Source organism: Heteronotia binoei, chromosome 15, assembly GCF_032191835.1.
Source record: "Heteronotia binoei isolate CCM8104 ecotype False Entrance Well chromosome 15, APGP_CSIRO_Hbin_v1, whole genome shotgun sequence".
Lineage (NCBI taxonomy): Eukaryota > Metazoa > Chordata > Lepidosauria > Squamata > Gekkonidae > Heteronotia > Heteronotia binoei.
Window position 1 is genome coordinate 8,938,765 of NC_083237.1, and position 60,948 is coordinate 8,999,712.

Here is a 60,948-nt window from a genome sequence, read left to right on the forward strand (position 1 = left end):
GTGTTGTCTGCTTGGACAACACAGCACCAGCCTGCTTCTCCCCCTTAAGAAGCACCCCCGGGTGGTGCTTCCGCAGGTGATTCCGCATCCCCCCCAGAGTCAGGTGGGCAGGGTCCCGCCCACGACTGATCCGGGCCCTGTACAGCTTGCACTGCGCATAATGTGGATCCTCCATAAGTTGGAAATGCTTCCATACTTCAGAGGTGAACGGATGCCCAAACTGACTGGCAGGTTGGGTGTCCGGAGCCACCTCTTTTGAGGTGCTCGGGGGAGACATATCGTGTCTCAGGGTGGCAGGAGGGGCTGGCCACCGGGGGGAAGTGGGCGGAGATGGAGGCACCTCGTGTGTCTCCATCTCTTCCCCCTCCACCCCATGCGGCCTCCCTTCCTGGCCATCCCCTGAAGGACTGCTGGTGCCTGAAGGAACCGAAGAAGGGGGCTGGTCCTCCTCAACCAGCTTCTCCTCCAGCTCCTGCACGACACCCTGCACCCTCCTTGGGGTGATCGTTTTGGATAGAAAACTGTCCCAAAGCTCATCTCCAAGGAGGGCTGCTCTTGCTGCCCCTCCTCCGGCTGCTGAGGCCAAGCGACATCAGCCCGAGCAGCAGACCCCTGCGCAGTGCCAGCACCTAATGACACCTTTGCTGGGGGCGCCCCAGCAGCAGCCTTGATGAAGGGCCCAAGGCGGGCCTTCTTCTTCATCACACTCCGGCCAGAGGTCGGAGTGCTGGAAAGCGGCTGTGGAGTGGCCCCATGCACAGGTGGGGGGACCTGGGTCCTCCCCCTCCCCTCCACTCCTCTAGTCTTCTCCTTGGCCTTGCCCCCAGGGCCCCTCTTCTGCTGCCTGTCACTCATGTCACCCTTGGCCAGTCTCACAGAACCTGAACTGAGAGTGGGGTTTTTTACAAACCTAACTCACTACACTGTACCCTGAACCAACAGGTGCCCTGACTTCTTTTTAAAAACCCTCCCACCAAAGCTTGTTTATTTGTTTTTTTGGTCCCTAACCTGTCCTTCTTTGGGTTAGGGTAGTATTCTGGTAAAGTTTAGGAGACTAGGTGATTCTGCCTCTACTTGGCTGCAGTTTTTAAAAGGCTACCTTGAGATGAAGGCAATCCTTGTTATATCCTCCTAGTTAAACTTCTCCTAACTAGATCCTGGGACAAACCTGATTTCCTTGCAAACTAGAAATCAGGTGTCCTCTATAACGTGAGAGAAGCTGTGGTTTACCCTGTGGAAATCTAAGGATGCACCGGCTTTCAGTGGCTGAAAGCCAGATGCACCGCTGCTGCAACCCTAGTCTCTTTAAAAGGGAGCCTGATGTGGCCTAGTAGTCACACTGCCTTTTATGAGAAACCTAAAAACTTTTTAAAGCACCCCTATCTGGCCTACTTGAATTGTGAAAGGAGATAAAGCCCTAAACTGGATTAATTTTGTTTTAAATTTCAAAAAAACACAATCCCTAAAAACACCCTTATTAGTGGGCAGCCTATTTAGTGGCCCTAGCCAAACCGAGAGCACACTCAGATTCCAAAAATCACTCTATAACAACAAGAAAGTGACCCAGCCCACACACACCCTCGCCAACCCCCACACCAACCAGAGGTAATTTAAAAAAAAACAAAACAAAACCAGCAGAATCACAAAAGGCCAAGCAAAGCAACTCAAGTGTTTAAAAAGTGGCCTTTCACCAATAAGAAAACTTAGGCCAAATCAGTCAACAACACCCCCCCCCACCCCCAATCCAAGAAAAGTGACAACAGGAAAAAAAGGCCAACCAAAGCAACTCAAGTGTTTAAAAAGTGGCCTTTCACCAATAAGAAAATTTAGGCCAAATCAGTCAACAACACCCCCCCCCCCCCCAAAACCAGGAAAAGTGACAACAGGAAAAAAGGCCAAGCAAGTTTTTAAAAAGTGGCCTTTCACCAATAAGAAAACTCAGGCCAAATCAGTCAACAACAACACCCCCACCCCTAAAACCAGAACCAGGAAAAGGGGGACAAAAGTGGCCTTTTAAACAATAAAAATTAGGCCAAACAGCACCCCCCCCCCCAATAACCTGAAGAGAAAAGTAACACAGCAGCAACACAACACAGCAGCAACAAATCAAACACTGAAACAGTAAAAAACTCAACTTTTAACAATACAGGAACTTTCCCCACTCCCCCCCCACCCCAAAAAACCCTTCACCCTAACCCCAAGAAATCCAAGCCACTCAAATCAGGAGAAGTAAAAGGACACTGCACTTTTAAAAGTCCTCTCACTAAATTAAGATATGGGCAAATTAGCAACCCCCCACCCCAGGCCCCCACCCCCAGCAGAACCTAATCCCAACCCCAATAGGCTACCCACCCAGTACTCACCCACCCAAATCTGGACAAGTAAAGGGACTCTAGTTCTTTTACCAACAAAAACTAAAACAAGAACCCCAAAACTGTCTTACCTTGTCTTCTCTACTCCAGGGAAGTCTGGTAAGGCTGAGTGAGAGAGCAGCAGGCAGCAGCTGAAGCCAAGGGCCAGCCAGCAGCAGCACAATCTCTCTCACACAAACCCACATACACCAACACAGCAATGGAGGAGTCCAGCCAGGAAGACTCCTTAAAAAGGTTCTCTGGCCCTACAGAGAGCAATTTCAAAAAATAGCACTGCTCTCTGATTGGCCAGACAACAGTGCTTACTTGGATACCCAAGTAAGCAAAAGATCAAAATAACAACAATGTAGCTGATGGCTGGGCCATCAGCTACACAACAGCCCTGCAAAGCATGCATTTGCAATGCATTTTTCAAATGCATGCTTTGGATTGGCTGCTGGGGCTCCTCTTCCCCCTCCCCCCCCCGATCCCAGGGAGGCTATGGGAGAGGCGGGAAGAGGCCACTAAAGGCGGGAAAGTAGGCAAGCAGCTCCACTGAGGCTGCAGAAGCTACTTTCCCGCCTTTTCCATTGACAGCCGTATACTTTCGAATAGCTATTCGGAAGTATACGGCGAGCTTATTCGGCTGCCGCATAATAGGCGGCAATGGGAATCGGCTACGGCCAATTCCGTATACAGCTGAATCAGTGTTGATTCGGCTGTATATACGGTTCGGCCGAACCGAATGCACACCCCTACCACAGTATAGGATTTATATCAGGTTCTTTCATGATGACATATAGTTTTTGTTTTTAAAGGATTTGACTTCTGAGATGTATTTAACAGACCAATCACGTGTCTGCAATAATAATAACAAAAAAAATGATGGTGAGTATTGTTTCTGCATGACCAGTTTGGTGTAGGAAGAGCCAGTTTGGTGTAGTGGTTAAGTGTGTGGACTCTTATCTGGGAGAACCGGGTTTCATTCCCCACTCCTCCACTTGCAGCTGCTGGAATGGCCTTGGGTCAGCCATAGCTCTGGCAGAGGTTGTCCTTGAAAGGGCAGCTGCTGGGAGAGCCCTCTCCAGCCCCACCCACCTCACAGGGTGTTTGTTGTGGGGGAGGAAGGGAAAGGAGATTGTGAGCCGCTCTGAGACTCTTCGGAGTGGAGGGCGGGATATAAATCCAATATCTTCTACTGGTGGTGGGTCCAAAAGCTTGGAGATGGGAGGTTATTTAACACTAGTCACGCAACAAAGTTACACTCCCAGCTGCCAAGTGGTTAATCAAATTTTACTATCAATTTTAAATAGATAGAGGATGGATGGATGGATGGATGGATAGATAGATAGATGATAGATGATAGATAGATAGATAGATAAATAGATAGATAGATAGATAGATAGATAGATAGATAGATAGATAGATAGATAGATAGATAGATAGATAGATGATAAGGTAGAAAGGTGACTATAACATATTTGTCTTTTTAAAACATTATCTTTATTGCTGAACAGCTGTGATAATGTGGAATGTTGATGAACACCTCCTACTTACTATTGTGCCAAGGACCAGACGAGACTATAGTTTGAAAGGGAAAGAAAATCTTGCTACCAAAGATGTCTCTCACAACATGAACTCTCCTCACATTATTATCTCCCCCCCCCCCATAATTTTCCAAATTACTGTAATTTGGATCAGGTATAGTGTCTTCCACAAAGTACAAAAACATCAATAAAAGTGGTTATAAAACTGCAGCTGTGGCATTGCAAGTTGGATGTAGGGTCAAAATATAGGCAGGGCCCCATCTCTTTGGTCTTTGTCAAGTTGAGACAATAAGCCAGACTGTAGGTCAAAGTTACCAGAAAACTCAGCTAGCATTCAAGGCACATGTCTGCCACTGTGTTGATGTTAGGTAAAAGGCCAATGCATTTCCCTTTAAGAAATACAACAGTGCATGGAACTAGCACCCAAGGTAATTTGTGTTGTAGATAGGCACAGGAGAGTCAGAATAGTGAGGCTGGTGTTGGTACTGCTGCTTCTGTTGCCTCCCATGGCATGCCAGAGAATGCAGTGTCCTGAATCTGACCCCATTTTGATACCACATGACAGGTACCAGGGAGGGGACCTTGTGATTGGTGGGATTACTTCACAGATCATTTACAGCCTTCATGAAACTTTCTTCAAGAAACATCCGTCGCACTATCTGGCTGAGGTGCCAATGTAAGATATTTTCCAGCTTCTGCATTGTATGAGCTTTGTCAGATTACAGACCCTAATTCATGTTTACAGATGTGTCAGACTCATCCAGAGAGTATGTGCTGGTTTTGTTCAGCCCAGCATTTCTTTACAATATCCTACTGAATCTTCTGCTCTGCTTGCAGTGTATCTGAATGGTCAACTTCCATACAAAGAACTGTTGTTATTATTATTATTATTATTTCTGAAAGTTGAGGGATTAGTATTGTGGTAAAGCACAACAAGAAATATCTCAAAATATTTCACTGTGTTGACAGGATTGTGACCAAGTTCTACCAACACCTCCTGGCTTTGGTGTTTGCCATCAAAGAGATCAATGAGAATCCAAAAATCTTGCCCAACGTCACCCTCGGTTTTCACATTTATGACAGCTACAATGAGTTTAAGATGACCTATCGCACCACTCTGGACCTGCTCTTTCATTTTCACAGATTTTTTCCCAACTATAAATGTGACATCCAGAAAAATACAATAGCCGTCATCGGTGGACTGGGCGCAGACGTCTCCTTTCGCATATCAGATATCTTAGGTCTTTACAGGATTCCACAGGTAGGATTGCACTCATCTCTAAACAGTTGTAGTTTACTTAAAACTGAGAATGACCAAAAAATAAAAAACAAACAAACCCTGAACTGCCTCTTCCAGCAACTGAATGAAAGTATATTCTGATGCACAGAAGACCAAAAGTGGAATTAGGATTAACTCAAGGGTAGAAAAATATGAAGCATGGGTAATATGTTATATTATAGTTATTTATTTTAAAGTTGATTTTAAACCACTCTGCCCTATAAAATAGGGCTTAGGGCAGTACGCATGGAAAATCTATTTACAAAATTCAGAGTTATTAAAAATCAAATATGGATTAAAAATTTAAGATATTAACCTCTGACAGATGAATGGCAATAAAACTGCCAGGAATGTGCCTTTCCCTTTTTGAGGAGGCACAGAGAGAGAAAATTATACTCCATTTTCTCAGTGAGACTCACGTTGGATTGCATAGTGCAAGTCAAACACAATCAGCAGGTGTGCTCTGTGGTTTGGACTACAGAAATTGGATAACAAGCAAAGATCTAAAACAGAGCTGAAACAAAGCATAAGCATTCAGACATGACAATTTATGGACTAAGTCAGAGCATACTCACAGTGAAAGGCATTAGTATAAGGCGGTAGTCCCTATGCAACTTTCTAAACCATTACATTGCTTGTTGTTGTTGTTCAGTCGCACAGTCGAGTCCAACTCTTTGCCACCCCTTTTCATTATAGTACAGTCCTATTACCTGTTTTGACAAGTGCGACCAATTTAATCAGCACTCCACCAATGCTCCCTCTAAGCTGAGTTACTATGAGGTAGCTCACAATTTTTTTCCCTCCGGCTCATGCGTTTGTGTCTTAACTCAGGAAGGATGGCTGCAGAGGAAACTAATTTATGCAGTAGCCAAGTTGCTCACTCACAACTCTAATGACAGTAGCTCACAAGGCAGAATTTTGGCTCACAAGACTCCACAGCTTAGAGGGAGTATTACACTACCCTAAAATCAATCATCCTGTCATAGCTTCTGTTGTCAAAATTTACCTTTCAGAAAATGGCACAGCAGGCATAGGGAAGGATTTAAACAAATGTTGGTTTATTTAAACAAACTGGCAGGGAAGGGAACTGATATATACTTAGGTTTTGACAGGGATTTTTTTGTAGATATATACATAGGTTTGGGGGATTTAGAATATGTAGGCAGACAGTTAAAATTGAACACAGAACTAATTCTGAGGTAACTATATTGTATGATACAGTGTTTCCCTTAAATGGGTTTAGCTTTTCCTGAAGGTATCATTGACATTGAAGGTTTATCTGTTGATAAACATTCTATATTTCTGGTTAACTTTTCCACAGTAAAATCACACAATCTTAAGTGTACCCTGCTTTGTCCCATTGGTTTTAAGACTAAGGTCACTCCACTAGAACTCTTTCTCTGGCCAGATCATTACTATCTTCCCTTTAAGATAAATAACCTGAGCTTTGGCACCTTTTGAGGGCCTTCCACTGCCACCTAAAACCCTTGGCCAAAGCCAGATCTTCCAGACTTCTAGTCTTTCCCCTCTTTCGATAGTAAGCTTAATATGGGAAACTATTTTCCTTCTCAAGATGTGATTCTTTGACAAATACAGAGAGACAGTTCTTCACTTCTGGGAACAACATCTCACCAGAATCTCCAGTATTCAAAACCACCCCATACAGGCTCTGAATCAGACTCTGCTTTGTGTCTCTTGACACACAATAGAGAGCATTTCCAAGACCACAACTCTCTTTTCCAATCAATCTTTAACACCTTCAGTTCTGTAACTGTTTTCTCCAACTGTCTAACTGCCACTCTCTTTTTACAGTTAGAAGCAGTTACCCAATCAGAGTAAGTTTTCATTAGCTGCTGCAGTTCCATTAGCTGTCACTCACATTCATTGTCTCTCTGCATGCATATGCCTGTTGTCTATCACACCTGTGCAAAAAAAAAATGCATTGTATGTTTTTGGTTGATTATGTTCCTGTTATTTTTTTGCAAAAATTGCATTATTTTTGCACAACTTGAAATTCAGTCATCAAAAAACTTTTTCTCGCTGTAAATATAACTTCCATTTACTAGTATTCACCTCATAAAAAGGCATATCTATAGAGGCACTCTTATAAATAGTTTCCAAAATAATTTTATGCATATCCTTCTAGCTCACATACGGCTCATTCAGCTCAAAGCTGGGAAGTACAACGGAAATATCTTCTTTTTATCACATATTCCCAAATGAAGACCAGCAGCATACAGGAATACTCCAGTTGCTTCTCCATTTTCGATGGACATGGGTTGGGCTCTTTGCTGTAGATGACAACAATGGAGATCATTTTCTACAGAAGCTGGAACCACTGCTTCTCCTTAAAGGAATATGTTTGGCCTTCACAGAAAGAATCCCAAGCTACGGCCACTTTGACTCATTGGATGACACTAATGAGTTCACTGCAAAGATACGTCTTCCTTTCTCAGACAGCAATGCCAGTGCATTTATTCTCTATGGAGAATCTATGACTTTTATAGCATTGCACTTCTTGATTCTCCTCGGAGATGCTGCATATAAAACTAACAAATCACTGAGGAAGGTGTGGATTATGACTGCCCAAGTTGATTTTGCATTAGTAGGTGGTCAAAGGGGCTGGGATTTCCAATTTTTCCATGGTGCTCTTTTCTTCACAATGCAGTCAAACAAACTCCCAGGATTCCAGAAATTTCTTCATAATACAAAACCTGACTTGAAACAGGGAGATGGTTTTCTCAAGGTCTTCTGGGAGCAAGCATTTGACTGTACCTTTCCGGTTTCCAAGGATCCATTGGAAGACAATGATGTGTGTGGAGGGGAGCAGAGCCTAGATAATCTTCCTGGGACTGTTTTTGAAATACACATGACTGGTCATAGCTATAGCATTTATAACGCTGTGTATGCTGTGGCACATGCTTTGAATAATATGTATACATTTAAGTCTTTTAACAGAACATTAAAGGGTAGCAAAGAATTTCAAGTTCAGGATCTTCAACCTTGGCAGGTAATATTTCTACAACAAATGACTTTCTTTCTTTCTTTCTTTCTTTCTTTCTTTCTTTCTTTCTTTCTTTCTTTCTTTCTTTCTTTCTTTCTTTCTTTCTTTCTTTCTTTCTTTCTTTCTTTCTTTCTTTCTTTCTTTCTATACATGCATCTTTTCAACTTCAATATGTAGTGTTCCCCACATAATTCACTGACATAGACTTTTTGTGTAATGTTTCCTTTTGTTTGCAGATCAGAAACAAGTTAGCAAAAAGATACAGGGATGGGAGTTCGTGCAGCATATAGTTCTCACTAACATACAGATATGAGAAGCAGAACTTTATCCCATGAAACTAAAACAACACACACACTTTTTTTTTGGGGGGGGGGAGACTATTTCCCTGAACTATACACCATAAATATACTACAGTTTGGATTTACTATGTGTGTGTGACTGTCTGTCTGTCTATCTATCTATCTTGAATCCACAACCATGGAGAAAGCATTAGTTACATTCTTCCACCCTTATAAAGTAGTTTTATTTTCCTCTGGGTTTAGATTAACTCAAGCAAAAGTTCACATCTCCCCTCCCCCTTCATCTCTGCTTGAAGAATCCAATATTTTAAATTATTGGCATAATGTTCAGAAGTACATTCCATGATTTATATCAGTTCCAAGATCCTAGAATCTGGATAAGTTTCGGTCCAGGTTTTAGTGGTGTGTCTTGATCAGCTGACTAAAGGAATGCCTAAGAAAGGCTCTGTGTTCCATCCTTCATTTCTCATGTTTATTAAGGAGACCATCAGGATCTACTTAAATGATTACAGCTCCTTAAAGTTACTATCCCATTTTTTCTTTTCTCTTTCAACTAGCTTCACCCATTTCTTCAGCAGGTTTCTTTTAACAACTCAGCTGGAGAAAGAGTGTGTTTTAATGTTAGGGAAATGGAAGTTGGATTTGATATAATGAACCTGGTCACATTTCCAAACAAGTCCTTTGCCAGAGTGAAAGTCGGAAGGGTGAACACCAATGCTCCCGAGGGACAACAATTTATCATTCATGAGGACAGTATTGTGTGGCAGCCCAATTTTAACCAGGTGTGGTTTCCAGCTTACAATTATGGACTGCAATCTCCATATGGGTGGTTTGGGGTTAGTAGTTTCCTTTGCAGCATCTACTTATTGCCATGGGTGATGTGGTTTGATTAAAAAACCCCCCCAAAACCGTGTCATGTTTCATTTAGGACTTTCTATGTAGCAGGAACTCCACACACCCCTGATGTGGTCAATCCTCTAAGAACTTACAGGGAGTACAGGGTCTACTTTAAGCTCCAGGAGGATTGGGGTGTGTGACCTAATATGCAAAAGAGTTCCTGTTACAAAAGAAGCCCTGCACATAGAAGTAAATAGTTATGTAACAGTAGAATATCCAAAATCTCTAATCTTTCTAGGTCCCAATAATATTCAAAAGGTAGGCATGGTATTCTATTGTAGCAAAATCAAGCAGACAACAAGCGATACTTTTAAGAATAACCAATGAATCTCATTCCAAAATAAGATTTCACGTGTTACAGCTCACTTCAGCAAATGCATATGGATGAGCAAATCTTTTTTAGAGATGCTTATAACCAACTTATCATAAGGGTGAGGTAACAACCGAAGGAGTGTCTAATTTACCTTTCTTAGGTAGATTTACCGTTCTTAGGTACCGGTGTCTAATTTACCATTCTTAGGTAAAATTATTGAGAGGGCAGTGGCATTGCAGCTGCAGAGGTTTCTGGATGACGCTTCCGTCCTAGACCCGTGCCAGTCTGGTTTCCGGCCAGGCCATGGGACAGAGACAGTGCTGGTCGCCTTGGTAGATGACCTCCAGCGGCAACTGGATCGAGGCGGCGTCGCGGTGCTGATGCTGTTAGACCTGTCGGTGGCATTTGATACAGTGGACCATCAGCTACTGACCCACCGCCTCGCCGACATAGGGGTTAGGGGGTTGGCCTTACAATGGCTTTCCTTCTTCCTCAAGGGTCGGGGACAAAGGGTGGCAATTGGGAGCGAACGGTCCCAGAGGCACACACTAGATTGTGGGGTGCCCCAGGGAGCAGTTCTCTCCCCAATGTTATTTAACATCTATATGCGCCCCCTTACCCAGATTGCCCGGAGGTTTGGGCTGGATTGCCATCAATATGCAGATGACACCAGCTCTATCTGCTAATGGACAGCCGACCTGACTCCACCCCAGGGAACCTGGATCAGGCATTGCAGGCTGTTGCAACGTGGCTTAGACTGAGTGGGCTGAAGTTGAACCCAATGAAGACAGAGGTCCTTTGCATGGGCCGCGGCGCTCTGGGGAAGGAAATACCTCTCCCGGTCTTCGACGGTGCGCCATTGAAAGCAGCGCACCAGGGTTTTACTGGAGCTTGGGTGTTTTACTGGAGCCTTCATTATCAATGGAGGCCCAGATAGCAGCCACTGCCAAGTCAGTGTTCTTCCATCTGAGGCGGGCAAGGCAGTTGGACCCTTTCCTAGAGCGTCGGGACCTAGCAACAGTGATTCATGCGACGGTCACCTCAAGATTGGACTACTGTAATGCCCTCTACATGGGACTGCCTTTGTGTCGAATCCGGAGGCTGCAGCTAGTGCAGAACGCGGCGGCTAGGCTGTTGCTAGGACTCCCGAAGTGGGAGCATATACAGCCGGGGCTACGCGGACTGCACTGGCTGCCGGTTATGTACCGGGTTCGCTACAAAGTGCTGGTCATTACCTTTAAAGCCCTATATGGCCGAGGACCGGCCTACCTGAGGGACCGTCTTTCCCCATATGAGCCCCAGAGAGCACTGAGGTCATCAGGGAAAAACAAACTGACCATCCCTGGGCCAAAAGAGGCTAAAATCCAGAACACTCGTGTGCGGGCCTTTTCCATCGCGGCCCCATGCCTATGGAATCAGCTCCCAGAGGAGGTGCGGGCCCTGCGGAACCTTGACCAGTTCTGCAGGGCCTGCAAGACCACCCTTTTTAAGTTGTGATGAAAGCAAGGGAGAACTTATAGAGAGTAATAGATCTGCTGTACCGTATTAGATTTTTTAAAGAAAAGGGGAATATCTTGCACATTGAGAGACTCAACCCTACTCAGAGCACCTTCCACATAATTGGGGTTGAGTTTCTTCCAGAAGCTCAACATCTGCAAGACAGCCAGTGTGGGGAAATGGTCAAAATGTCAGACTAGGATCAGGATAGCTCAGATTCAAATCCCCACTCTGCCTTGGAAACTCAGTGGGTGACTTTGAGTAGGTCACATGCTCAAAGCCTAACCTAGCTCACAGAGTTCTTGTGAGGATAACATGAAAATGAGAAGAGTGATGTAAGCCACTTTGGGGAGAAAACTGGGAAAGCAATGAAGTGAATTAACAAATCTAATTTGTTCTTGCTTTACATTTACAGCTTCCTCTCTTGAGCCAAAGGTTATCTCCATCCAGTCCAAATAGGTTCTTGCCCCAAGTGATTTACCAGCAATTAAGGTTGATTGAGGATGTATTTACCATCAGTGCAAAGCATAACCATTCATTCTGTTATGGGCTGTGGTTTCCTCCATTTTAGGCAAGACTGCAGAGAAAACTTAGACAGAACCAAGTTATTTTGTTGCTGATGACTAAGAAAACTAGGTATCTTAACTGCTTCTATTGTGATCTTCTTTCATGCTTTTGCATAGGTTGTGCCTGTTTCTATGTGCAATGACTACTGCCAACCTGGTTATCAGAAGAAAAAGAAGGAAGGGAAGAAGTTTTGCTGCTACGATTGTGTTCCTTGTCCAGAAGGGAAGATTACAGAAGGGATAGGTAGGTGAGGCCTAGTGAAAACTCTACACAGGTTTATTCAGTGGGGCTTAAACCCAACAGTGAGTGTTCAGATTTGCACTGGTACTACATTCTATTCCCAGTAATTCTGAAGATGGTTTATCAACAACTAATTTATCACAGTATGCACATAAACCAGAAGCCTCTATCATCCTCCCTGAAAGTCAGAGGGATTTCAGTGCAGAATCCAAAATAAGGGGAAGGAAATTTCTTGAAGTACATTGCTTTTTGGTGTTGTTTGTGCAGGCATTCAACTGTAGCTATTTTTGTGGAAGAGATTCATTGCATTACCCCTGCATGCTTGTAGTGATAGACAGCCCCCAAATTTGGAAGTAGGCAGGGTGACTCAAGCTATTGAGTCTCCTGAGACATCAGAATATAATGCTATTTTTCTGAGCCCTGTTCTGAATGATGGAAAATCAAGGGGAGCTGCAATGATCAGGTTTGGCCTCCATGGCCATTGGGACCTCAGTTGGAAGTTGTGACTCCTTCCTACTTCTGTTATCATCTGTTCATAGCAGATGCACTTCAGAGTGAGTACTGATGTGGCAGTAGAGGATAGGTGTAGAGGGATGGTTTAGCTGAGGAGTGTGTGCCCCTTGCAAGGATTTTGAACTACCAATGTCATTGTCAGACGGTGGAACTTCAAAGTAAGCAGACTTCCATTGGGTACAATGTTAAGGCTTTATTTGATAATCCAAAGGTTCTGAACAAAGAAGCATTGGAACTGATGCTCTTGGAATGGAGCATAGATGTTTTAACTAAAAGTACATCAAAGGTTTTCTAAACAAATCTACATTCCCACACTAGAGTGATACATTTAACACCATCGCTTTCTCTTATCTCCCTGTGGTTCCCATTCTCACAGAATAACCCTGCTGGCTTCCTTGAGGCCTATTATCTTCAAAGGGTTGTTGCCTTTGTTAACATCAAGGACAGGAATTTACAGTAGGGTTAGTAACATCTTCATTTCTACTTTGAAATGCAAGGTCTCTGTTTAAGGTTAGTAGGAAATGTTAAAAGATGGAGTTGGTTAGGTCAAGCTCTACATTTCAATTTAAATGCAGCATCATATCATAACAGTAAAGCTTTCCAGTGTCTGACACAAAGGTGAGACTCCTGGAATACAAGCTTGCTAGCATCATGGTAAATTTGAAAACTACTTAAAAGGCCCAACTTGGAATGGTTTGAATAAATTAATATGTGCAGAATTTTTGACATTTTTGACAAGTTTGAAGTTAACGGTGACCCCACAGAGTTTTCAAGGGAAGGGTCATTTAGAGATAGTTTGCCATTCCTTGGTCTCCGTAGAAACAATGTACAGCATTTCCTTGGTTGCCTTTCAACTGGGTATTAGCCTGTCCCGACCTTGTTTAGTCTCTGATAGCCAACAAGACTGGGCTAGCCGAGGGCATATGGGGTTTTAATTTACAGAATGAAAATATCGCTGGTGCTTTTCCTGCATTGGCTTGTGATTACAAATAAATGAACATCCAGGCAAATGTGTATTTATTATTAATGGGATTTATACACACCCCATCGCACCAAGGCAGGTTAAGGGGTTATGATTTGATGTAAATAATCATGAACCAAGTATTTAAAAATGCTTTGAGTACAGTAAATTATTGCCATGAATTGAGTATGATGATAATATGCTATAACAGTCAGCAATGAGGAGATCGCAAGTGCCAATATTCCTGTGTCCAAATTAAGCATTAAGAAAGAGCTAACAGATTTTTACAGCATCTTATATTATAATAACAATTAAGTTTTAGTGACCAAGTGACTGGTACTAATAAACTTTCTGACTCTCTTTCTCTCCCCAGATATGGTTGACTGTATCAGATGTTCAGAAGAACAATACCCAAGCAAGGACCAAGATGGGTGCATTCCTAAAGTTTTAACCTTCTTGTCCTTTGATGAACCTTTAGGGATCAGTTTAGCTTCAGTTGCAATTTCATTTTCCCTGGTAACGGCCATGATTCTAGGTACATTTATGAAGCACAAAAATACCCCAATAGTGAAAGCCAATAATCGGGATATCACATACACTCTCCTGGTTTCCCTGCTGATTTGCTTCCTCAGTCCTTTGTTATTTCTTGGATTCCCTAAGAAGGTGACCTGCTTCTTCCGACAATCTGCTTTTGGCATTATCTTCTCTGTGGCTGTTTCTTGTGTGTTGGCCAAAACGATCACTGTGATTGTAGCTTTCATGGTAACCAAACCAGGATTCAGAATGAGGAAGTGGGTGGGGAGAAGACTGTCCATCTCCATTATTCTTACTTGTTCCCTCATGCAATCAGGCATTTGTGTTGTGTGGTTGGGAACCTCTCCCCCTTTCCCACATTTTGACACACAGTCACTGACTACTGAGATAGTGGCAGAATGCAATGAAGGGTCAGTCTTCATGTTTTATATTGTCCTTGGGTACATGGGGCTTCTGTCGCTCATCAGTTTGACTGTGGCTTTCCTAGCCAGAAAGCTGCCAGACACTTTTAATGAAGCCAAATTTATTACCTTCAGCATGTTGGTCTTTTGCAGTGTTTGGTTGTCTTTTGTTCCAACCTACCTGAGCACCAAAGGGAAACCCATGGTAGCCGTGGAGATCTTCTCTATACTGTCCTCCAGTGCAGGGTTACTGGCCTGTATTTTTTTCCCCAAGTGCTATATTATTGTGTTGAAGCCTGAGCTGAACAAGAGAGAACAGCTAAAAAGGCAAAAGTTTTAAAAGACTATAGATATCTTATTCCGTGCATTTTTTCTGACGGATTCATAGGCCTATTGTGAGTCTGAGTCATACTGGATTTCAGTTAGTTATTACCGATATATACATCCCATTTGTTCTGAATTCCAGGATAATGTAGTTCATGAAGCATTTCTGAATTTAATAGTATATTTTGTGTTAGCCTTGTTCTGACTAGACCAACATATGACTTGTAGAGTCTATGGTGGCCCTTATATTGATCCCCACCAAGTGTGGGGAAAGCAAAATACAAGGAAATTCTTATCCTCTCCATCTATGTTAGTTTTAAGGGCTATCAAATTTGAATGTTCAGGCATTCCATATTTGTTGCCCTCCTCTGGATATTTTCCAGCTTGTCTATATCCCTTTTCATTGTGGTGTCCCAAACTGAACACATTACTCTAGGTGAGGTCTACCCAGAGCAGACTAAAGTGATGGCATCACTTCACATGATCTGGACTTCTGTTGATACAGCCCAAAATTTGCGTTTGGCTTTTTTGCTACCATATCATACTGCTTACTCATGATCTCTGTATGGTCCACTAAGACCCTGGGATCCTTTTCACACAGACTCCTCCAGTTTGCATGATTTATTGCCTCTATGAGCCTCTAGTTTACACTTGAGATGGGGGAGGAGAGAACCGAAGCAGACCACCAAGGTTTATCCATGGGCCACAAAAGTGCTGAATAATAAATGAAGAAACATGAATTACAAAGTCATTGCATCTTAAGCAATTCTGTTTGCTCTGCATGTTGGAATTGACTTGGTTTAAACAACAGATTATGAGGAAATGTCTTAAGGAATATAATGCCTGAAGGGGCATATCTGTTTTGAAGAAAACAACAGAAACCAACACAAAAGTCTTTCTCTGTCTCTTTCTCTCTCTCACTCTTAACTGAGGTCTGGAGGCAGTGTGTGAGAGAGACAGCATGTCCCAGAAAATTGGAGCTGAGACCGCCAGTAGAATACTGTTTAAATTTCTCCTTATTGCTTCATTGGTTATTTACCAGTGTATTAAATATAGGAATTACTGAATAGCCTGGTTGCTGGTTTTAGCTCAGATTTTTTTTTTTTTGCAAGTCTTATATTCTGGGTATTTCGTTGCAATTTTTGTGGGTATCACTATACCCTTCCTGTAGGTTTAAGCCAGAATGTAGCCTGCCTTCCTAGGTCAAGTGTGCAAAGTTACCCTACCCTTCTCTTCATCCAGGAGTATCAGCCTTCCTGCCTGCCATGCCCCCAAAACTGACTGAATGACCTCAGCCTTCTCTCATCCTTCAGTGAGCTGCCCCTTCTCAAGGAGGCATTTACCTGAGAGGAGCCTTGTTCCCCTGTTTCTAATCCCAAGCAAAACTAACTTTCTTTCTTTCTTTCTTTCTTTCTTTCTTTCTTTCTTTCTTTCTTTCTTTCTTTCTTTCTTTCTTTCTTTCTTTCTTTCTTTCTTTCTTTCTTTCTTTCTTTCTTTCTTTCTTTCTTTCTTTCTTTCTCTCTCTCTCTCTCTCTTTCTCTCTTTCTCTCTTTCTCTCTTTCTCTCTTTCTCTTTCTCTCAAGAAATCCTATAATCCAAAGAGTCAATGCTGATGGGCCTTCCTTCTGACTCCTCTTCCCCTGCTGTGCCTGCCCCACTTGGTTTTCTTCTCAGCTCTGCCACTCTCCCAGAAGTAGGAAGCATGGAGCTGTGTCCTGTATGCAAAGTAAATAGAATACAAGAGATACAGCAGAAGTGTATGTATATCCACTGCTCTTAATCTGAACGGCACACATTCCTCCTATCAGTGATTGTCACCATGAATAGGAGAACAACATAATAAGAAGTAGACATACAAGCTTCTGCCACCGTGGTGGAGAAGGAACATTCCAGGAAATAGACAAATGTAAGTGAAGCATCCAGTTGGAGTTTACAACAGCAGGATTAAAGTAAGATCTCAGAAACCTAGGTATGAATCCCTGCTCTGCTATAGAAACATGCTGGGTGATCTTCAGATAGTCATTCACTCTCAGGCTAAACTAGCTGTCGGGGTCATTGAGAGGACAAAACAGAATTATATAAGCCACTTTGGGGAGAAAGGCTGGATACAAATGAATGAAATAATGCTTTACAAGTTTATAAGATATGTAATTTCCATCCTAGGGAGCTTTGTAGTGCAGAGTGGTAAACTGCAGTACTGCAGTTCAAGTCTGCTCATGACCTTGAGGTCAATCTTGCCAAAAGTAGGGTTCAGGAAGCCAGCTCAAGGTTGACTCAGCCTTCCATCCTTCCGAGGTTAGTGAAATGAGTACCCAGCTTGCTGGGGTAAAGTGTAGATGACTGGGGAAGGCAATGGCCATCCACTCTATAAAAAGTCTGCCAGGAAAACATTGTGATGTGATATCACCCCATGGGTCGGTAATAACTTGGTGCTTTTACAAGGGACTACCTTTACCTTTTAAAAAAAAATCATCCAAGACCTGATTAAGATCAGATGAATCAGACATCCAATTAACATCAGACCAGATATCAGATACGAGTGGTATCAGCTTGCTGAACTCTCTAACCCTCATAAATCATCAAAAGCAAGCAGATTATAAAGCTATGAAAGAGGCTTTAAGAAGGTCAAATGAATGGCAGTGGATTAAAACAACGGTTGCTGTAGCACTAAAGCACTAAAGTACTTGATGCACAATACAAGTGGTGAGGAATCCATTGTTACATATAAGTGAAATGATTTGCCCCCCCCCAGTCGAAATAAGAGACAGACACAAAGTATTGGGTTTAAACCGGGCCGCTTTATTAAATTCAATTAACCTGTGAACTCGGCAGGGATGAAACCTAACCGATACAGGTCAGCATCATCGACCCCTATGGCCGGATGGGGGAGGAAAATTCCCAAGCCATCTTCCATGGCTTTTTGTAGTGCCCTATTAGCCTTGCGCCTAGCGCGCTCGATCCCACCAGGAGAAAGGGCATACCTCCACACCCTTCGTGGCAGAATTGCTGACCACACCAGGATCACCCCAGGCCACCTCCATTTTATTTCACGGAGATCAGCCAGCGCCTGCTGCGAGAGAGCCTTCCCTCGCAGCATCCCCAGGTCGTTCCCACCTAAGTGAACAACCAATATGTGTGGAGGCGGAGCAGCCCTTTCCCTGAACAGTAAGGGCATAATACCAGGCCACCGCAGGCCTCGCCGACCAAGCCATTCCACGACCGCCCATGCACTGAGGCCCAGCTGGGTGCCAACTGACGACCGCCGAGCCTGATGGGCGGCCCAGAACACCATGCTGTGCCCGCAGATGAGAATACGCCGCCTCTCACCACGAGCCACAGCACCTGTAAGACAAAAAAGGGGTCAGGCCGGTGAACTTAAACAACAATACCAACCGTGCTTGGCCCTCCACCCTTTATGAACGTACGTCTTAAAGGCCGCCGACCGCCAGTGCCCAATGCGCTATATAGAAGCTGGCATGTAACCCATTGAAGCAGCCATGGAGGCAGCTCCAATGCGGAATGAATGGGTTCCGAATTTGACACCCGTCAAGCCTATCGCGGCCAGGGCCCGACTCATCACCGCCCAGAACTGGTATTTGGTGAGGGGTGAGGCATCCTCATGCCGGAAGAAGGGGCCATCCCCCGAGCCCCTAAACTGAATATACTGCCTAACAGCCAACACCGGGTACAGCTCGTGGACCACACACTGTCCAAGAGTGATGACGGACCCCCTCCTACATTGATCGGTCTTGGACCGCCTTATTGTCAAAACTACCTGCCCCTGACCAATTTTGACGTCTCCCGCCTGGAGCGCCCGCATGGAAACGTCCGTCTTGGACTGCATCACCAGTTCACTGATCCTTAGGGCACCGAAAAAAGCCACCAACGAAGCCGCGTGAAACAAAGCGGCCTCGAAGGGGGAAGAACAAATGGCCAGCCAGCTGCCAAACAGCCCCTTAAAAACAGAAGGGGAGATGGGTTGCCGGTCATCTACGCGCGGGCCACGCTCCCTGGCCCAACCCTCCAGCATTTTCCTGATCCTAAAGTCAGCCGTACTATCCGCAAACCCATGGGCTTTACTAATAAAGGCCAACACCGCCAGCTGGCCTCTAATAGTCTTCAACCCAAACCCCTCTGCTTCTGATATACGCTGAATTGCATAATGTGAGCCGTGGGAATCGGCCAGCAATCCTTCAGCGCAGCAGCCTTCCTAAATTCCTGAAATTGGGAAGCCGCCCTAGCGTAAGCCCTTCTTGTACTGGACGCTAAAGCCAACTGAATGGCCCTACCGGCTTCAGCTTCCCAAGCCTCCACAGCTCCAAAGGCATCCGCTCCGGCCGCAGGTCCGCTTCTGGAGCGAGCTGCCGAAAATGCTCCATCTGTTGGCGAGATAGAGCATCCGCCACCCCATTGCAGACCCCGGGTACATGCCTAGCCGTGAACAAAATGTTCAACCGGAGGCAACGAAGCGTAAAAGATCTAACCAGATTCATGACCAGCAGAGACTTTGAAGTCAAGGAGTTGATAACATGTACTACTGCTATGTTATCGCACCAAAAGAGCACAGAATGGTTGGCGAGTTGCTCACCCCAGAGCCAAACGGCGACCAGGATAGGGAAACATTCCAAAAAGGTCAGGTCCCTGCTAAGCCCACTGTCCAACCATTCTGTAGGCCATTGCTCTGCACACCAACGCCCCCTAAAGTACACACCAAACTCAGTAGATCCGGAGGCATCTGAGGAGATCTGAAGCTCAGCTTCGATCTTTAACTCCTCCCTCCAAAAGGAAACGCCATTGAACGCTTCCAAAAACAACTCCCAAACTTCAAGGTCCGCCCGCATTCCTGCGGTCACACGGACACGATAGGGGGAACGCAACTTACACATAGCGTCACAAAGACGCCGCAAGAAAGCCCTACCTGGTGCCACCACTTTGCACGCAAAGTTAAGGTGACCCACCAACTGTTGCAACTCCAGCAACGAAACCTTGCGCTGACCCTTCAATGTAGCCAACCGAGCTCTAAGGTCCATGACTTTCGCCTCTGGCAACCGAGAAGACTGTTTGTGGGTGTCCAGCTCAATCCCCAGAAAAGTAAGTACCGCACTGGGTCCCTCAGTCTTCTCCTGTGCCAAAGGAACCCCCAGCTCGCTGGCCAACTCTTGAAAGGCCCCCAACAACCTGGTGCACTGCCCAGTGCCCGGAGGACCAACCAGAAGGTAGTCATCCAGGTAATGCGCTGTGTCGTTGCATCCCGTCCTGTCCCGCAGTACCCACTCGATGAAGGAACTAAAGCGCTCAAATGCGGCACAGGATACTGAGCAACCCATAGGGAGGGCGCGGTCCATATAGAATTTGCCCTCGAAGCAAAAACCCAGGAGCTCGAAATCCTCGGGGTGCACTGGCAAGAGACGAAATGCTGTCTTACTGTCACATTTCGCCATCTCGGCCCCAATGCCACAAGCCCGCACTACTTTGACCGCTTGGTCAAATGAAGTGTACCGCACCGAACACAGTTCCTCAGCTATGGCGTCATTGACCGACGCCCCTTTGGGGTAGGACAGGTGATGGATGAGGCGATACTCTCCAGGTGCCTTCTTAGGCACCACCCCCAGGGGAGATACCCGCAACGTTGCGACCGGAGGCGCCTCAAAGGGTCCAAGGACCCTACCCTCCTTATACTCCTTGTCGATCTTTGCTCGAACTATATGTTCAAGACCCACCACTGACTTAAGGTTAGGAGCCAAAAAAGGGCCCCTGGGCCCCTGGTAAGGGATCCTGAACCCGAATGAAAACCCCTCCAACAAATATTGCCCATCGGCCTTGCGCGGGTACTTCCTCAATAACTTATTGAGGACCCTCAGCCGAATGGGGCTGGGCCCCTTTTCCAGGGGGCTGCTGACTGTTACCGCCGCCCCCAGGGCGTTTGACCCAAACTTTTGGCTTGAACCTGCTTCAGGCGGACTGGGCATGAGGCCCGCTACACAGCGGGCACTCGTGCTTGAACTTGCAGAGCTTCCGGGTGCACACTCCCTTAGAAGTGAACTCCCAGCATAGCAGCCGGGGTTGAACCGGCTGGCCCGCCGACGGGTGGGCCCCTGCAGCAAGCTGCTGATGTTGCTTTTGGACTAAATGTCCGCTGTCAGACCTGTCACCAGCATTAGGCCTCGCCGGGGACATCAGCTGCAGCCACAGCTGCTGGTTGACTTGGTCCCAAGGCAACCCAGGGTTGACAACAGCCCTCATACGGAAGGCTTCGTCGTATTGCAGCCATGCTGCACCGACGAAGTCCGTATATGCCCTATAAATAATATCAATATATTGAAAAAGGGCAGCTGCCCGTGCCGGCTGCGCCCTGGCAATAACACCCGCATAAATTAAGAAGCCAGGCAGCCAGTTTGCCCAAGTCCTATCCAATTTACGGCGTTTTAACTTTTCTTTATCCTTCTCGTCAAGCTCATCTTTGCTTTTCTTCTCGAGCTCCCTATAGAGAAGGCCGAAGACATCCATATACTCTCCACGCAGGATCTTTTCACGGGTAGCCCCCGTTAAATGATCCCCCAGAGGCAAAGAGGTGTCTCCAAAAGGGAATGCGTGTACTGGTATACTAGCATAAGGGTTCGGCGGGTAAAACCACCCGCCTCCAAACCCAGAAGGGGACATTCCCTGCACCTGGGCATATTGCTGCCCACCCCAAGGCAGAACCCCCTGGGGAGGCGGCCCTGTGGGAGCTGCAGGTGTCGTCGCGCCTGCCTGCAGACCCGCTGTCTGCAGGCCAGCACTGCCTAACCCTGGCCCCTGTATAACAGAACTCTGTAGGCCCCAAGGCCAGGGCAGCGCGGCCCCCCACTGGGCAGCGGATGTGCCGGGCTGCCCCACACTCCAAGCCCCTCCGCCCAACCCAGGGGAGAGGGCGGGCATCTGGACAGGTCCCCAGGGCCACCCAGGACTCTGGTGTGGTGACGACTTACCCCCAGCACCAGCAGGAGTTCCACCACCAACCGGCTTCTGCGGCACACCACCTCCATGGTCACCGCCGTTCCGCTGTTCACCTGATGGTCCTTCTCCCGGGTCATCTACGTCGTCCGGCTCCAGCTGCAAATCAGGAACCGGCGCTCCGCCCTGCAAAGCAGACAGTCGAGCCAGCATCTCTGCCTCAAATGTAAGGCGCGCCGACCGCCCTGAGGCGCGCCGACGCCCCTGCCATATTGGACCCCCCACAGCGAGCCGTTGCTGCTCTAAAGCTTCTACTTGGTTGATAATGGCCAAAAGGACCTGCTCCCCTTGACCCTGCTCCACAGGTGGGCACACCCGTGGGGCACGCGCAGGCTATTTACCCTTGGCCTTACCTTGGCCCTTCTTCGGTGCCATGGCGTCAACCTTGATTATTTTACCAAAAACCACCCAACCACCTCTATGGTGAGGAAGGTAGATGCAGAAGGCTAATCCCCCAGCAACCTTTGCAGGACCACAGGCAGCTACACCCCTTTAAAAACCTATTGTAACCGGCAGCCGGCTATACCCGGGGGTCACCAAGGCGCCACAACCCGTTAAGGCAATGCTCCTGTCACAGGGCCATGGCTCAAAATACTACCCCAGACTTATGAGGCCCAGAATGGCCACCGCAGGCGCCAATGGGTGTACTTGATAATGCGGCTCGCCGCGCTAAGTAAAATGGCCACCCTAACTGTCCTCTAAAATGGCCACCGCGTGCGCAGTGCACAGATAGCGCTGTGCCTTCCTTGCCGCCCAAAACCGTCTTCGAATAAGATGGCCACCGCCTGCGCCCTGAAGAAGCACAGGGCTTCCCCTTGCCGCCAGAGGACGACCACGTTTTAAAATGGCCGCCGCACGCGCCTTTCGACGAGCACAGGGCTCTCCCGACACCAGGGGACCGACAGGGAGTGATCGCTCCGAAAAGGACCGCCGCACGCGCCTTCTGAGGCGCCCGAGGCTTCCCTCTCGCCCTAGACCTCTGCGCGGGCACCCCTTGCCCCCCTCCAAAAGAAGGAGACTCCCCCAACGCAGCCGCCGCTCGCGCTACAGGCTCCCGCCGTGCGAGCCGCAGACCGATTCCGGCCGCTGCTGGCCACTCACCAGCACTCCGAGCCCAGAAATGCCTCCCCCAGCACAGCAGCCGCTTGCGCAAAGAGCCCCTTGCACCACAACAAACCACACGCCGATCGATCACCGGCCGCTCGCGCTACCACCAACGCTAATGCTGCTCCGCTAATGGTCCAGCACCCAGCCGACAGCCCCGATCCTCGACGCGCTGAAGCCTGAACGATGCCGTTTCAGCACGAGGCTCTCCCTCAGAGAGCCAAGAAGACAGCCGCACTTACTCAGGGCGGGGCCAGGGCTTATATAGCCCTGACGCCACGCCCCCCACTAGCCCCGGATTGACTTGGGCTGTCAATCACTGCCCTCATTCTTCCGCGGGGGCAAAGGCGGCCCCCAGCCTGAACGCCGGCTACGCCGGCTTGGCTGGAAAGGGCCGAGTCTTACACGTGTGTGTTTGATGTCTACTTCAGTGACACGCATTGTGACATTGCTTCTTCCTTGAAGATCCTTAGCAATTGGCCTGTCTTTTGACTACAACCGGTCATTCTAAAAACTTGTCTGCCATAGCAGCACCACGTCCAGTCATCAAAATAGAAGTCCTTGTGTTCCTTCTCAGATTTCATCTATAGGGTCTAGTTTTCCTGATAGTGTTTACTCAGGAAGAAGTCTGTAGCCTACGACTGCTCTACTGAGCAGCAGAGTAGACACAGATGCAGATCTGGAAGGGGGAAAAAAAAACAGATTCAGGGCTGAAGATGCCACTTAATTGCCTCTGCTAATTTTGCTCTCTCTTCTGTGTAATTATCAAAATCACTGAAATTTATTTCCCTTGGCCAAGTTATAGAGAGAGAGTGAGCTAGAAAACAGTGTCTATGTAAGTCTTCTGGTGGTTATAAAAAAAAAAAAACCATTTTGTCCCTGAAAACTGGGAAGAAGGTGTGTCAGGTAATCTCTGTCACATTTTCCTTCCCATTTGAGAAAGCAGAGTTCAGGCCACTGCATGGGGAATCTCTGCTGTTCGTCTGAGGCATGCTTTTTAGCCTGCTTGATTCTACATATCAGGCTGACCATTTCCTTTTCTAAAAGGGTAGCAGCAATCAGATGTCCTATGGATTCTGGGCTATCTGTATCTAGTCAGAAGTTTTGCAGCCAGGATGTTGGTGCTGCTGCTGTTGCAGCTTCTCTTTATTCCCGTGGTGTGCAAAGATATCCTTCACTGCCCTGATACTGATCCTCTCTATGTCCCACACAAATGGTATCAACCTGGGGATTTCCTAATTAGTGGGATGATGTCTCAGATGATTTATGCTCCTTTCAAACATTCTTTTGAGAAACATCCTTGGAAGGACCCATTTTATGCTTCTCTGTAAGGAAACCTTTGTGAGCATCTTTGGGAATCTCTCACCAACACTTCTTTAGAATTTATGGTGAATTAACAGAGCCATTAGGAAGCTATCTCTGGACAAGTAGGGTTGACTAGGGGAGCGTCAGCAAATCATGTAGCAATGGGGAACCTGATATGAGCCCTTGAGGGAGTGCACCCGCTCCTGGACTATTGCAGGTTGTGGAAGAAAGCAACAAAGACAGTGAATGAATGCATCAAAAAGGGCAATAATCAGGATAAATGCAAATCATATAATTATGACAGAAAATATGTTATCGCTCAAATTTTGACTAGCAATTTAACAAATTGAACTCTGTTTTCTCTGTGTCATGGTATAAAGAGACCATTCACAATGGCATGGTTCCAGAAGAATAGATGAATATGAAGGAGCGTACAATGAAGTTCTAAAAATGATTTGCTTTGGAATAATGTCCATTTGCTGTATTTCAAATGATTAAAAAAATAGAGCTGTTTAGGATGACACTGGGTATTGATTCCACCCACCTCCACAACAACAAGGTTGACTCAGCCTTCCATCCTTCCGAGGTCGGTGAAATGAGTACCCAGCTTGCTGGGAGTAAAGTGTAGATGACTGGGGAAAGTAATGGCAAACCACCCTGTAAAAAGTCTGCCAAGAAATCATTGTGATGTTTTTGGTTTTGGTCTACCCTTGTTAGAATCCATGGATGTATTTTTTCATACCGCAAATTAGTTTTGACTTGAATTTGCTGCTTATGGTCTGTAAACTGACCTGGGCTGAACTGGAAAGGTAGAATATAAATATTTCAGATCCTTTATATAGCCTTGACTTCATGGGATTGAAACCATTTTCCTCCTTCCCTGTGGAATTTTTAGGTTTCCTAAATCTTTACATCTAGGGACTGAAGGGTTTCATATAGATTTGATTTTTCTTGTTTATGAAATCATGGGCTGTGAATATCCTGAAAAATTTAGCTGAAATTAAAAATATTGCACCAGCTGTTATACACACACCACATCCACTTGTACACTGGGTCATAGGTGAGGATGCTCAGGGAGCAATAACACGGAGGGTGGATGATAAAGTCGAGGAAAGAATAATGATCTCTTGAATTCTACTGTACTGCAAGCTGAGTTTCTGATATTGTGACAAATATCTAGCAATATATAGAGAGAATGGTCATCATTTACTTTGTCACAAAAGTTAGTAGTTTGGGGAAAATAAATGAAGAACATGAAAAAGGTGTTCAGGAAGATCTTTTTCCATTTTTTTAGCTACCTACTCAGCCTAGGTGTTTTGATACATTATCAATATTATCTGCGCTAAAGTGTGAACTGGATATCTAAGAAACATGAAAGGGGGGCCTTGGTTCAGTGGCAGACCCTCTGCATGGCATGCAGAAGGTCCCAGGTTCAATCCCCGGCATCTCCAGTTAAAAGGACCAGGCAGTAGGTAATGCGAAAGATCTGCACCTGAGACCCTGAAGAGCTGCTTCCAGTCTGAGTAGACAATACTGATCTTGATAGACCAATGGTTTGTCTTAGTATAAGGAAGCTTCATGTATCTCATAGTCTTAATAACCATATATCATAGTCTTACTAACAGGCAAATGAAATAACAAGAACCCCAAAAGATCAGAACTGGGATAAAATAACTTAATACTATGTCCAGTGGCGTAGGGAGGGGGGGCGGGGGGGGCGGGTCGCCCCAGGTCTGGGGGGTCCCCGCATTGGCAGGGGGGCCCCCAAACAATGGCCGTGTTGCTGCGCTGCAAGGGGGGAGAAAAAGAATGGACAGCGAGGGGGACAGCGAGGGGGAGCGCTCGCGCACGGCAGAGGAAGGGTGTGTGGTGGGGAGGGGCATGCGCGCGCACGTCGGGGCTCCTCGTTCCCTTCCCTTCCCCCCTCCCCCCTTTTATTTCCTCTCTCTCACGCAATCGGGCTGAAAGCGCGGGAAAGGCGCACCGCTTTTTCTCCTCCCTCGCTCCCTCGCCTCAGAAGGCGCGTGTGCGCACCAGCCTCCTTCTTGGGCATCTCCTGCGGCGGGGGGAGGGGAGTGGACGGCAACCGCCAACCGCCGGCCTGACTGGCTGACTGACTGACTGACTGGGGTCGGGCGGCCGCGGGACGCTCCTCCTCAGCGCCCGCGTGTGCCCCCGGGGCCCGAGGCGCCGTTGCTGCCCCACACGCGCGACCCCGAGATAGGGGGCCCACATAAATCTTGGGCCGCCCCAGGCCCCCAAACCCTAGCTACGCCACTGACTATGTCAAATGTGTTTATAAAAGCATATGAAACTCTTATTTGCAGTATGCTTACAAAGTTCTACCAGCACAGTCTTGCCTTGGTGTTTGCCATAAATGAGATCAATTCCAATGCCAAGATCTTGCCCAATGTCACCCTTGGATTCCTCATCTATGACAGCTACTATTATGAGAAGATGACGTATCGTACCATTCTGGACATGCTCTTCAAATCACGCAGATTAGTTCCTAATACATATGTTTCACCTCAAAAAAACCAATTGCTGTGATTGGAGGACTTGGCTGTGATATCTCTATCTTTCTTTCTGACATCTTAAGTCTTTATAAGATTCCACAGGTAGGAACTATGCTTAGGTGGCTGCCTTTTCACAATTAGAACCCATTATTCTTTCTTCACTCCCTTTCTAATGCCAGCTTTCTGTTTCAGAAGCAGAATGGTTTCTACTCATATTCTACAGATTGTCTACAAATAAGGGCAACAAGAAAGGAAATGTAGACACTTTGTCATGACTGTTTCCCGGGGCTGGATCGGGATCCACATCAGGCAAGGGCAAGCGGCTCAGGGCATCAGCATGGCCCATTGCCTTGCCCGGGCGATGCACTAGGGTGTAAGTGTAGCCGGCAAGAAAAATGGACCAACAGAGGACCCGTGGGGCAACACCTGAGGGGTCTGCCGGTCTGATGCAAAGAGGCCCAAGAGGGGTTTGTGGTCCGTATAGAGGGTAAAGGGCCAGCTGTAGATGTAATCATGAAATTTTTTGACGCCGGCCACAACTGCCAACCCTTCTTTGTCGATTTGGGCGTAGTTCCGCTCCACCGACGAGAGGGTCCGTGAGTAGTACGCGATAGGGACTTCGGTCCCATCAGGGAGTCGGTGGCCCAGAACTGCCCCCACGCCATAAGGGGATGCGTCGCATGCAAGGACCAAGGGCAGGGTCTCGTCGAAATGGGCAAGGACGGAGTTGGACATCAGGAGGCCCTTGATATCCTGGAAGGCTTTAGCGTGCTGGCGGCCCCACGCCCAGGGTCGGTTCTTGTCTAGAAGCCGGTGCAGGGGTTCGGCCACCGCTGCCTTGTGGGGGAGAAAAGCATGATAAATGTTTAGGAGGCCGAGGAAGGCCTGGAGTTCTTGCTTGTTGGTGGGCGCTGGAGCATCTCTGATGGCACGCAGCTTGGCGTCGGAGGGGTGGACCCCCTGGGCATCGATGGAGAACCCCAGGAATTCCACCCGATCCACGCCCAGGAGGCACTTCTCCCGTTTGACCTTGAGGCCAGCTGTTTCAAAACGTTGTAGGACTCCTCTAAGGCGGGCGGCGACATGGTCGACCATCGGCTGCTGACCCGCCGCCTCGCCGACGCAGGAATCCGGGGGCTAGCCTTACAGTGGCTCTCCTCCTTCCTTGAAAATCAGGGACAAAGGGTGGCAATTGGGGGGAAGCTGTCTCAGAGACACCCTCTTCACTGTGGGGTGCCTCAGGGAGCAGTTCTCTCCCCGATATTGTTTAATATCTTTATGCGCCCCCTTGCCCAGCTTGCATGGAGGTATGGGCTTGGTTGTCATCAGTACACTGATGATACCCAGCTCTATCTATTGATGGAAGGCTGGACTGGCGATGTCCCTACATATATGGACCGGGCGTTACAAGCTGTGGCTGGCTGGCTCAGGCTGAGCGGGCTGAAGTTGAATCCAACGAAGACTGAGGTCCTTTGCGTGGGTCGGGGCGGACCGGGAGGGGAGATCATTCTGCCGGCTTTTGACAGTGCGCCACTGATACCAGTGCGCAGGGTCAAGAGCCTGGGGGTGCTACTGGAATCCTCGCTATCAATGGAGGCCCAGATAGCTGCCACTGCAAGATCTGCCTTCTTCTACCTTAAGAGGGCGAGGCAGTTGGCTCCCTTCTTGGAACGCGACGACCTAGCAACTGTGATCCACGCAACGGTCACCTCAAGATTAGACTACTGCAATGCCCTCTACATGGGGCTGCCCTTGTGTCGAACGCGGAGACTTCAGGTAGTGCAGAATGCAGCGGCCAGGCTGTTGGTGGGACTACCTAGATGGGAACACGTGCGGCCTGTGCTGCGGGATCTGCATTGGCTACCGGTCGTCTACCGTGTTCGCTATAAGGTGCTGGTTATCACCTTTAAAGCCCTATATGGTCGAGGACCTGCCTACCTTAGGGACCGCCTCTCCCCATATATCCCCAGGAGAGCGTTGAGATCGAGCTCCCAAAACCTCCTACAAATCCCTGGGCCAAGAGAGGCCAGACTGAAGATAACACGGGAGCAAGCCTTTTCATTAATGGCCCCTCATTGGTGGAACCAACTTCCAGAGGGGGTGCGAGCCCTGTGGGACCTGAACCAGTTCCGCAGGGCTTGCAAAACCTCTCTTTTTCAGCTCGCATTTGAATTAGGACCAGACCGAACTGATTAAATTATTATTAGTGGTTAGGCTCATCGTCCTTTTCCCCCACTGCTGCATATCCCTTTCTATCTTCTCCCAGATTTTATTATAATTTCACTCCACTATCCTGTTAATATTTTTATAAATTTCTATCCCTAGATATTTAAATTTCTTAACTCCCATCCCCATATTAGTTATCCTATTAATCTCTTTCCTTTCTTCCAAACCAACATTAAAGTACATTATTTCAGACTTTCCCATATTTATTCTTAAACCTGACACGGCTTCAAAATCCTCTAAAATAATTTTCGTTTCCCTAATGGCCTCTTTCAGGTTAGATATTGTCATGATTATATCATCTGCAAATAAATTGATTTTTATTTCCTCCTGTCCCATTCTACAGCCTTCTATTCTCCCTGAATTCCTGATCCTTTCTGCTAGTTGCTCTATTGCCATTATAAACAGGGATAGGGAAAGTGGACACCCCTGCTTCACACCTCTCTCAATTGGGATCTGATCCGTATGTTTGTTATTTACTCTTACCACTGCTGACCCCTCCCTATAGACCTCTTGAATGGCTTTTAAGAATAGTGGCCCAATCCCACACTTCTTCATTATGGACCATAAGAATTCATGGGACAGCATATCAAATGCCTTGTATACACCTAATTTAAGTAAAGCAAGTTGCCTAGAATGTCTATGGTACAATACATTAAATATATTCCTTATAGGATGTGCAATACTCCTATTCTTCACAAAACCATATTGATCTTCTTTTATTATATAAGGTAATATGTTCCTTAACCTATTTGCTAAAACTTTAGCGAATATTTTGTAGTCCTGGTTAAGTAGACTTATTGATCTATATGAACCCACTTCCCGAGGATCTTTCTGGGGTTTTAATATTACGGTTATTTCAGCCATTCTCCAAGAGTCGGGGGCTTTCCCTCCCTTCAATATAGCATTAAACACTTGTTGTAATTCGGGGATCAGTAACTCCTTCATCTCCTTATAAAAATCCGCAGTAAAGCCGTCTGGCCCTGGGGATTTACCCACTTTTAAATTGTTCACAACTTCCTCTATTTCTTGAACTGTTATTTCCTTCTCCAAACTCTCTTTATCTATGTCTTCCAACACTTCTCCACTTTCTTCAATATGTTCTGTTATATCCCTCCTAGCGTATAACTCTTTGTAGAATTCTTGAAACACTTGCCTAATTTCTCTCGGGTTCTGCATGACCTTTCCTTGTCTCTTTATACTTTCCACCATTTGCTTTTCTTTCCTAGTCTTGAGATAATTAGCCAGTCTCCTAACTGAGTTTATTGAATCTCTTTGAAACTCATTTCTTACCATGGTTTCTTTTTTCCATAATGCCCTCGAATCCATAAAGTCCAATTGTTTCCTAATCTCTTGGATCTTTTTTTTCCTATCAGGGCAGAATCTAATACCTTGACTGCTCTGCAGTGCACCTAATTCCTGGAGTTTCTGTGTCTTGTTAGCATACCATTCTTTTTTTATTTCTTTCTCCTTCATCATACAATGACCTCTTAACACTGCCTTTGCTGTTTCCCATTCTTGGAGGCCTAGCAAGAAGTGGAGACTCTGCTCGGGATGGCAGAGGCAGGATCAGTGATTCAAGTGGAACCGCCATGCTATCCCCTTCTTGTTTTTACAATGGGCCATCTTCCAGGAGCCTCAGCCGATTGCTTTCAAAGAATGGATTCGACAGCTTAACTGTTGGTCAACTAAAAGAGGTCGGGGTTGTTGGATTTTGGTGGGAGAAATGTTAGAAGGTCTGCTGGTTAGGCAGGGACTTGGAGTCTATTAGCCACTTCAGGTATTTTTAATATGGGTAAAGTTTGGGAGCTGTTCCTGTCAAAGCCAGTTAAAGATCATTCTGTTCCATGTGATAAGTCTGAATCAGTCAAACAAGAAACCTACTTTGTAACCATCATGCTTTCATAAGCCCCAGTGAATATATAATATAATGCAGGGGGTCAAACTCATTTCTTATGAGGGCCAGATCTGACATAAATTACATCCTGTAAGGCTGGGCTGGGCTGGGCTGTGTTGGGCCATGTATGTATCTATTTAAGATTAGGTAGCAGAGATATAAACTATTTAAAAGACATAGACATACTCGATTAAAGATTTTTTTCTTTACTTTAAAATAAAACATGCTTAAAACATTAGCACTTGTTGGTCTTAACGGTGCTTTCTTTGTATTTCTCCCATGGGGTCCAGGGAACTGGGCAAAGGATGTTCTGGCCAGCTCTTTCCCTCCTTCTCCAGAGGACCAGAAGAGGGAGGAACCTCAACCAATGGAGAATATTGAGGTTTTACTCTTTAGCTCCTGTGTGATTCACCAAGCCTTGCAAAGCAAGATGAGATGCAGAAGTCCTTTTCTCCCTTTCTCACAATACAAGAACTCGTAGGCATTCAATGAAATTGCTGAGCATTCAGGTTAAAACTGATAGAAGGAAGTAATTTTTCACCCAAAGAGTGATTAATATGTGGAATTTACTTCCACAGGAGATGGTGGCAACCGGACTCGGCTTGGCAGAGTAGCACACGCTGAAAGCAAGGCCGCCTCCCGGCCTGCCTAACTGGCCACGCAGCTCCAAGAGGGGACAAGCAGCACACGCTGTTGCTCCTCCAACGACTCCACGGAACTGTGTGGAGGAATCTGGGGCCGAGGCTACTTAAAGCCTCTGCCCCCGCCCCTTGCAAAAACTCCCCGGATGCCCGGGAAAGCTGCTCCTAATCCTGCTGGGGCTGCAAAGGATGGCCCCACGGCGAGCAGCCGCTTTGCGGCATGGCCGGGCGGGGCCGAATTCTCACAATACAAGAACTCGTAGGCATTCAATGAAATTGCTGAGCATTCAGGTTAAAACGGATAAAAGGAAGTAATTTTTCACCCAAAGAGTGATTAATATGTGGAATTTACTTCCACAGGAGATGGTGGCAGCTACAAGCATAGCCAGCTTCAAGAGGAGATTGAATAAAAATATGGAGCAGAGTTCCATCAGTGGCTATTAGCCACAGTGTGTGTGCATTTTGGCCACTGTGAGATACAGAGTGTTGGACTAGGTGGGTCACTGGCCTGATCAAACATGGCTTCTCTTATGTTCTTACAAGGAAGCAAGAGATAGGGAGAAGGAAGCAGACAAGGGCCAGTTGCTTGGAGGCCTGATAGGAGCCATTCGAGGGCCTGATTTGGCCCCCAGGCTGCATGTTTGACACCCCTGAATATGTATATTCCTTCAAACTGGGAAGTGGGTGTCCCAAATGGTGTCTGCCATATTTTCTTTCCCAAGAAGATAAGCATCAAGTTGATCTATTCGTAGTTGTGATGGATAGTTAAATGCAGATCCATATATCCATCTGAAAACAATGACTGACAAGAGGTTCACCCCCCAGAAAATTATGCTGTTCACCTGAGAGAGATCAGTTAGGAGCAGTGTTCCTTCTGAGTTAGTATGAGCTAGCTCCACTTTTTAGCTTCCAGCTCACACATTTTTGTCTTAGCTCAGGAAAAATGGCCCCAGAGCAAACCAATTTATGCAGTAGCTCACAACTTGAATGCCAGTAGCTCACAATCACAAAGTAGAATATTTGCTCTCAGGACTCCACAGCTCTAAGGGAAAATTGGTTAGGAGTGTCAGTTAGAAAGGAGGGTAGGGAGACTGAAAAGTAGAACAAAGGCTCTGGGAGGATACTGAAATACAGAAGTGGAACTGGTAGTCCTGACTTTCCTAGGTATGATCCTCATCAGCGGTTGAAGATGGAACACTAGAACCTATGTGTTTGTATTTGTCTCCATAGACTCTAGCAATTTTGTGTTAAATAAGCTTTTGGGGGCTTTTTATTTAAAAAGTGACAGCAAAGTGATCTTTCTCAACATTTAGAAACACCTGGTGCAAGGTGTGACTTGAAATCTCACCCATTTCCCCGAATTTGGACACAGTCTCTTTGAAAGAAGAGGTCATTCTAGAATGTAATAAAGGGTCTGTTGCTATGTTTTATATTGTCTTGGGCTACTTGGGTCTTCTGTCCCTCATCAGCTTGATTGTGCCTTGCTATGCTAGAAAGTTGCCATACAGTTTTAACGAAACCGAATTCATCACCTTTCAGCATACTGATCTTTTGTAGTGTTTGGTTGTTCCAACCTACCTGAGTACCAAAGGTAAGTGTGAAAGTCTTCTCTATCTTGGTTTCCAATATTGGGGTGCTGCTTGTATCTTTCCCCCTAAATGCTACATTATTGTGATGAGGCCTGAGTTGAAGAAGAACAAATTAAAGTATTTAAGATTCCTCTTCAGAGACATTTTTTTTTTTTACTTTAGAACAGAGATAATGGGCCTAGTGTAAGGATATTGCACAGAGACGATGGTTATCTCAAGGTTGGAATGTCTAAAAATCCCTGAAATCTCAAACCATGTATGTCAGGTCATTCCAGCATTCAATTCATTTGCTTCAAGTATGCCCAACTAGGAAAAATGGTAGAAATGACAATCAATGAAGAGGGTAGAATAAAAACTTAAGAGAGGCCATGTTGGATCTGGCCGATGGCCCATCCCATCCAACACTCTGAGTCACATAGCGGCCAAAAAAGAAAAACAAACAAACAAACAAACCCAAGTGCCATCAGGAGGTCCACAATTGGGGCATCTGAAAATTTAGAATCATAGAATCTTAGAGTTGGAAGGGACCTCCAGGGTTATCTAGTCCAACCCCCTGCACAATGCAGGAAAATCACAAATTCCTCCCCCTAAATTCACAGGATCTTCATTGCTGTCAGATGGCCATATAATCTTGGTTTAAAAACCTCCAAGGAAGGAGAGCCCACCACTTCCGAGGAAGCCTGTTCCACCGAGGAACCGCTGTAACAGTCAGGAAGTTCTTCCTATTGTTCAGCTGGAACTTCTTTTGATTTAATTTCAACCCATTGGTTCTGTTCCTGCCTTCTGGGACCACAGAAAACAATTCCACACTATCCTCTATATGACAGCCCTTCAAGTACCTGAAGATGGTGATCATATCACCTCTCAGCTGCCTCCTCTCAAGGCTAAATATGTTCAGCTCCTTCAACCTTTCTTCATAGGATTTGGTCTCCAGACCCCACACCATCTTCATCACCCTTCTCTGTACCCATTCCAGCTTGTCTATAACCTTCTTAAAATGCAGTGCCCAAAACTGAACACAATACTCCAGGTGAGGAATTATCAGAGTAGAGTAAAGCGATGCCATCACTTCACGTGATCTGGACTTCTGTTGATTAAGCCCAAAATTGCATTTGCCTTTTGAACCACCACATCACACTGTTGATTCATGTTCAGCGTATGGTCCACTAATTTGATTAGTTGTCAGTAACACACTGCCTTATTTCTCTGGTGAATTTATTGTACCTACTTAAGGCCACAGTATAGGATTTATATCAGGCTCTTTCATGATGACGTATAGTTTTTGTTTTTAAAGGATTTGACTTCTGAGATGTATTTAACAGACCAATCATGTGTCTGCAATAATAATAACAAAAAGATGATGGTGAGTATTGTTTCTGCATGACTATTTAATAATACTGGTGGTGGATCCAAAAGCTTGGAGATGGGAGGTTATTTAACACTACTCACACAACAAAGTTACACACCCAGCTGCCAAATGGTTAATCAAATTTTACTATCAATTTTAAATAGATAGAGGATGGATGGATGGATAGATAGATAGATAGATAGATAGATAGATAGATAGATAGATAGATAGATAGATAGATAGATAGATAGATAAGGTAGAAAGGCGACTATAACATATTTGTCTTTTTAAAACATTATCTTTATTGCTGAACAGCTGTGATAATGTGGAATGTTGATGAACACCTCCTACTTACTATTGTGCCAAGGACCAGACGAGACTATAGTTTGAAAGGGAAAGAAAATCTTGCTTCCAAAGATGTCTCTCACAACATGAACTCTCCTCACATTATTATCTCCCCCCCATAATTTTCCAAATTACTGTAATTTGGGTCAGGTATAGTGTCTTCCACAAAGTAAAAAAACATCGATAAAAGTGGTTATAAAACTGCAGCTGTGGCATTGCAAGTTGGACGTAGGGTCAAAATATAGGCAGGGCCCCATCTCTTTGGTCTTTGTCAAGTTGAGACAATAAGCCAGACTGTAGGTCAAAGTTACCAGAAAACTCAGCTAGCATTCAAGGCACATGTTTGCCACTGTGTTGATGTTAGGTAAAAGGCCAATGCATTTCCCTTTAAGAAATACAACAGTGCATGGAACTAGCACCCAAGGTAACTTGTGTTGTAGATAGGCACAGGAGAGTCAGAATGGTGAGGCTGGTGTTGGTACTGCTGCTTCTGTTGTTTCCCATGGCATGCCAGAGACTGCAGTGTCCTGAATTTGACCCCATTTTGATACCACATGACAGGTACCAGGGAGGGGACCTTGTGATTGGTGGGATTACTTCACAGATCATTTACAGCCTTTATGAAACTTTCTTCAAGAAACATCCGTCGAACTACCTGGCTGAGGTGCCAATGTAAGATATTTTCCAGCTTCTGCATTGTATGAGCTTTGTCAGATTACAGACCCTAATTCATGTTTACAGATGTGTCAGACTCATCCAGAAATATGTGCTGGTTTTGTTCAGCCCAGCATTTCTTTACAATATCCTACTGAATCTTCTGCTCTGCTTGCAGTGTATCTGTATGGTCAACTTCCATACAAAGAACTGTTTTTATTATTATTATTATTTCTGAAAGTTGAGGGAATTACAACCAAAAATAAACTTTTTTAATCGCATGAACTCTGTCCAAATCTCAGGAATGCAAATTAAGAAAAGTCTTCCAAAATGTGTGGAAATGAGCAAAAAGTTATCAAAGCTGAAATAAGATCTGCAGAAATCATGAATGGTCAATAAGTTAATAAATATATAAATTGACAGTGGTAAAAGGACATATTTTAAATCAATTTTTTTAAGAAAGCTTTTTTAATATAAAGTATCAATAACAAATACAATTATATCTTTACACAAAGGCAATGAAACCAGAGCCTGAATATATTAGTGTTGTGATAAAGCACAACAAGAAATATCTCAGAATATTTCACTGTGTTGACAGGATTGTGACCAAGTTCTACCAACACCTCCTGGCTTTGGTGTTTGCCATCAAAGAGATCAATGAGAATCCAAAAATCTTGCCCAACGTCACCCTTGGTTTTCACATTTATGACAGCTACAATGACTTTAAGATGACCTATCGCACCACTCTGGACCTGCTCTTTCATTTTCACAGATTTCTTCCCAACTATAAATGTGACATTCAGAAAAATACAATAGCTGTCATCGGTGGACTCGGCGCAGACGTCTCCTTTCGCATATCAGATATCTTAGGTCTTTACAGGATTCCACAGGTAGGATTGCACTCATCTCTAAACAGTTGTCGTTTAGTTAAAACTGAGAATGACTAAAAAAAGTTGGATTGCATAGTGCAAGTCAAACACAATCAGCAGGTGTGCTCTGTGGTTTGGACTACAGAAATTGAATAACAAGCAAAGATCTAAAACAGAGCTGAAACAAAGCATAAGCATTCAGACATGACAATTTATGGACTAAGTCAGAGCATACTCACAGTGAAAGGCATTAGAATAAGGAGGTGGTCACTATGCAACTTTCTAAATCATTACATTGCTTGTTGTTGTTGTTCAGTTGCACAATCGAGTCCAACTCTTTGCCACCCCTTTAAATTATAGTACAGACCTATTACCAGTTTTGACAAGTGTGACCAATTTAATCAGCACTCCACCAATGCTCCCTCTAAGCGGAGTTGCTATGAGCTAGCTCACAATTTTTTTGCCTCTGGCTCATGCGTTTGTGTCTTAACTCAGGAAGGATGGCTGCAGAGGAATTTAATTTATGCAGTAGCCAAGTTGCTCACTCACAACTTTTATGACAGTAGCTGAGAAGGCAGAATTTTGGCTCACAAGACTCCACAGCTTAGAGGGAGTATTACACTACCCTAAAATCAATCATCCTGTCATAGCTTCTGTTGTCAAAATTTACCTTTCAGAAAATGGCACTGCAGGCATAGGGAAGGATTTAAACAAATATTGGTTTATTTAAACAAACTGGCAGGGAAGGGAATTGATATATACATAGGTTTTGACAGGGCTTTTTTTGTAGATATATACATACGTTTGGGGGATTTAGAAGATGTAGGCAGACATTTAAAATTGAACACAGAACTAATTCTGAGGTAACTATATTGTATGATACAGTGTTTCCTTTAAATGGGTTTAGCTTTTCCTGAAGGTATCATTGACATTGAAGGTTTATCTGTTGATGAACATTCTATATTTCTGGTTAACTTCTCCACTGTAAAATCACACAATCTTAAGTGTACCCTGCTTTGTCCCATTGGTTATAAGACTAAGGTCTCTCCACTAGAACTCTTTCTCTGGCCAGATCATTACTATCTTCCCTTTAAGATAAATAACCTGAGCTTTGGCACCTTTTGAGGGCCTTCCACCGCCACCTTAAACCCTTTGCCAAAGCCAGATCTTTCAGACTTCTAGTCTTTCCCCTCTTTCGATAGTAAGCTTAATATGGGAAACTATTTTCCTTCTCAAGATGTGATTCTTTGTTTGACAAATACAGAGAGACTGTTCTTCACTCCTGGGAACAACATCTCACCAGAGTCTCCAGTATTCAAAACCACCCCATACGGGCTCTGAATCAGACTCTGCTTTGGGTCTCTTGACACAAAATAGAGAGCATTTCCAAGACCACAACTCTCTTTTCTGATCACTCTTTAACACCTTCAGTTCTGTAACTGTTTTCCCCAACTGTCTAACTGCCACTCTCTTTTGACAGTTAGAAGCAGTTACCCAATCAGAGTAAGTTTTTATTAGCTGCTGCAGTTCCATTAGCTGTCACTCATATTCATTGCCTCTCTGCATGCATATGCCTTTTGTCTATCACACCTGTGCAAAAAAAATGCATTGTATGTTTTTGGTTGATTATTTTCCTGTTATTATTTTGCAAAAATTGCATTATTTTTGCACAACTTGAAATTCAGTCATCAAAATACTTTTTCTCTCTGTAAATATAACTTCCATCTACCAGTATTCACTGCATAAAAAGGCATATCTATAGAGGCACTCTTATAAATTGTTTCCAAAATAATTTTATGCATATCCTTCTAGCTCACATATGGCTCATTCAGTTCAAAGGAGGGAAGTACAATGGAAAGATCTTCTCTTTATCACATAGTCCCAAATGAAGACCAGCAGCATACAGGAATACTCCAGTTGCTTCTCCATTTTCGATGGACATGGGTTGGGCTCTTTGCTGTAGATGACAACAGTGGAGATCATTTTCTACAGAAGCTGGAACCACTGCTTCTCCTTAACGGAATATGTTTGGCCTTCACAGAAAGAATCCCAAGCTACGACCACTTTGTCTCATTGGATCACACTAATGAGTTCGCTGCAAAGATACATCTTCTTTTCTCAGACAGCAATGCCAGTGCATTTATTCTCTATGGAGAATCTATGACTTTTATAGCATTGCAAATCTTGATTCTCCTCGGAGATGCTGCAGATAAAACTAACAAATCACTGAGGAAGGTGTGGATTATGACTGCCCAAGTTGATTTTGCTTTAGTAGGTGGTCAAAGGGGCTGGGATTTCCAATTTTTCCATGGTGCTCTTTTCTTCACAATGCCATCAAACAAACTCCCAGGATTCCAGAAATTTCTTCATAATACAAAACCTGACTTGAAACAGGGAGATGGTTTTCTCAAGGACTTCTGGGAGCAAGCATTTGACTGTTCCTTTCCGGTTTCCGAGGATCCATTGGAAGACAATGATGTATGTGGAGGGGAGCAGAGCCTAGATAATCTTCCTGGGTCTGTTTTTGAAATACACATGACTGGTCATAGCTATAGCATTTATAACGCTGTGTATGCTGTGGCACATGCTTTGAATAATATGTATACATTTAAGTCTGATAACAGAACATTAACGGGTGGCAAAGAATTTCAAGTTCAGGATCTGCAACCTTGGCAGGTAATATTTCTACAACAAATTACTTTCTTTCTTTCTTTCTTTCTTTCTTTCTTTCTTTCTTTCTTTCTTTCTTTCTTTCTTTCTTTCTTTCTTTCTTTCTTTCTTTCTTTCTTTCTTTCTTTCTTTCTTTCTTGGAATACATGCATCTTTTCAACTCCAATATGTAGTGTCCCCCACTTAATTCACTGACACAGACTTTTTGTGTAATGTTTCCTTTTGTTTGCAGATCAGAAACAAGTTAGCAAAAAGATACAGGGATGGGAGTTCGTGCAGCCTATAGTTCTAACTAACACACAGATATGAGAAGCAGAACTCTATCCCATGCGACTAAAACAACACACACACTTCTTTTTTTTGCGGGGGGAGACTATTTCCCTGAACTATACACCATAAATACACTACATTTTGGATGTACTATCTATCTATCTGTCTGTCTGTCTGTCTATCATCTATCTATCTATCTATCTATCTATCTATCTATCTATCTATCTATCTATCTATCTATCTATCTATCTATCTATCTATCTATCTATCTATCTATCTATGTCTGTCTTGAAACCACAACCATGGAGAAAGCATTTCAGTTACATTCTTCCACCCTGATAAAGTAGTTTTATTTTCAGTTGGGTTTAGATTAACTCAAGCAAAAGTTCACATCTCCCCTCCCCCCTTCATCTCTGCTTTAAGAACCCAATATTTTAATTTATTGGCATAATGTTCAGAAGTACATTCCATGATTTATATCAGTTCCAAGATCCTAGAATCTGGAGAAGTTTCAGTCCAGGTTTTAGTGGTGTGTCTTGATCAGCTGACTAGAGGAATGCCTAAGAAAGATTCTGTGTTCCATCCTTCATTTCTCATGTTTATTAAGAAGACCATCAGCATCTACTTAAATGATTACAGCTCCTTACAGTTACTATCCCATTTTTTCTTTTCTCTTTCAACTAGCTTCACCCATTTCTTCAGCAGGTTTCTTTTAACAACTCAGCTGGAGAAAGAGTGTGTTTTAATGTTAGGGAAATGGAAGTTGGGTTTGATATAATGAACCTGGTCACATTTCCAAACAAGTCCTTTGCCAGAGTGAAAGTTGGAAGGGTGAACGCCAATGCTCCTGAGGGACAACAATTTATCATTCATGAGGACAGTATTGTGTGGCAGCCCAATTTTAACCAGGTGTGTTTCCAGTTTACAATTCTGGACTGCAGTCTCCATATGTGTGGTTTGGGGTCAGTAGTTTCCTTTGCGGCATCTACTTACTGCCATGGGTGAAGTGGTTTGATTTAAAAAAAAAAAAAACCCAAACCGTGTCATGTTTCACTTAGGGCTTTTTTGTAGCAGTAACTCCTTTGCATATTGGGCCACACACCCCTGATGTGGTCAATCCTTTAAGAACTTACAGGGAGTACAGGGTCTACTGTAAGCTCAGGAGGATTGGCTGCATGGGGTGTGTGACCTAATATGCAAAAGAGTTCCTGTTATAAAAGAAGCTCTGCACATAGAAATAAATAGTTATGTAACAGTAGAATATCCAAAATCTCTAATCTTTCTAGGTCCCAATAATATCCAAAAGGTAGGCATGGTATTCTATTGTAGCAAAATCAAGCAGACAACAAGCGATACTTTTCAGAATAACCAATGAACCTCATTCCAAAATAAGATTTCACGTGTTACAGCTCACTTCAGCAAATGCATATGGATGAGCAAATCTTTTTTAGAGAGGCTTACAACCAACTTATCATAAGGGTGAGGGAAACAACCAAAGGAGTTGTAGCAGAGAAACATTTGTTGTCAGATTTCTGACAGCAATGCTGATTCTGTGAACTTATGCAGGTCATTAGAGGAGGACAGGAAGGGTTGCATCAGTGCTTGGTTCTTGTGGGCCGTTCTAAAACACCCAGGAAAATGTAAGTCAGGCAGCAATTTTGCTCCAGGCCAGTTTAGCCAGCGATCCAGGAGGGGTTTTGCCATCTTCTGAGTATGAAGCATGGGTCATGGGTGTGTGTTGAGGGGAGGTGTTTCTGATTTTCGTGCAATGTGCAGGGAGTTGGACTAGACAACCCTGGAGATCTAGCTCTATCATTCTAAGTTGTGATGAAAGCAAGGGAGAACTTATAGAGAGTAGTAGATCTGCTATACCGTATTAGATTTTTTAAAGTAAAGGGGAATATCTTGCACATTGAAAGACTCAACCCTACTCAGAGCACCTTCCACATACTTGGGGTTGAGTTTCTACTAGAAGCTCAACATCTGCATGTCAGCCAGTGTGGGGAAATGGTCACAATGTCAGAATAGGATAGGGACAGCTCAGATTCAAATCCCCACTCTGCCTTGGAAACTCAGTGGGTGACTTTGAGTAGGTCACATGCTCTCAACCTAATCTAGTTCACAGAGTTGTTGTGAGGATAACATGAAAATGAGGAGAATGATGTAAGCCACTTTGGGGAGCAAACTGGGAAAGCAATGAAGTGAATTAACAAATCTAATTTGTTCTTGCTTTACATTTACAGCTTCCTCTCTTGAGCCAAAGGTTATCTCCATCCAGTCCAAATAGGTTCTTGCCCCAAGTGATTTACCAGCAATTAAGGTTGATTGAGGATGTATTTACCATCAGTGCAAAGCATAACCATTCATTCTGTTATGGGCTGTGGTTTCCTCCATTTTAGGCAAGACTGCAGAGTAAACTTAGAACCAAGTTATTTTATTACTGATGACTAAGAAAACTAGATGTCTTAACTGCTTCTATTGTGATCTTCTTTCATGCTTTTGCATAGGTTGTGCCTGTTTCTGTGTGCAATGACTACTGCCAACCTGGTTATCAGAAGAAAAAGAAGGAAGGGGAGAAGTTTTGCTGCTACGATTGTGTTCCTTGTCCAGAAGGGAAGATTACAGAAGGGATAGGTAGGTGAGGCCTAGTGAAAACTCTACACAGGTTTATTCAGTGGGGTTTAAACCCAACAGTGAGTGTTCAGATTTGCACTGGTACTACATTCTATTCCCAGTAATTCTGAAGATGGTTTATCAACAACTAATTTATCACAGTATGCACGTAAACCAGAAGCCTCTATCATCCTCCCTGAAAGTCAGAGGGATTTCAGTGCAGAATCCAAAATAAGGGGAAGGAAATTTCTTGAAGTACATTGCTTTTTGGTGTTGTTTGTGCAGGCATTCAACTGTAGCTATTTTTGTGGAAGAGATTCATTGCATTACCCCTGCATGCTTGTAGTGATAGACAGCCCCCAAATTTGTAAGTAGGTAGGGTGACTCAAGCTATTGAGTCTCCTGAGACATCAGAATATAATGCTATTTTTCTGAGCCCTGTTCTGAATGATGGAAAATCAAGGGGAGCTGCAATGATCAGGGTTGGCCTCCATGGCCATTGTGACCTCAGTGGGAAGTTGTGACTCCTTCCGACTTCTGCTATCATCTGTTCCTAGCAAATGCACTTCAGAGTGAGTACTGATGTGGCAGTAGAGGATAGAGGGATGGTTTAGCTATGGAGTGTGTGCCCCTTGCAAGGATTATGAACTACCAATGTCATTTTCATACAGTGGAACTTCAAAGTAAGCAGACTTCCATTGGGTACAATGTTAAGGCTTTATTTGATAATCCAAAGGTTCTGAACAAAGAAGCTTTGGAACTGATGCTCTTGGAATGGAGCATAGATGTTTTAACTAAAAGTACATCAAAGGATTTCTAAACAAATCTACATTCCCACACTAGAGTGATACATTTAACACCATCGCTTTCTCTTATCTCCCTGTGGTTCCCATTCTCACGGAACAACCCTGCTGGCTTCCCTGAGGCCTCTTATCTTCAAAGGGTTGTTGCCTTTGTTAACATCAAGGACAGGAATTTACAGTAGGGTTAGTAACATCTTCATTTCTACTTTGAAATGCAAGGTCTCTCTTTAAGATTAGTAGGAAATGTTAAAAGATGGAGTCAGTTAGGTCAAGCTATACGTTGCAATTTAAATGCAGCATCATATCATAACAATAAAGCTTTCCAGTGTCTGACACAAAGGTGAGACTCCTGGAATACAAGCTTGGTAGCATCATGGCAAATTTGACAACTACTTGAAAGGCCCAACTTGGAATGGTTTGAATAAATTAATATGTGCAGAATTTTTTACATTTTTGACAAGTTGGAAGTTAACGGTGACCCCACAGAGTTTTCAAGGAAAGGGTCATTCAGAGATAGTTTGCCATTCCTTGGTCTCCGTAGAAACAATGTACAGCATTTCCTTTGTTGCCTTTCAACTGGGTACTAGCCTGTCCCGACCTTGTTTAGTCTCTGATAGCCAACAAGACTGGGCTAGCCTAGGGCATATGGGGTTTTAATTTACAGAATGAAAATATCGCTGGTGCTTTTCCTGCATTGGCTTGTGATTACAAATAAATGAACATCCAGGCAAATGTGTATTTATTATTAATGGGATTTATACACCCCCCCCCCCCAATCGCACCAAGACAGGTTAAGGGGTTATGATTTGATGCAAATAATCATGAACCAAGTATTTAAAAATGCTTTGAGTACAGTAAATTTTTGACATGAATTGAGTATGATGATAATATGCTATAACAGCCAACAATGAGTAGATCACAAGTGCCATTATTCCTGTGTCCAAATTCAGCATTAAGAAAGACCTAACAGATTTTTGCAGCATCTTATATTATAATAACAATTAAGTTTTAGTGACCAAGTGACTGGTACTAATAAACTTTCTGACTCTCTTTCTCTCCCCAGATATGGTTGACTGTATCAGATGCTCAGAAGAACAATACCCAAGCAAGGACCAAGATGGGTGCATTCCTAAAGTTTTAACCTTCTTGTCCTTTGATGAACCTTTAGGGATCAGTTTAGCTTCAGTTGCAATTTCATTTTCCATGGTAACGGCCTTGATTCTAGGTACATTTATAAAGCACAAAAATACCCCAATAGTCAAAGCCAATAACTGGGATATCACATACACTCTCCTGGTTTCCCTGCTGATTTGCTTCCTCAGTCCTTTGTTATTTCTTGGATTCCCTAAGAAGGTGACCTGCTTCTTCCGACAATCTGCTTTTGGCATTATCTTCTCCGTGGCTGTTTCTTGTGTGTTGGCCAAAACGATCACTGTGATAGTAGCTTTCATGGTAACCAAACCAGGATTCAGCATGAGGAAGTGGGTGGGGAAAAGACTGCCCGTATCCATTATCCTTACTTGTTCCCTCATGCAATCAGGCATTTGTGTCGTGTGGTTGGGAACCTCTCCCCCTTTCCCACATTTTGACACACAGTCACTGACTACTGAGATAGTGGCAGAATGCAATGAAGGGTCAGTCTTCATGTTTTATATTGTCCTTGGGTACATGGGGCTTCTGTCGCTCATCAGTTTGACTGTAGCTTTCCTAGCCAGAAAGCTGCCAGACACTTTTAATGAAGCCAAATTTATTACCTTCAGCATGTTGGTCTTTTGCAGTGTTTGGTTGTCTTTTGTTCCAACTTACCTGAGCACCAAAGGGAAATCCATGGTAGCCGTGGAGATCTTCTCTATACTGTTCTCCAGTGCAGGGTTACTGGCCTGTATTTTTTTCCCCAAGTGCTATATCATTGTGTTGAAGCCTGAGCTGAACAAGAGAGAACTGCTAAAAAGGCAAAAGTGTTAAAAGACTATAGCTATCTGATTCCGGGCATTTCTTCTGAGGGATTCATAGGCCTATTGTGAGTCTGACTCATACTGGATTTCAATTAGTTATTACTGTTATATACATCCCATTTGTTCTGAATTCCAGGATTATGAAAGTTCATGAAGCATTTCTGAATTTTAATAGCATATTTTGTGTTAGCCTTGTTCTTAGACCAACATATGACTTGTAGAGTCCATGGTGGCCTTTATATTGATCCCCACCAAGTGTGGGAAAAGCAAAATACAAGAAAACTCTTATCCTCTCCATCTCTGGTAGTTCTAAGTGCTATCAAATTTGAATGTCAGGCATTCCATATTTGTTGCCCTCCTCTGGATATATTCCAGCTTGTCTATATCCTTTTTCATTGTGGTGCCCCAAACAGAACACATTACTCTAGGTGAGGTCTAACTGGAGCAGACTAAAGTGATGCCATCACTTCACATGATCTGGACTTCTGTTGATACAGCCCAAAATTGCATTTCCCTTTTTTGCTACCATATCATACTGCTTACTCATGTTCACTGTATGGTCCACTAAGACCCTGGGATCCTTTTCACACAGACTCCTCCAGTTTGCATGACTTTAAGTTTAGTTCATTGCCTCTATAGAGCCTCTAGTTTTCACTTGAGATGGGGGAGGAGAGAACTGAAGCAGACCACCAAGGTTTATCCATGGGCCACAAAAGTGCTGAATAATAAATGAAGAAACATGAATTACAAAGTCATTGCATCTTAAGCAATTCTGTTTGCTCTACATGTTGGAAGTGACTTGGTTTAAAGAACAGATTATGAGGAAATGTCTTAAGGAATATAATGCCTGAAGGGGCATATCTGTTTTGAAGTAAACAACAGAAACAAACAAAAAAGTCTTTCTCTGTCTCTGTATCTCTCTCACTCTTAACTGAGGTCTGGAGGCAGTGGTATTTAGGAAGATTCAAGGTAATTGAACTCTGTAGATATCTATAACTTACTAAACCAAAGAACTTGTCCTGTTTTTTAACAGCCTTCAGTCAGCTGCCCCTTTTCTATCTTCAAATGGGACATTTATCACTTTCTAGCTGGCCACCCCTGTGCCCTATTGCCTTGTTCCTACCCTCAAGTAAAACCTTCTTCTCAAGGAGGCATTTGCCTGAGAGGAGCCTTATTCCCCTGTTCCTAATCCCAAGCAAACTTTTCTCTCTCTCTCAAGAAATTTTATAATCCAAAGAGTCAATACTGATGGGTCTTCCTTCTGACTCCTCCTCCCCTGCTGTGCCTGCCCCACTTGGTTTTCTTCTCAGCTCTGCCACTCTCCCAGAAGTAGGAAGCCTGGAGCTGTGTCCTGTATGCAAAGTAAATAGAGTATAAGAGATACAGCAGAAGTGTATGTATATCCACTGCTCTTAATCTGAACGGCACACATTCATCCTATCAGTGATTGTCACCATGAATAGGAGAACTACCTAATAAGAAGTAGACATACAAGCTTCTGCCACTGTGGTGGAGAAGGAACATTTCAGGAAATAGACAAATGTAAGTGAAGCGTCCAGTTGGAGTTTACAACAGCAGGATTAAACTAAGATCTCAGAAACCGAGGTATGAATCCCTGCTCTGCTATAGAAACTTGCTGGGTGATCTTTGGATAGTCATTCACTTTCAGGCTAAAGTAGCTCATGGGGTCATTGTGAGGACAAAACAGAGAAGAATGATGTAAACCGCTTTGGGTAGAAAGGTTGGATACAAATGAATGAATTAATGCTTTACAAGTTTATAAGATATGTAATTTCCATCCTAGGGAGCCTTGTAGTGCAGAGTGGTAAACTGCAGTACTGCAGTTCAAGCTCTGCTCATGACCTTGAGTTCAATCTTGGCAAAAGTAGGGTTCAGGAAGCCAGCTCAAGGTTGACTCAGCCTTCCGTCCTTCTGAGGTTAGTAAAATGAGTACCCAGCTTGCTGGGGTAAAATGTAGATGACTGGGGAAGGCAATGGCCATCCACTCCATAAAAAGTCTGCCAAGAAAGCATTGTGATGTGATATCACCCCAAGGGTCAGTAAAAACTTGGTGCTTGTACAAGGGACTACCTTTACCTTTAAAAAAAATCATCCAAGACCTGATTAAGATCAGATGAATTAGACATCCAATTAACTTCAGATCAGATATCAGATACAAGTGGTATCACCTTGCTGAACTCCCTAACCCTCATAAATCATCAAAAGCAAGCAGACTATAAAGCGATGAAAGAGGCACTAAGAAGGTCAAATGAATGGCAGTGGATTAAAACAACGGATGCTGTAGCACTAAAGCACTAAAGTACTTGATGCACAATACAAGTGGTGAGGAATCCATTGTTACATATAAGAGAAATTATTTACACGTGTGTGTTTGATGTCTACTTCAGTGACACGCATTGTGACATTGCTTCTTCCTTGAAGATCCTTAGCAATTGGCCTGTCTTTTGACTACAACCGGTCATTCTAAAAACTTGTCTGCCATAGCAGCACCATGTCCAGTCATCAAAATAGAAGTCCTTGTGTTCCTTCTCAGATTTCATCTATAGGGTCTAGTTTTCCTGATAGTGTTTACTCAGGAAGAAGTCTGTAGCCTATGACTGTTCTACTGAGCAGCAGAGTAGACACAGATGCAGATCTGGAAGGGGGAAAAAAAACAACAGAGTCAGGGCTGAAGATGCCACTTAATTGCCTCTGCTAATTTTGCTTTCTTTTCTGTGTAATTATCAAAATCACTGAAATTTATTTCCCTTGGCCAAGTTATAGAGAGAGAGTGAGCTAGAAAACAGTGTCTATGTAAGTCTTCTGGTGGTTATAAAAAAACCCCCCATTTTGTCCCTGAAAACTGGGAAGAAGGTGTGTCAGGCAATCTCTGTCACATTTCCCTTCCCATTTGAGAAAGCAGAGTTCAGGCCACTGCATGGGGAATTTCTGCTGTTCGTCTGAGGCATGCTTTTTAGCCTGCTTGATTCTACATATCAGGCTGACCATTTCCTTTTCTACAAGGGTAGCAGCAATCAGATGTCCTATGGACTCACGGCTATCTGTATCTAGTCAGAAGTTTTGCAGCCAGGATGTTGGTGCTGCTGCTGTTGCAGCTTCTCTTTATTCCCGTGGTGTGCAAAGATATTCTTCACTGCCCTGATACTGATCCTCTCTATGTCCCACACAAATGGTATCAACCTGGGGATCTCCTAATTAGTGGGATGATGTCTCAGATGATTTATGCTCCTTTCAAACATTCTTTTGAGAAACATCCTTGGAAGGACCCATTTTATGCTTCTCTGTAAGGAAACTTTTGTGAGCATCACTGGGAATCTCTCACCAACACTTCTTTAGAACTTATGGTGAATTAACAGAGCCATTAGGAAGCTATCTCTGGACAAGTAGGGTTGACTAGAGGAGCGTCAGCAAATCATGTAGCAATGGGGAACCTGATATGAGCCCTGGAGGGAGTGCACCCGCTCCTGGACTATTGCAGGTTGTGGAAGAAAGCAACAAAGACAGTGAATGAATGCATCAAAAAGGGCAATAAACAGGATGAATGCAAACCATAGAATTATGACAGAAAATATGTTATCGCTCAAATTTTGACTAGCAATTTAACAAATTGAACTCTGCTTTCTCTGTGTCATGGTATAAAGAGACCATTCGCAATGGCATGGTTCCAGAAGAGTAGATGAATATGAAGGAGCGTACAATGAAGTTCTAAAAATGATTTGCTTTGGAATAATGTCCATTTGCTGTATTTCAAATGATTAAAAAAATAGAGCTGTTTAGGATGACACTGGGTATTGATTCCACCCACCTCCACAACAACAAGGTTGACTCAGCCTTCCATCCTTCCGAGGTCGGTGAAATGAGTACCCAGCTTGCTGGGAGTAAAGTGTAGATGACTGGGGAAGGTAATGGCAAACCACCCTGTAAAAAGTCTGCCAAGAAATCATTGTGATGTTTTTGGTTTTGGTCTACCCTTGTTAGAATCCATGGATCTATTTTTTAATCCTTCAAATTAGTTTTGACTTGAATTTGCTGCTCATGGTCTGTAAACTGACCTGGGATGAACTGGAAAGGTAGAATATAAAAATTTCAGATCCTGTCACCTTTATATAGCCTTGACTTCATGGGATTGAAACCATCTTCCTCCTTCCCTGTGGAATTTTTAGGTTTCCTAAATCTTTACATCTAGGGACCGAAGCGTTTCATGTAGATTTGATTTTTCTTGTTTATGAAATCATGGGCTGTGAATATCCTGAAAAAAATTAGCTGAAATTAAAAATATTGCACCAGCTGTTATACACACACCACATCCACTTGTACACTGGGTCATAGGTGAGGATGCTCAGGGTGCAATAACACGGAGGGTGGATGATAAAGTCAATGAAAGAATAATGATCTCTTGAATTCTACTGTACTGCAAGCTGAGTTTCTGATACTGTGACAAATATCTAGCAATATATAGAGAGAATGGTCATCATTTACTTTGTCACAAAAGTTAGTAGTTTGGGGATAATAAATGAAGAACATGAAAAAGGGGTTCAGTAAGATCTTTTCCAATTTTTCTTTAGCTACCTACTCAGTTTAGGTGTTTTGATACATTATCAATATTATCTGCACTAAAGGGTGAGCTGCATACCCAAGAAACAGGAAAGGGGGGCCTTGGTTCAGTGGCAGACCCTCTGCTTGGCATGCAGAAGGTCCTAGGTTCAATCCCCGGCATCTCCAGTTAAAAGGACCAGGCAGTAGGTAATGTGAAAGATCTCCACCTGAGACCCTGAAGTGCTGCTTCCAGCCTGAGTAGACAATACTGATCTTGATAGACCAATGGTTTGTCTTAGTATAAGGAAGCTTCATGTATCTCATAGTCTTAATAACCATATATCATAGTCTTACTAACAGGCAAATGAAATAACAAGAACCCCAAAAGATCAGAACTGGGATAAAATAACTAAATACTATGTCAAATGTGTTTATAAAAGCATATGAAACTCTTATTTGCAGTATGCTGACAAAGTTCTACCAGCACAGTCTTGCCTTGGTGTTCGCCATAAATGAGATCAATTCCAATGCCAAGATCTTGCCCAATGTCACCCTTGGATTCCTCATCTATGACAGCTACTATTATGAGAAGATGACCTATCGCACCATTCTGGACATGCTCTTCAAATCACGCAGATTAGTTCCTAACTACATATGTTCCACCTCAAAAAACCCAGTTGCTGTGATTGGAGGACTTGGCTGTGATACCTCTATCTTTCTTTCTGACATCTTAAGTCTTTATAAGATTCCACAGGTAGGAACTATGCTTAGGCGGCTGCCTTTTCACAATTAGAATCCATTATTCTTTCTTCACTCCCTTTCTAATGCCAGCTTTCTGTTTCAGAAGCAGAATGGTTTCTACACATATTCTACAGATTGTCTACAAATAAGGGCAACAAGAAAGGAAATGTAGACACTTTGTCATGACTGTTTCCCAAAAATGTCATGTTATTTTCACATGTTAATTTGTGGAATAATTGACTCACAGTTTTGCAAATAAAAATCTGGATTTCAGACTAACTATTGAAGAGAGGCCAGAACTCAGACACCTATTCTAATTTAATTGTAAAATATTCTATCTTTCTTTTAGTTCCCATATGGATCCTTTGCTCCAAAAGAGAGGCAAGCAGTGCAGCTTCCCTTCTCTTACCATGTGGCCACTAAAGAAACACATCAGTACATGGGGATTATCTGGTTACTCCAGCATTTTGGATGGACGTGGGTTGGACTATTTGTGGTGGATGATGCCAACGGAGAACATTTCATAAACACTCTGAAACGGTTGTTTTCTCAGAATGAAATCTGCCCTGCCTTTATACAACAAATTCCACAAAAACAGCGCTTTAATGAAGTGACAGAAATAACCAACATGTTCTCGAAAATTTATCAGTCTCTCCAGTTGAACAAAGCCAGTGTATACGTTATCTATGGAGATACTCGATCCATGACATTATTGATGACCATCATATGTCCATTAAATGATGAATATAAGGAACTGGCATCTATTGGAAAAGTGTGGATTACAACCAGCCAGATTGATTTTGCTGTATCGAGACTTGAGAGACATTTAGATCTGTCTGTTTTTCATGGCTCCATTTCCTTGACAATTCATACACAGGAGCTTCTAGAGTTTGAGAAATTTCTCCATGTCATAAATCCTTACAGGACAGTTGAAAATAAATTTGTCAAAGCCTTCTGGAAAGAAGCATTTAATTGTGTGTTTCCAGGTTCTTCAGCTAGTATTACTTGTACTGGAAAGGAGAGGCTAGAGAATCTTCCTGATCCTGTTTTTGACATGCACATGACTGGCTACAGCTACGGCATCTACAATGCAGTCTATGCTGTTGCACATGCCTTGTATGACTTGCACTCATCTCAATACAATTACCAATCGGTTTCGAGAGGCAAAAGTCCTGAATTCCATGATCCGCAGCCTTGGCAGGTAACAGCTATATCGGGGTGGCCAGACTTGCTTAACGTTAAGAGCCACATAGACTAAACATCAGATATTTGAGAGCCGCAAGACATGAACACACTTTTTAAATGAAAACTCTTAATACTATCTTTGTACAGAAAGGTTATATATATATATATATATATATATATATATATATATATATATATATATATATATATATATATATGCAATTTATAACGACCATGCTAGAATGAGACTTTTTAAAAAATCTAAAGAATAACAGTCCCTGTAAAACCAGCATAGGGAAGGGTTAGGCGTTTTTTTGAACCAGTGAGAGAAGGAACACATATGCTATGCATGCTTACTTGAGAGTAAGCCTGAATTAAGTTTCTTCTTGACCTCAGGAAGCTGCACAATATGTGTGTAAGGTTCTTTCATGTTTAGGTAGTATTGATATATTTCATCTTTACTGTAGTAATTTTATCTCTGTGATTGTCAATATTTTAACTGCATTTTATACTATTATTGCTGATCTGGGGATCTGAATCATCCTGAGATAAACGGATAGGAAGTCACTTGTTATCCTTGATATGATATGTCTAAGATGCTGCTGCCCCTCCATTCCTTCTTTTTAAATAGCTCCACCAGTTTCTTCAAGGAGTTTCATTTAACAACTCAGCTGGCGAAACATTGTATTTTGATGAGAACAGGGAAATGGGAACAGGATTTGACATCATGAACATGGTTATCTTTCCAAACAACTCCATCATTAGAATGGAAGTTGGAAGGGTAGACCCCAAGTCTCATGAAAGGAAGGGAGTCACCTTTGACGAAGATTTACTTGTGTGGCACGGGGGGTTTAACCAGGTATGGATTTCAAAAGTATTCTTGAGGATGGCTTTGTTCTATGGGTTGGTTTGTGGTGTGAGTAGGCATCATAATCCTTTGCAGCATAATCGGACACCTCATGGTTGATCAATCCCTGTAATGATTTCAATGCCACCTCTAGCAAGTAAATGCTAAAAAGAGGTGTAAGAGTAAAGTGTCAATATTCCCAATTCGTATAAATGAAGTGATTAAGAAGATACTGAGGTTAGATATGGAGCCAGTTTGGTATAGTGGTTATGTGTGCGGACTCTTATCTGGGAGAACCAGGTTTGATTTCCCACTCCACTTACAGCTGCTGAAATGGCCTTGGGACAGCCATAGCTATCACAGGAGTTGCCTTTGAAAGGGCAGCTGCTGTAAGAGCTCTCTTAGCCCCATCCACCTCATAGGGTGTCTGTTGTGGGAGGAGAAGATATAGGAGATTGTAAGCCGCTCTGAGTCTCTGATTCAGAGAGAAGGGCAGGATATAAATCTGTAGTCTTCTTCTTTTATTATTAGACCTTAAAATGCACTTAATTCTAAGGGGATCCATAGCCAAGGAAAAAGCTGGACTTTTGTTCCATGTGACAGCAGATACTACCAAAGTGAGTGCAGAACTGCAGAAATCTTTTGGAATGTGTAGTTACAGGACTGCATTGTAACAGAGAGACATAGCTTTAGTCTGTTGACTTAAACTGACTTAAAACAGTTTGACCAGGACTGGCCACTAGGCAAACAAGGCAATTGTCTTTAGTGCCATCCTTCTGTAGCAGTGAATTGGGCACCCTCATGTGACTCTGACATTATCAATGTGGGTGTGTGCCAGAAATTAGCCTTGCCTAGGGTGCCAGACAGTATAGGGCTGGCCCTGGGTTTGACTCTGGTTGTAATTAAATTGCAAATCTCTGATCCTTTGAAAAGTGGACACAGCCTCCTAGCAAATCTGGCTAAAATAAGTTTAAAAAAGAAAGAAAGATCTAAGGAGTTTTGAAAGAACTAGTGATTTTTAGTGATTGCTAGAATTCAGAATTCGCACTTATTAACAGGCGTCCTTTTAGACTGTAATTGATTATCTGCTTCTTTTCCCCTGAAAGTTGGTGTGTTTGGTTTTTTTTGTGTAAATCTAGTTATATTAGTATTAAGCTTTTAAATTTAATAAGGGTGCAGTCACATGTCACATTAAAAGCGTGTGTGTAGCGCTCAAATTTGAACAGCTGAATATTGATTCGATGCAGGGCCATTCAGATGAGCAACCAAAAATGCGACTAATTCTGTTGTTGAGCGTTCAGACATACAATACTATCACACTCTTTTCTTGGAGCAAGTGTGATCAGGTGATGATTTCTGGGAGGGGGGGGGTCCATTGAACATGCGCCCAACTGTTTGGAGGTGGGAAATCAAATGTTACTTCAGGGGGGGGGGGAAGTTTTCAGAAATCCTCCACATTGAAAAAAAGAGATTTTTTTCCTGTTCTAAATAGTGGGATAACGTTTCCCCCACCGCCCTCCGATCCTGTGTTGATTGGAGAAGCAGAAGCGTCACCTCAGATTCCTGGATGATCTGGCAATGTGCATGTCTGCTGGGGCTTTTTTTTTTTAAAGGCGGGAGGCAGTATTGCGCATGAGCTGTCCAAACAGGAAAAAGCCGATCTTGTGCCGCTGTTTTGAAAAAGGGCCGGACTTTCTGTGCTGTCAAATTAATGCACCATTCAGGCATAGCAAGCCTGGATGACCCCAGATGACGCTCGAATGCCAGATGTGGATGTCTGAACGAACACATTTAATCCGTCAGCCAGATGGAGTTGTGTCGTCACTAATAGTACGTGTGACCGCACCCTAATACTGGTATTTAACTAATACTGGTTTTCCATAATTTCCTTACTGTAATGCAGTGTTAAACTTTTATTTTTACTGCTTTGATATGACCTAATGTGTTATCCCTTAGTAACAAACCCACTTCTGGAGATGCTACATTTCACACATCACAAAAGGTGTGCTCTAGCCCTTCAAAGTTTAAGTTATGATAAATTCATTAGACTTTAAGTTGTCATGAGACTCTGTCTTCTTTTTCTCTAGGTACTACCTGTTTCTAGATGTAGTGACTCCTGCCAACCTGGTTATCAGAAAAGAAAGAAAGAAGGGGAGCAGTTTTGCTGCTATGAATGTGCTCCTTGCCCAGAAGGGAAGATTTCAGTCCAAAATGGTAGGTGACTGGGATTTTCCCAAGAGCTTTATGAACACACACACACATTTATATTCTTAGATGAGAAAGAGAAGAGTCAGCATTGAGGCAAATGGCATAGCTTAGAGATGTCTGGTAGAACATCCTTGTTATGCCAGTTAGTCATTGGCATCTGCTTTCAGAACAGTATCAAGTGTGATGGTTTGGTAAAATCTTTTGCCCTTAACAAATAATCACATATGTGCTTTTCATACAAACATATAAGAAGTTGTTGGAATTCAGTATGAATAACATCTCACATTCTGACTCAGATGAACAGAATGAACCCTTAGTTGCATATGAATGGACACTGAGATGCTCATTCTTCCTTTTTTTTTACAGATGTGAATGACTGTTTTAAATGTCCAGAATATCAGTATCCAAGCCAGGATCAAGATCAATGCATTCCCAAAATGATCAACTTTCTCTCCTATAAAGAACCAATGGGGATCTGTTTGACTTCTGTTGCTGTTTCTTTCTCTTTAATTACAGTGCTGATACTAACAACTTTTATAAAGCACAAAGATACTCCCATTGTCAAAGCCAACAACCAGGATGTCACCTATGCTCTCCTTGTCTCTCTTCTTCTTTGCTTCCTCTGTTCTTTCCTTTTCCTTGGAAGACCAAACAAGTTGACATGCTACCTCCGACAATCTGCTTTTGGCATCATCTTCTCAGTGGCTGCTTCTTGTATCTTGTCCAAAACCATCACTGTGGTTTTAGCTTTCATGGCCATCAGACCGGGGTCCAGAATGAAGAAGTGGGTGGGAAAATCTCTTACCAGTTCTCTTGTACTTACCTGCTCCATTATCCAAATGTGTATTTGTGCAGTGTGGCTAGGAACCACTCCCCCGTTCCCAGATTTGGACACAAAGTCAGTGACAGAAGAGATAGTAGTATTGTGCAACGAGGGGTCTGTGGTTATGTTTTATATTGTTCTGGGCTATATGGGCCTTCTGTCCTTCATAAGCTTCCTTGTAGCTTTCTTTGCCAGAAAGTTGCCTGACAGTTTTAATGAAGCCAAGTTCATCACCTTCAGCATGCTGATGTTTTGCAGTGTTTGGTTGTGTTTTGTTCCAGCATACCTGAGCACCAAAGGGAAATACATGGTGGCGGTAGAGATTTTCTCTATCTTGGCCTCTGGTGCTGGGTTACTGTGTTGTATCTTTTTCCCCAAATGCTATATTATAGTTCTAAGGCCTGAGATGAACAAAAGACAACAAGTAATACCAAGGAAACACTAAATAATCAAGTCACACTATGCCTTTTTCCCGTACAAACAAGACATTTTTTCTAACTGTGACTTGGGTGGAAGGGAAGCCCAGTCTTGTCTGATTTTAGATGCTAAGCAGGTTTGGTACCTCAGTGGGAGACTACTAAGGAAGACTTTGCAGAGGAAAGGAATGGCAAGCAACGTCCACTTACTCACATGCATTGAAAACCCTATGAAGTCATCATAAATTAACTGTGACTTAACAACACTTTCGAAGCACATTAAGATGGAAGGATGTTATATAAATGCTATAAAGGAGTACATAAAAAATAAATAATCTAGGACTTTCCTCGGTTGGCATGTGGAACACTTCAGCTTTCTAAGAGAGCCAGTTTGGTGTAGTGTTTCAATGTGCAGACTCATATCTTGGAGAAACCGGGTTTGATTCCCCACTCCTCCACTTGCACCTGCTGGAATGGCCTTGGGTCAGCCATAGCTTTCACAGGAGTTCTCCTTGAAAGGGCAGCTGCTGTAAAAAGCTGTCTCAGCCCCGCCTCCCTCACTGGGTGTCTGTTGTGGGGGGAGAGGTAAAGGAGATTGTGACCGCTCTGAAGCTCTGAAATTCAGAGTATAGGGCAGGATATAAATCCAATATCATCATCACCACCACCACCACCACCACCATCACCTTCTTCTTCTTCTCTTATGCTCTTGTAGGTGACTGCTGATTTGATCTGAAGATTGGTTGTATTGATATGAATGGTTTCATTACGTTATGTAAATCCTGGGGCATATATGCACTGACAGAGTGTACACAACAATTTCAGATAATTTAATAAAGAAATAATAAGTTATTCCAGTCAAACAATGGGAATTGGTGCCACGACTAATGCAAATTTAAATCTGCTTCAGGGATACACAAAGACTTGCTGGTTCCGTTTATTTTGTGTTTGCCACATAAACTGAGACAGGATTTCTCAATGGTCAGTTTGAGAGTTAAACAGATTTTGTGGGTGTTCAGCAGATTGCTTTTGTCTGTTCCCCTCCACCCATGCAGTGCTTTGCAATTTGCTTTCTGCAGGAATGCGCAGGAACGCAGTTCCGGCTGGCTTGGTGTTAGGGGTTGTGGCCCAATATGCAAATAAGTTCCTGCAGGGCCCTGTGCAAAACAATGGTGACATCATGGGGTGTGGCCAAACATGCAAATGAGTTCATGTTGGGCTTTGTGCGTGTGTATTTTCTCACGTTGCCCCGTTTAGTTCTGCTATCCCCCATCCTTGAGGTGTGATTGCTGTGCTCAGCGTGCAATTGTTTAAATAGACTATTACATGGATCACAAATCTTATAAAACACTCAAGTAAATGCTGTATTCTGAGAAAATCCCATCCACTGTCATTTAGTCCTTCCGGCAGCTCTTCAGCTTGAATCAGCAGCAGAGACTTTGCACACGTGGAGTTTTGCAGGAGAATAATACAAGCCAGTTCGGCAGGCATTTGCTGCTGCTCAGCATGAGCAAAACAGACCGAATGATCAGCTTACCATTGGTCACTACATTCAGCTACAAGAAGTTCAGCTGTCAAACATATTTGCTGTGGAGTTTCATAATCCTTTCTAGAACACATGGAAGTTCAAAGACAAATTCCCTATTTCAGTGCCCTTCCCAGGGCTAAATGAATATGTGCTGAACCCCTAAGATATGTCAAGTTGAAGAAGCCCACAGCATTACAAACCTCTCCACCCCCCAAATACAGTAATATTTAGGGGAGTTTTCACAGTTATTTAGAGGCTCTTCCGCATCTGAGGCCCTAAATTATATTTTATGTGAGTTGTATGGTTGCCAACAAAACAAAAGCTATGCTTTATAGATAAAACCTTAAGCACCCACTACCAGTCTACTTCTCCTTTTGCACAAGAGCCAGATTGTCTTGCATAACTGTGGTATGATCTCTGCAGCTGCCAAGGACCTCAGATGGAGGTAAAACTCATTCTTGGAGGCCTAGCAAGAGGTGGAGACTCTGCTCTGGATGGCAGAGGCAGGATCAGTGATTCAAGTGGAACCGCCATGCTATCCCCTTCTTGTTTTTACAATGGGCCATCTTTCAGGATTCTCAGCCGATTGCTTTCAAACAATGGATTTGACAGCTTAACTGTTTGTCAACTAAAAGAGGTTGGGGTTGTTGGATTTTGGTGGGAGAAATGTTAGAAGGTCTGCTGGTTAGGCAGGGACTTGGAGTCTATTAGCCACTTCAGGTATTTTTAATATGGTTAAAGCTTGGGAGCTGTTCCTGTCAAAGCCAGTTAAAGATCATTCTGTTCCAAGTGATAAGTCTGAATCAGTCAAACAAGAAACCTACTTTATAACCATCATGCTTTCATAAGCCCCAGCGAATATATAATATATTGCAGGGGTGTCAAACTCATTTGTTATGAGGGCCAGATCTGACATAAATGACATCTTGTTAGGCTGGGCTGGGCTGTGTTGGGCCATGTATGTATCTATTTAAGATTAGGTAGCAGAGATATAAACTTTTTAAAAGACATAGACATACTTGATTAAAGATTTTTTTTTTTACTTTAAAATAAAACATACTTAAAACATTAGCACTCGTTGGTCTTAAAGGTGCTTTCTTTGTATTTCTCCCATGGGGTCCAGGGAACTGGGCAAAGGATGTTCTGGCCAGCTCTTTCCCTCCTTCTCCAGAGGACCAGAAGAGGGAGGAACATCAACCGACGGAGAATATTGAGGTTTTACTCTTTAGCTCCTGTTTGATTCACCAAGCCTTGCAAAGCAAGATGAGATGCAGAAGTCCTTTTCTCCCTTTCTCACAATACAAGAACTCATAGGCGTTCAATGAAATTGTTAAGCATTCAGGTTAAAACGGATAAAAGGAAGTAATTTTTCACCCAAAGAGTGATTAATATGTGGAATTCACTGCCACAGGAGGTGGTGGCAGCTACAAGCATAGCCAGCTTCAAAAGGGGATTGAATAAAAATATGGAGCAGAGTTCCATCAGTGGCTATTAGCCACAGTGTGTGTGTATTTTGGCCACTGTGAGATACAGAGTGTTGGACTAGGTGGGTCATTGGCCTGATCCTACATGGCTTCTCTTATGTTCTTACAAGGAAGCAAGAGAGAGGGAGAAGGAAGCAGACAAGGGCCAGTTGCTTGGAGGCCTGATAGGAGCCATTCGAGGGCCTGATTTGGCCCCCAGGCTGCATGTTTGACACCCCTGAATATATATATTCCTTCAAACTGGGAAGTGGGTGTCTCAAATGGTGTCTGTCATATTTTCTTCCACAAGAAGATAAGCGTCAAGTTGCTCTATTCGTAGTTGTGATGGATGGTTAAATGCAGATCCATATATCCATCTGAAAACAATGACTGACAAGAGGTTCACCCCCCAGAAAATTATGCTGTTCACCTGAGAGAGATCAGTTAGGAGCAGTGTTCCTTCTGAGTTAGTATGAGCTAGCTCCACTTTTTAGCTTCCAGCTCACACATTTTTGTCTTAGCTCAGGAAAAATGGCCCCAGAGGAAACCAATTTATGCAGTAGCTCACAACTTGAATGCCAGTAGCTCACAATCACAAAAGTAGAATATTTGCTCGCAGGACTCCACAGCTCTGAGGGAATATTGGTTAGGAGTGTCAGTTAGAAAGGAGGGTAGGGAGAGTGTAAAGGAGAACAAAGGCTCTGGGAGGATACTGAATACAGAAGTGGAACTGGCAGTCCTGACTTTCCTAGGTAGGATCCTCATCAGCGGTTGAAGATGGAACACTAGAACCTATGTGTTTGTATTTGTCTCAATAGACTCTAGCAATTTTGGGTTAAATAAGCTTTTGGGGGCTTTTTATTTAAAAAGTGACAGCAAAGTGATCTTTCTCAACATTTAGAAACACCTGGTGCATAGTGTGGCTTGAAACCTCACCCATTTCCCCGAATTTGAACACAGTCTCTTTGAAAGAAGAGATCATTCTAGAATGTAATAAAGGGTCTGTTGCTATGTTTTATATTGTCTTGGGCTACTTGGGTCTTCTGTCCCTCATCAGCTTGATTGTGGCTTGCTATGCTAGAAAGTTGCCATACAGTTTTAACGAAGCCAAGTTCATCACCTTCAGCATACTGATCTTTTGTAGTGTTTGGTTGTTCCAACCTACCTGAGTACCAAAGGTAAGTGTGAAAGTCTTCTCTATCTTGGTTTCCAATATTGGGGTGCTGCTTGTATCTTTTCCCCTAAATGCTACATTATTGTGATGAGGCCTGAGTTGAAGAAGAACAAATTAAAGTATTTAAGATTCCTCTTCAGAGACATTTTTTTTTTACTTTAGAACAGAGATAATGGGCCTAGTGTAAGGACATTGCACAGAGACGATGGTTATCTCATGGTTGGAATGTCTAAAAATCCCTGAAATCTCAAACCATGTATGTCAGGTCATTCCAGCATTCTATTCATTTGCTTCAAGTATGCCCAACTAGGAATCATGTTAGAAATGACAATCAATGAAGAGGGTAGAATAAAAAGAGAGGCCATGTTGAATCAGGCCGATGGCCCATGCAACACTCTGAGTCACATAGTGGCCAAAAAAGAAAAACAAACAAACCCAAGTGCCATCAGGAGGTTCACAAATGGGGCATCTGAAAATTTAGAATCATAGAATCTTAGAGTTGGAAGGGACCTCCAGGGTCATCTAGTCCAACCTCCTGCACAATGCAGGAAACTCAAAAATTCCTCCCCCTAAATTCACAGGATCTTCATTGCTGTCAGATGGCCATATAACCTTTGTTTAAAAGCCTCCAAGGAAGGAGAGCCCACCACTCCCGAGGAAGCCTGTTCCACCGAGGAAATGCTCTAACAGTCAGGAAGTTCTTCCTATTGTTCAGCTGAAACCTCTTTTGATTTAATTTCAACCCATTGGTTCTGGTCCTGCCTTCTGGTGCCACAGAAAACAATTCCACACTATCCTCTATATGACAGCCCTTCAAGTACCTGAAGATGGTGATCATATCACCTCTCAGCTGCCTCCTCTCAAGGTTAAATATGTTCAGCTCCTTCAACCTTTCTTCATAGGACTTGGTCTCCAGACCCCACACCATCTTCATCACCCTTCTCTGGAACCATTCCAGCTTGTCTATAACCTTCTTAAAATGCAGTGCCCAAAACTGAACACAATACTCCAGGTGAGGAATTATCAGAGTAGAGTAAAGCGATGCCATCACTTCATGTGATCTGGACTTCTGTTGATAAAGCCCAAAATTGCATTTGCCTTTTTAACCACCACATCACACTGTTGATTCATGTTCAGCGTATGGTCACTAATTTGATTAGTTGTCAGTAACACACTGCCTTATTTCTCTGTGAATTTATTGTACCTAATCAAGGCCACAGTATAGGGATGTGCAAAAAAAAAAATTCGGCATTACACAGATTTGGAAGTATACGGGGAAAAAAATTCGGAATCCCCGTATACTGCTGAATACCGTATTTGGAATAGCCTCATATACGGTAGATGAGCGGCTATTTCCGAATATACGGCCCTTTTATACCCTATGGGCCATTGAAATCAAAGGCAAATAGGGTATATTTGAAGCCACCTAGAGGGGAGGGGGTTTGAGTGAGAGCCCCCAAATTTGCAGGGGACCTGCAGGGGAC

General features: G+C 43.6%; 3 protein-coding genes across 3 annotated transcripts; all 3 read left to right on the top strand.

Annotated features, from left to right (window-relative positions):
- Positions 1-4,419: 4,419 nt before the first annotated feature.
- LOC132584657 (vomeronasal type-2 receptor 26-like) lies at positions 4,420-14,743 on the top strand. Its single transcript, XM_060256556.1, has 4 exons — positions 4,420-4,574; positions 4,868-5,159; positions 11,871-11,973; positions 13,839-14,743. The coding sequence occupies exons 1-4, from the start codon at positions 4,420-4,422 to the stop codon at positions 14,741-14,743; spliced, it is 1,455 nt and encodes a 484-aa protein (XP_060112539.1).
- Positions 14,744-25,938: 11,195 nt separating this feature from the next.
- Positions 25,939-44,532, top strand: LOC132584658 (vomeronasal type-2 receptor 26-like). The gene is made up of 6 exons (XM_060256557.1): positions 25,939-25,991; positions 26,457-26,591; positions 35,250-35,360; positions 35,941-36,232; positions 41,659-41,761; positions 43,628-44,532. Exons 1-6 carry the CDS (start codon positions 25,939-25,941, stop codon positions 44,530-44,532), a joined length of 1,599 nt encoding a protein of 532 aa, XP_060112540.1.
- A 5,010-nt stretch (positions 44,533-49,542) lies between these two features.
- On the top strand, positions 49,543-57,675 carry LOC132584659 (vomeronasal type-2 receptor 26-like). Its single transcript, XM_060256558.1, has 5 exons — positions 49,543-49,833; positions 50,170-51,021; positions 53,940-54,066; positions 54,427-55,320; positions 57,620-57,675. Exons 1-5 carry the CDS (start codon positions 49,543-49,545, stop codon positions 57,673-57,675), a joined length of 2,220 nt encoding a protein of 739 aa, XP_060112541.1.
- Positions 57,676-60,948: the final 3,273 nt, after the last annotated feature.

Coding starts and splice junctions, on each gene's coding strand:
- LOC132584658 (XM_060256557.1), top strand. CDS start 25,939: ATGGACAGCGAGGGGGACAGCGAGGGGGAGCGCTCGCGCACGGCAGAG. Junction 36,233..41,658: donor GTCTTTACAGGATTCCACAG/GTAGGATTGCAC, acceptor GCTTTTGCATAG/GTTGTGCCTGTTTCTGTGTG. Junction 41,762..43,627: donor CGATTGTGTTCCTTGTCCAG/AAGGGAAGATTA, acceptor TCTTTCTCTCCC/CAGATATGGTTGACTGTATC.
- LOC132584659 (XM_060256558.1), top strand. CDS start 49,543: ATGCTGACAAAGTTCTACCAGCACAGTCTTGCCTTGGTGTTCGCCATA. Junction 51,022..53,939: donor ATGATCCGCAGCCTTGGCAG/GTAACAGCTATA, acceptor CTTTTTCTCTAG/GTACTACCTGTTTCTAGATG. Junction 55,321..57,619: donor ACAACAAGTAATACCAAGGA/AACACTAAATAA, acceptor CTGTTCCAAGTG/ATAAGTCTGAATCAGTCAAA.
- LOC132584657 (XM_060256556.1), top strand. CDS start 4,420: ATGCAGTGTCCTGAATCTGACCCCATTTTGATACCACATGACAGGTAC. Junction 4,575..4,867: donor TATCTGGCTGAGGTGCCAAT/GTAAGATATTTT, acceptor CTGTGTTGACAG/GATTGTGACCAAGTTCTACC. Junction 5,160..11,870: donor GTCTTTACAGGATTCCACAG/GTAGGATTGCAC, acceptor GCTTTTGCATAG/GTTGTGCCTGTTTCTATGTG.